This window comes from Vulpes vulpes, chromosome 4 (genome assembly GCF_048418805.1).
Source record: "Vulpes vulpes isolate BD-2025 chromosome 4, VulVul3, whole genome shotgun sequence".
In the NCBI taxonomy this organism is placed as follows: Eukaryota; Metazoa; Chordata; class Mammalia; order Carnivora; family Canidae; genus Vulpes; species Vulpes vulpes.
Window position 1 is genome coordinate 111,203,704 of NC_132783.1, and position 72,089 is coordinate 111,275,792.

Below are 72,089 nucleotides of genomic sequence, written 5' to 3' on the forward strand. Positions count from 1 at the left end.
GAAGATGCTTATTTTTATGCCAGGCCCATTCTGTTGGTGTACCCTGGACCTGCTTGTTTGAAAGTTAACTTGCTGAGCTATTGTTTTTGCAAGGTAGTTCTCTTCCTTATCTCCTCTGGCCACATTCCATCCTTTGAATCTCACTTGGGCTGGACAGTCCTTTCTACAGGAAACAAACTCCTCATTTGAAAGCCCCATTTCTCCACCTATCTCTGCTCATCTTTCCCTGCCTCTCCTCCCCCACCAATCCAATTCATTTTATGTCTGCCCAAGCACTCCTATCTTGACAAAGATTTGAGATAGATTTGTCCCAATTTCTGCTTTTGATACTTTTCTGTCTGGCAATTCTTTCAACTTGTCTCTCTTAGGCCTTAATCCTCTTTTTTTTTTTAAGGCCTTAATCCTAAAGCTGTATTGAAACCCTTTTCAAAGATGCTTCCAGTAACTAGTGGATGCAGTGTGAAGGGGTGACTTGACCTGAGGAACTAGGTGTCAGAAGTTCTGGGTTCTTGATTTAGGATCATTGTTAACATGCATCATAACTGGCAGCAATTAATCTCCCTTCTCCCTTGTGAATCAGAGTCTTCATCTGTTCCCTCCACCAGATATTCTTTTCTTGCAGATCTTTTTTTATGGCAAGCTCCTTTTCATCATTCAAGTTTTAGCTTAAATATAGTGTCCTCAAAGAGGCCCTAAATACTCCCTGTTATTTTCCTCTAACATCATTCCCTATAATATTATCTTCTGTTTTCTTCAACCACTATCTATCTGCAATTACCTTAAATGTTTCCTTGATTTTTATATTTGCTCCAAAGACCCTTAAGATCCTAGAGAGCTGAGGGCTTGTAGGTCTTGTTCCCAACTCCTAGCACACAGAAAATTCTCAATAAGTATTTGTAGAATGAAAAGCACTGTAAAATTCAGGCAGTTGGATCAAATGAATTTTAAGGTTTCTTGCAACTTTAACATGAACATTGTTAAAAAAAATGAATGAATGAGAAATGAAGTGACAGCAGCCATTACAATAAAACGCCCAATGCGGTATGTATGTGTATACTTAGGCTTAAGAATAAATGCTTGTCAAGTTGTTGGATGTGTCCTAATGTTGCCTTTCTAGTTCCAGGTAGAGTGTGAACTAAATTTCTGAGCTTTATGATAAAGTATCTAAAGAGGATATTAAGTAGCCTTCTAAATATAAAACCACTGCATCATAGTGGGATAGTAGCATGGAATAAGTTTTAGAATACAACCTCTTCAACTTACAGGTATGAAAATTCAGGCTCTAAGTAGAAAGTATATTTGGAGCCAAATACAGTGATGCTTCTGTCAATGAGGAAGGCATATATATAGCAATAGTGTTTCTGTATAGTCATTATTAATAACATTGCAATACTTTTATATTTCTCTCTTTTTTTTTTCTGGACTGTTTGCATATGATTTGTTCTGTATTTTCTCAGGTAATATTTTAAGAAGACTTGTTTTACACGGAAATCTCTTCAATTTGAAGGTACAAAATCATAGCACGCCGTGGACTGTTTCTGGGGAGAAGCAATGCTCTACATTTCAAAGTTTGGGTGCGGCTAGATCCTATACCAGTGCTGCTTCTGACACTTGAGGATCCGTTAAAGCATAGACTGCTGCTCCGTCTCCCCCTCCCCCTCCCCGAGCTTCTGGTTCCGAAGGTCAGAGGCACCGGGAAGGGTGCAAAGGACTGGGAAAGCCTGACGCAAATAGTACCAAACTTATCACACCAACCCTCTCTGCTTAAGCGGTCGGCTAGGCGCGCAGAGAACTACAAGTCCCGGCGTGCCCCGCGCGCAGCGGGCGGAAAGCCGGGCACTTCCGCTCCACGCAGCGCCTCTGCCCCCGCGTCTCGACGTGTCACCGGCGGCGCCGCGGCTGTGGCTAGAGGAGGACCCAACTGGGGGAGTTGGAGGCGGAGGGCGGCGGCGGCGACCCCGGCCTGGACCTGCCCCGGCGCGGAAGTGTCCCGGGGTCCGTGGGGATCAGGGGAGGGAGGCGGCGGCTCGGCCCGCGCGGGGCACGATGTTGAACATGTGGAAGGTGCGGGAGCTGGTGGACAAAGCGTGAGTACTGGGGGTCAGCTGCGGCCGGGGCCCACGCAGGGGAGGGGGAGGGGGGGAGGGGGACCTGGCCCGCCGCCCGGGGCCGCCCGGGGCCGCCCGCGTCACGCCCCCCGGCTCGGCCAGCCCCATCATGGCGGCGGCCGGCTCTGTCCCGGCCCGGGGCGCGTCCAGACCGGCGAGGCTGGGAAGGGACCCCCTTCCCCTGCGGTGCGGGCCTTCCTCGCCTTGCTCCTCCCGCCGTCCGTCTAGGCAGGGCGCCTGCGGCCCAGGGAGGGCGCGGGGTGGTGGAGAGCTGGGTCACTGCCCCGTCCGAGGACTGACTTGGCCCCAGGCTGTGCGGGCTTTGCCTTCGGGGCGGCAGCGGGGACTTGGGGACTTGGGGGTGAGGGGGTGAGGGACGCCGCGCGCTGACCCTGTGTGTGCCCCGGGGTGCGGCGCGGAGCCGCAGGCCGGGTCGGGTCGTGTGCTCGAGGTACTGGGTTTCTTCTGGTTCCTCCTGAACCCGAAGTGCTGGAGTGGGTGGTAGGTGTAACAAGTGGCCGTTGTGGTCAGGCTGAAGTTGCTCAAGAGGATCGGTTCATCCTTTCTTGGCTTTCCCAAGACGAGTGAAAGTAGATCACCGCCCGACTTGTGATTCTTCTTTCCCCCTGTTGTTTCCTTTTCCACTACACTTCGTTTTTGGAGGGCTGCTTGTTCCATTCGGTTTAATTAACAGGTCATTAAGAAATCTCCCCTAAAGAAGGCAACAACCCAGGTCTGTGTCCTGTTGATGTGCTTTGAACTGCTCTGACAGGTAAAATGACTAATAACATAGATGATTTCCATTAAGACTTAAGCGATGACTTTAATGCCTCACGTCACTACGCTGAAGAAACCCTTAACACCTAACGGACACAACAGTGGCTAAGTAAGTTCTTTTAGGCCGGCAGGAAATAAAGTTTAGGAATTTAACCAGCCCTCTTCGTTTTGGGTTCTAACCATTAGGCAACGTGTGGTGACCGAAACGTTTGTGACATTGACCCAGCCTAAAATCAGGAAGTGTAGATGGCAAACTCTTGAGTCTTTCTTGACACCAGAAAAATCCCTGAAACAAAACAAAACAAAACAAAACAAGTTTATAGTGGCTTGGATAATAATGCATCAGATAGAACTTGAAGAGTTTGACCGTATTTTCAAATTTGCTGTGCCCCCAGGGCAGTAGAGCGCCTGAAGAAACACAGGTTTCAGAACCTGCAGAGATGGGTTCGAGCTGTGTAACCTTGGCAAGTTACTCAATTATGTGCCCCAGTTCTCTCAGATGCAGTGTAAAAATGATAGATACCTCCCTTACAATGTTGTGAAGATTAAGGGCTAAAGGTTTCACATATCAAGCCCTTAACACGGTGTGTTTAGATCAGTTATACTTTTGATAACCGTAGCAGATGTCTGCATTGAGAGGGAGATAAACATTGGAAGAGAAGTCCACATTTGAAAATGGTCTGCTTTAATAGTTTTCCTTTATCCACTATTCAATTGACAGGTGGGGGGATGGGGTAGCTGGGTGACGGGCAGTGAGGAAGGCACTTGATGAGATGAGCACTGGGTGTTATATGTTGGCAAATTGAATTTAAATTTAAAAACTATTCATTTGACGACGGTTAAGCCTTCAGACATGTATTTTGGGCTTATTTTGCTATTTATATGCCTTCTGCTTTCTAAAGATAAAATCATGGTTCTTTTCCAGATCTAGTTTCATTAGTTCTTTATCTGTCAATTTTTTTTTTCTATGGGTGCTGTGCATGCCCTACTGGATCATTGGTTGTTTTTTAACATATGATACAAAGACTTAGATACTGGCTTAAATAGTTTTTAAAAGTTTAAAAGTCTCTACAAAGCTATTTCTAAGTCAGAGAACAGCAAAAGAAAACTGCTAAGAACACCTTGTTATCTTAGAGGACTAAATTTGTGGTACTCACAAATTGCAGAAACTATATATATTTTTCAAGAGACGGAAATCAAGACAATGTTCTTGCTGTTCTTGTACAGTTCATATTGTTTGTCTTTATCACCTATGCTATTAATCTTCAAGTGTTCAGGTTAAATTTGCCAGGAAAGTAGGTTATCAAGTCATTATGGGAGAACGGTTGTTGATAAAGAACATCTATCTTCCTTTTTACTACCCAATTGAAAATGGAGACTTGAACCAAGTTACTCAAGAACATGTAAGAATGTTGCCACCAAGTGCTTTTTAAAGCTTTTGTGAATGTCTGACACATATTAAGATATGAGGTTATTTTACTGATAAATATTCAGAATTTAATTTTCATCTTTCACTGGCAGGAGAGAAGTTCTTCCCTCAAAATATAAGCATCTTACAGAACCATTACCTGTGGCACTGTGTCCAGTTAGACTCTTCACCTTAAAATGCCATAATGGAGGAGGCACAGATCTATAGAATGGCCACTTTGATTATTAGAGGGATAATATACTGAGGGAACTTGAAGAAAGGACGAAGTGATTAAGGACTCCTCAGAAAAATTGGACTAAGGGCACTGGTTAGGGGTTTTGGAAACCTGGGTTCAGATTCTGATACTGCCTTTTAAGCTAGCCATAAGGGTAATTTTAGAGAGAATCACAATAAATCTCCAGATTATAGATTCCTTATCTGTAAAATGAAGGGACTGGCATAGAGAAAGTCTATTTCCAACCTCAGTGGCTGTTAGGACCCCTGAATTTCCATTGGGGGGAAAGAAATGGAACTAGTATTTCATAATAGCAGATAAATTTTGGAAAGTCATTATACTCCAAAGACAGTTTCAGCTGAAAAGGGAATTTTTTTAAGTGGTAATCAATAAATGTTATATTTAAATGCTTTATGCAGTAAATAAGTGCAACCCATGACTCAGGAAAACTAGGACTTTTGTTTAGCAGATATCCCTACCCAATAAGGTTTATTTCAGAAAGAAAAATACACTCTTTCAAAATGTGTTTCCTGGAGCTATAGTTAGATCAAGTATGGCGGCATTCTGAAGTGTAATGATGTATTTCAAATATTGGCTTTTGAGAGCTTGAGGACCTGGAGAGTGAAGAGGTATTTTCCACAATTGTTGCACCTCCTGGTAGTATTAAATGGCTTGTTTTGCAGAACACTGAGGAAAAGCAGATAAAGTCATCGGCCAGCCGGGGCTTAGAGGACCAGTTTCCTCCCGCTCGTTCTCAAGTTGCATAAAAGGCAGCTGTGGCAGGAAAGGATAAGTGGCACTACTCCCACCAACTAGGACTAGCTTGACCATTGTGTGACCTGCCTTCTTGTAATAAAATTGGGTACTTTTATATTTTGTCAGCCCATACATAGTATAAATTGAAAGTTGCTGCAGTTCTGATCTACTTTTTCTCCATATTTGGGAGATACAGTGAAAGTGACATGATAGTGGTGGATCACAACTCCTGGTTATTATTCAAGCCGCGCTAATCCTTTTCTTTCATCTCAGGAAGTAATATTAATGGTGACTCTGTTTTATCAGTGGCCCTTATTCTTTTTATGATAGTGATTCAAATAGTGCTGGCTAACTCCTATACATAGGCAGCTGCTATAGATAGTCCATTTTAAGTCCTTTTCTTAAGCATAGCTTGCATTTCCCCCCATAAGTTGATCTTAGTTGATGTTATGTGAATTTTTAGCTCCTACATGTTTAGCTTATGTAATAGACCTACAGAAATTACTATTCTAGTTTAGACCCCAGCAGGAGAACTTTCGGCTTTTATAGAAAATAGTTTATTCAGTTTTTTCAACAGATAATACATTAATTGTTTTTTGGAGTAGTACTGTATTTTCTGAACTTGCAAAAAGTACAATACCTACCTTCAAGGAACTTTCCATTACAAATATGCTACAATTTGAATTTACCAGCTTTGCCTTTTAGTCACAGATGGTTTCCCCCTTATTTTCCCTATCTTACCAGTAAATCTCTGTTCTGTGTGCTTCTTAGAATTTGAAAGCAAACATGATTGTCAGCTTTTCAGTCTTCCCGTATTAACTTTTTGGGAACCAGATACAGAGAATCGTTATTGCTGAATAATTAATTATCCTTCTCTTCTAGTAAGTAGTTATAAGAAGATATTAGAATTTAATTCAAAAGAAAGAAGAGTTTATCTTCTGCCAGCATTTCTGTAGTTTAAATTAGCCTATTTAGTACTATTGTCAGAATGCTTTTAAAAATTACTTAGTTGCCTCTTATGTTTTTCTGTGCCCTGTTGTGTTAGTTTACAAAATAGCTTTTCATCTATTTACTGATATATCCACTAAAAGTACTTGGCTTTTTTAAAATTTTGAGTACCACTTACTAGTACTCACAGTTCCTACAGTGTGGCTTCACAGTTGAACCTTTTTCTATGCTCTTGTATTATTTTCTTATTTCTAATGTTTATTTAACATTTCTTCCAGGAAAAAAAGAGTATAGGTTGCTTAAGTAACATTTTAATCTTGAAGAAAGTTTACTATTTTATCTTTCATATTAAGATATATCTAGCTGTTAAAAAGTACATTTTAGCCTCAGCTGACATTACTTAACATTCTGGGACAATATATTTAACTTTTTTTTTTTTAAGGCGTCACTTTGTAAGTTTTTCTTGTTTAGTCTACTTATGTGTGTTTGTCCATCCTTATGTTTTTATAGTAATTTGCTAGCAAAACACATTCTCCAACTGTATCTCCAGGTGATATTTGATGGATCTGTGAAGCAGTTTGGTTTAGAAATCAGAACTGGATTAAAATCCTAGGTCTGCTGCTAAGAAACAGTGGTCTTGGGCATTGGAACAACATCTCTACATTTTTCTACCTAGGAATTGGAGATGATATTTATTTTACAGGGTTCTTGTTAGGAGTAAATTCATGTGAAACAATTAGCATATTATTTGACATAAAATAAACTCTTGAAATGCCTGCTGTTATTATGTAATACAGAAAATTTATAACGAAAAAATTAAAAGGATATAGTATTTAAAAGAATGAAGATGTTGTCAGACCACATTATTTAGAAGTATGTAAAAACTGTGTCTTAATCCATGAATCATTATTTTCAGTGGGCACTCTTTCATAAAGTTCTTCATCTGAGTGGACATCTTGACCTACATATAGGAAAACTCATAAGTATTTCTAATACATATGCCATGTGTTGTTTTCACCAAGTTATAAATGCTTTTACTTTAATATTGTAAGGCATATTACAGAAATAACTCTTTAAAAAAAGATATTTTGGGAAGAGTCTTTGGGAAGACGTCCTGCAATTTCCATCTGCTGATTTTTGTTCAGTTTGTTTTGTATTTTTTTAAGATTTCAAAGATAGGGCTAATATAAACATTCCTTGTAAAAACGTAAAAAGATTTATTTTTTTGAAGGCAAATTGAAGTTGATGGTTTATTCTTAAACTGAATAGTATCAAGAAAAAGAAACCTTTACAATATATCAAATTTGTGATCTCTGACAGTAGATGAGCAATATATTACAAGGAAAGCACATTGCAGAAAGGCCTTTCCAATTCTTCAACCTATTCTCCCAAGTTGGCAAAACATTTTTTGGGTTACCGGAGCTCTTTAGCCTAAAAACAAAATACAGGTAAAAGAATGTACTGTATTCCCATGTTGGAACCAATTTATAGCTATTTATGACTTATGGATAGATTTAACTAATGAACTATTAGATATGAATAATTTTGTTAATGTGCAATAAATAGGCATGTTTTGTACTTAAGGGAAGTGTGCCAATTAGAATGTCTTTTGACATATGAATTTTGTTCAGTTGTTAAATTCTTAGTTGAGTATTTAGGTTCTACATAATTCAAATGTAAATAATTTTAACATCCACATAAATTCACCGCTATGTGGTAAGTGTGTATGCATACTTTTGAAACGTTTCACTCAAAAATTCTCATCTAAGGGAGCTTGGGTGGGTGGCTCAGTCGGGTATGCTCTGCCTTCAGTTCAGGTCATGATCCCAGATCTTGGGATTAAGCCCTGCATAGGCTTTCCTGCGTAGTGGGCAGTCTGCTGCTCAGTCTCCTACTGTACCTGCCCCCCGCCCCACACACGCACGCACGCGCGCTCTCTCTCTCTCTCTCTCAAATAAATAAAAACTTAAAATTTTTTTTCATCTAGATAGCCTTAAATTTTTTTTAAAAAAAGATTTCATTTATTCATGAGAGACAGAGAGAGAGAGAGAGAGAGAGAGAGAGGCAGAGAGAGAAGCAGGCTCCATGCAGGGAGCCCGACATGGGACTCCATCATGGGTCTCCAGGATTATGCCCTGGGCCGAAGGCAGGTGCTAACCGCTGAGCCACCCAGGCTGCCCGCCTTAAATTTCTTAAATAGAAAAAATGCATGCATTCAAAATCCAGTTTTTTGTTTCTCTCATGATTTGTTTTCATGTATTTTTAGCAAATCATTAAAGACCAATGTAATGTACTGAGGGTTTTTTTTTTCTCTTGATATTTCACATACTCATTCTTCCACTTATGGTTTTATGATTAAAATTATTTTTATTTACAATTAAACCACAGTGGTTAAATAATATCTTCCTTAGTTTAATGTTTTTGGCTTATATTTATAAGTTGGGTATTGAATGGGCTTTGAAGTGTGGCTTATTTTTCACGAAGCCAAATAAAAATTTTAACCCTATCATCTCTCCACATAGCACTGGTAATTCTTTAGAAATACTAAATCAGATCTGCCTCAGAGCTCTTCAGTCACTTACCATCTCACTGCCTCCTAGCCTGCATTTGTACTGCCTCTCTGCTGCCCCCTCTGACCTCATCTACCACCAACTGCCTGATCCTGTGTGTTCTCTATATAAAATAGCATACTTTGACCTACTTCACTATTTTCCCCTCTACTTGCTTAACTTATTTACGTGTATTCTTCTGCTACTTCTGGGATGTAAACTTCTTAAAGGGAGGGACTTTGTTTTGTTTATTACTATATTACTAGCTCTTAGAACAGTGTATGACATATAGTAGGTGCTCAATAAATTTTTTGACTATGTTAAATCTGATAAGCCAATTTATATTACCAAGTGAATCTTCTAAGTCACAATATTTTATTTAATTTTTTAATTAATTATTTATTTAGTCATTTATTTATTTATGATAGTCACACAGAGAGAGAGAGACAGACAGACAGACAGACAGAGACACAGGCAGAGGGAGAAGCAGGCTCCATGCACTGGGAGCCCAATGTGGGATTCGATCCCGGGTCTCCAGGATCGCACCCTGGGCCAAAGGCAGGTGCTAAACTGCTGCGCCACCCAGGGATCCCCTAAGTCACGATATTTTAAATTTTATTTTTAATAAAAGCTAATAGTTATTTAGCATTTGCCATGTGCCAAAAACAATTGTACATGTCATCTTCAGTTTATTGAGGAAATGGGCCACAGAGAAGTCCAGAAACTTGCCAAAGTACCACATCTAGAAAATAGAGTCTAGATTTAAATCTAGCTGTCTGTTTTCAGGACATATATTAAGCAGTATTTGCTAACTTTTGCAAGACATTATTTAAATAAAAAGATGCTTTATTATAATAAAAGGTGAGTAACTAGCACATACCTTATAAAATTAAAAATTACTTGGAAAGAAATTCATAATTCCTAAGTTTGTGAGCCAAATTCAGTGAGTGTTTTTTTTCCCCTGTATATACCGTCATAAAAGAAAAATTTTCTGAACTCTCGCAGTACTTTGAATAATGTCTGTCAATAATGTCTGTCAATTGTCAATAATGCCCCTCAAAGAAGGGAAGCAAACAGATGTCTGTGTAGTGCAAAAGACAATCTTAACTATCGTAGTGAAGGTGCTCACTACTTAATCCTAAAAATGTAACATTTATGAGCCATATTATGCACTTTAGAATTTGTAGTTCTCTAACCAGCTTCCACAACTTTAATAAATTCACATAATCCTTTGATCTTTAGGTTGTGGTCTTTGCTATTCCTTTAGTTGTATTAATCTGTAATTTATGTCCAACTTTTTCTTCAGATTGAGCATTTAGGAATATATTCCATAGTCTGTTGTATACTTATCCAAGTACAATGTTTTTGGCATAGGTTTTAAATATTTAAGTGTTATGTAGTAACTGAAAATACATTATTGGTAACCTTACTAATCTTGGCTTCATCGAGTGCTCATAAATATCTGCCATGCGCGCTGTGGAGTACTATAAGATGAGAGAGAAACCTTATGGTTCCAGTGATAGCATATGATTCTATCAAGCAGATATACATGAAAAGAACATAAAAAAGAAATAGGGAATAATACCAGATAATATGATATCTAAAATTCAGGTACAGGATGTAAATACTGTTGTAATTCAGAGAATAAAAAGAATAAGACAGCAAAATCTTCATGAAAGAGATACATCCTGCTGGGGCACCTGGGTAGCTCAGTGGTTAAGCGTCTGCCTTTGGCTCAGGTTGTGATCCCGAGTCCGGAATTGAGTCCCGCATCAGGCCTCTGCAAGGAGTCTGCTTCTCCCTCTGCCTTGGACTCCCCACACAGTGGGAGACGGGGTCTGCTTTGAGATTCTCTCCGTCTCTCAAAGAAAGAAATCTTTAAATGAAAGGTAGAAGGAGTAATTGGAAGGGAGGCGTGATAAGAGGTTTTGTCCACTTTTGCTATATAAAATGGGATAAGGTCTGCCTTCCAGGACTGTTAATAGAATTAAATGAATTAATATATTCTGGAAATATTATCACTGTGTTCTCAGTAAATTCTTCATTGCTTTTGTTTTATTTAGTTCTGTCATTGTGAGACAGCTTTGAAGAGTGATAACCCAAAATTAAAAGAGATGAACAAAGACTATTATCCCTTAGATTAGTTTAATTAATAGAGATTTAAAAGTTGGTAGAAATTTTTAAATAAACTTTTAAGCCCCATTAACAGTAAAACTTTTACTATTAAAATTATTTTAGTAGCTACTTTATCCATACCTGTAAAAACTAGAATTGGGATCTATAACACAAATAAAATTCTTAACACTATATTTATTTTTTTAATACCTTGGATATTTGATCTGTTTGTGAAACCAGTTTAATATATGATACCTACTGACAAGAAAAACATGACACTGACCTTTCTTTATAAAACAAAAATTTGATTTGCTAACTCACCTGTGCAAGAGGCCTTAAACAACTGCCATCAGTAGTGAAAACTTGTTTCACCATTAAACTTACATACAAAACAATGCAAGTCTAAAGTTGCTTTAAGTACAGAGTAGGAGTGGTTTTAGTTGTTGAATAGATAAAATATTCCATACTTAAAAAACAACAACAGAACTTTGAGAGCTTAGGCTTTTAAAATTTATTACCTTGGGAGGTTAGGCTTTTAAAATTTATTTGAAATTGCACTTGAGGAACTTGTACTTGAATTGATAATGTGTACCACAGGATATAGTTGAATTTGTAATGACTGGTATTTCCAAACAACTTTCAAATAAATATTTTATGCTAAATATTTTACTAAAAGTTTTTCTAGCAAGAGGGAATGGATGTCCTAGTTATTTAGAGTCATAAATTTTCTATCATGATTGTATCTAAATATAACATTTTGCTAGCTTTTATTAACTTGTCATTAAATATGGTAATAGGTTACTGTGTTACATGGAAACTTTGGAACTAGAACAGTTCTAAGAGCTTCATTGGGGGTGTTTTTGGCCTGTTTATTAGTTGAGCATACCATTAGGACTTTTTACTCATATAAGTACTTAAGGATTGCATGACATGCTAATAACATGGTTTGGAGGAGGAGATGTGGTGTTTGGTGTACCAGAAGGATAAAATAGGCATATGTTATATTACTAATTATTCCTTTTTCTATAAATTAAATATAAAATGACATTAATTATAAAAGTCAGATATGCATAAATCTCATCATGTGTTTTAACTCTGATAAACTTTAACATTTAAACTTCTGCATTCTGTATCTGAAAGCATAACATTCACTCTGCATCTAAACTCTTTGATGTTTTAATGGAAGAATGATTGCACTTGCAAAAGCTAGTCATTGCCTAGTTCAAGACTGAACTAAATGTTCTCCAAATTATAGATTCAAGAAAATGATATCTCAGAATGAAAAGGTCATAAACCCAACCATTTTCATGATGTTTGACTTCGTTCCAAGTTATGTATGTTACTTAGACAAGTGAAAAAAAATTTTTTGTGTGTGTTGAGAATCATATAAAATCAACCATTTTTAAAGTTCTGAATTCAGTGGCATTTAGTACATTTACTATATTGTGCAATTAGGCAAATTTCTAAATAACTTTTTATCCTGAAATTCTAAGAATTCTAGGGGAAACACCTGTATATCCTTTATCTTGGTTCACTAATTTTTAAGAATTTACCGTATTTGCTTGAAGTTCTCTCTTTTCTTCCTCTTCCACTTTGTCTACACACATACACACACACACATAAACTTTTCTGATACATTTAAAAGTACGTTACATTCCACCTTTGCCTCAAGACTTCAGTGTGCATTTCCTAAGAAGAGATTATTTTCCTATTAACCACAATATGGGTATCAGATTCAAGAAGTTTAACATTGAAACAATAATCTATCTCTCTCTAATCCATATTTCAGTTGTGTCAGTCATTTCATTCCAGTGTAGGCTTCTTTGCAGGATCATGTATTTATCATGACTCTTTAGTCTCCTTTAATGAAGAGTTCCTTAACCTTTCTTTGCCTTTCATAATGTTGGCACTTTTTAAGATTATAGGCCAGTTATTTTATTTCTATATTTAAGGTTGTTCCTCAATCTAAGGTTAGCTCATGTTTCCTCAGGTATGTATTCTGAGCTAGGATACTACATTAAGTAATAACTTGTCCTTTTCAGTAGGAACACAGGTCTGCATGCTCTGCTAATTTTGAGCACTAAGTCAAGGTGTTGTCTCATTGTGACTAATAAGCAGTCTGTGGGGAAGATATTCTAAAATTTCTCCTCATCAAACTCCCCCTTGGATTTAGCACTTATTGATGCTTCTTGCTTGAACTAGTCTTTAGTGTGATGGTTACAATTGGTGACTGTTCCCCCACATTCCATCTTTGTATGTATTTATCAGTTTACTGTAAGGAAGAGCTCTCATTATTTCCCCTCCTTCCATGTACCCCTCCCTTTTGGATTTGCATTTTATTCAGTAGATTGTAATCCATACTGTCCTTATTTATTTCAGTCTTCAAATTGTCACAGATTTGACCAATGGGAGCCTTGTAAAGCAGGCCTATATCCTTTTGATACGTGTTTTGTTTTGTTTTGGTTTGGTTTTTTTGAGCACTTTCTTTCTTTCTGGCATGAGGTGTTTCAGGCTTATTCTTCAGCCCTGGAGTCAGACATTTCTCTGAGGACCTCTGGTTTTGGTTACTTTTAGTGGTGAGGCAGATTTTTTAAATAAAGATTATAGGATAGATTATATATAGAGAGATTTTTATTATAATTAAAATGTTAGAATTCTTTATAGAAACACCTTCAGTAGAGTTGGCACATGGGACAAAGAGGTTTTTTGAAGTATAGTGGTGATTTTCTTTTAAATAATTGAGATTTTGCTTTCATATTATTAAACTTAAGCTATGTGAAGAATGCTACATTGCTGTTCTCCCCCTCCTCTTCCCACTTCTAGCAGTGTAATTTGCTTTCCACAAATCAATTTAGTATAAAAAAAAACAGAAATCAAAACATGCTTTATAAGTCTATATATTGTAGATAATCTGATTATGTCAATAAAATGCTTCCATAGAATGTATTTTTCCAGTGATGTTTTCTATTACATCATCTACCTGTAATTCATATGCTTCTGTCATAATATAATTCTTCTTTGGTTTTTGGATTGTTTATGCTAGCAACTGATTACTAAGTAATTTAAGTCTCAATTATGGCAACACTATTCTAATTAGAATGCTGGATGTTGGCACTTCATTTAGCAAACAAGTGTAAAATATGTATGAAACATTTGTGGAAATAAGTATTGAGAATTTTCTGTAGATAATCCTTGGATGTATATCTTAAGAGTAGACTTTACTTTTTAAAAAAAAAATATTTTATTTATTTATTGATGAGAGACACAGAGAGAGAGAGGCAGAGGGAGAAGCAGGCTCCATGTTTGGGACTCGATCCTGGTACTTCGGGATCATGCCCTGAGCCAAAGGCAGATGCTCAACTGCTGAGCCACCCAGGCATCTCAAGTATAGACTTTATCTGCAAACCAAATATGTAATTCATTTTGAGTATGAAATCCTTTTGACTTAAATTGGAAAAAAATTGGCTATTATGTTGAGAATTTTTCCAACAATTAAAAAACCAATTGTGTGTGTGTGTATTAAAAAGCAAAATTACACATTTTAAATAAAGCAAATAAAAGTAAGCTGCACATTAAGAGTAGAAGAGTTTGAGAAATTTGATGGAGATACAACACTGTGTTTGATTTTAACAGATTATATTAATGCTTATATAATTTCTGATAAGAAGGCTAAAATTGTAGGTATGCCTCTCATATCAGAGATCCATATGACAGAGAATGAAGTGTTGTAATAAGGATTGCAGGAAGCCACAGGATGACCTGGTTTATTCATTTCATTATATTTATTGATTGTTTGGAACTCTTTCAGGTATTTGAAGTGTAGCTATAAACAAGTTTTGGTGGAAAGAGATAAATAAAAAGAAGTAAATAAAAATATATTTTTTAAGTGTTGTGAAGAAAAGGAGCTGAAGGAGAGAATGATGAATGAAACCATTTTTTTTAAAGATTTATTTCTATTTATTTATGATAGACATAGAGAGAGGCAGAGACACAGGCAGAGGGAGAAGCAGGCTCCATGCCGGGAGCCCGACATGGGACTCTATCCCGGGACTCCAGGATCGCGCCCTGGGCCAAAGGCAGGTGCGAAACCGCTGAGCTACCCAGGGATCCCCAAATGCGACCATTTTAAATAGAATGGGAGAAGAAGGCCTTTCTGAAGACCTGGTGTTTATGTTAACACTTAAAAAAAATTTTTTTTAAAGATTTTATTTATTTATTCATGAGAGACACAGAGAGAGGTGGAGAGAGACACAGGCAGAGGGAGAAGCAGGCTCCCAGCAAGGAGCCGGATATGGGACTCGATCCCGGATCCCAGGATCACACCCTAAGCTGAAGGCAGACGCTCAACCGCTGAGCTACCCAGGCATCCCCACTTAAAAGATTTTTAAAGAGAGTAGAGGAAAGAGATTTCCAGAAAGAAGGGATTATGGAATAAACAAAGTGGAGAAAGAGCTGGTGAGAAAGTCAGGAAACAGTATGGAAAGAAATGGAAGAAGATAGTCTCAAGGAATGTTCAGCCATTGCATGGAGTTTGGATTTATTGTAAGTGTAATAAGAAGCTGGTGAAGAATTTCAATAAGTAATGGAGTGAAATGATTCCACTGATATAGCTACTTTTGGTGCACAGTTGGATAATGGATCAAGAGGGGACAAGTAGAAAAGGGCAATGGTTAAAATTGTGATTATAACATAAGTTGTTAGGAGCAAAAGCTCTGAACCTTTATCTGGATTCAGACTACCTAGGCTGAAATCCTAAGCATACCAGTTAATAGTTGTATGACCTTGAGAAAGATACTTAACCTCTTTGTGCCTCAATTTCCTCATCTATAAATTGGGAATAATAATAGTGATTGCCTCATAAAGTTGATAGATTAGATGAATATTTTTTAAAGGGTTTAGAACATTGCTTGGCCCGTGAATTAGGTAAATGTTTAAAAACCAATAAACAAATAAAGCCATCTTATGGAATAAAATGTGAAGTGGGCAATAAAATGTACTCAGTTGCTTGTGCTATTTGCCTTACTTCGGAAAAAATACACAAGAATTACTGCTGTGCAGTCTCCTTTGCACAGCTCTTCTGTGGTAACATATTGTGCAAAGCAAAGACACGGTTTCAGTGTATACAAGTTTCGATTAACAAGGTGCCATGCAAAGCAAGGGCTACTTGTATAAGAATTACAGCATCTGTAGAGGGGAAGCTCTTGATGGCTCACTAATCCATAGTTGACACTGAGCATGAGAAGGTTTAAAGTTTTTAAAGTTTTTTTTTTTTTAAAGACTTGCCTTATTTATGAGAGAGAATGATCCAGGTGGGGGTGGGTATGGGTAGAGAAGCCAACTCCTCCATGAGCAGGGAGCCCAACATGGGGCTCTATCCCAAGACTCCAGGCCAAAGGTAGTTGCCTAGCAGACTTCCACCCAGGTGCCCCTGAAGTATTTTTTAACTTAGATTTCAGTATTTAGCTCTTTACATGTTTCTGTAGACAGAGAATTCTTGTGCCAATGTGTCTTAACTTTATAAGTTTTTGTTAGGAGTCAGTAAGTTAATTTTAGGGGATATAGCAAATTAACAAGTCTTTCTGGCTATGCCTTCAAAAGACCTCATATTAAAGTAGGAGAGCCTTTTTTTTTTTCTTAAAGTAGGCTCCACGTGGACCCAATGTGGGGCTTGAACTCAAGACTCTGAGATCAAGAGTCACATGCTCTACTGACTGAGCCAACCAGGTGCCGAACCACCTCCAGCCCCCACCCCTGGTCCAGTCCCCTTTTAAAAAAAAAATTTTGTGACGATGATATTGCTCATGTCATTTTCTGTATATTTGTTGGTCAGAGGGTGTTTATTTTAGCCCCCTGTATTCATATCTTAATCTGGATTTGTCTTCCATCCCCCTCTCTGTTACTAAGAGACTACAGATTCCATTTATGTATTCACTGGTCAGTTATTAAATACACATTTTACATGAGGTATTCATGGTTAGGTACTGAGAGGGAAATAAAAATGCATAATATATGATACGGGCATTTATTTCTTGCATAGGTTTTACAAAGTCACCACAAACACTGAATTAGCAAATACTAAACCATTGTTCCCGAGTTTGGTTCCTGTGAGCCTCTATTCACATTTTCATCATGCAGTCAATGCATAACCATGTTTTGTGTCTATTTCTATATGAACACATCTCATTTAATACATATCTTGTTGATTCAGTGACAGTGAGCTCAGGGCCAACAACCTCATACCTGAACAAAGCTTATCTGACAAGGTATTTTTCTCTGCAAGGCACTTTACAGCCTTTTACACTTAGAAACTCCAGACAGAAAAAAAGAAAAAAAAAAAAAAGAAAGAAACTCCAGACAGCACCTCAGCACCAGGCTTGAGGGTCATTAAACAGCAAAATCACCAATAAAAAGCACAAAGATGTGAAAAATCATGTCATTGCATAGATGGGAGAAAGGATACTGGTTTACAGTATGAGAACTAAAACAAGGCAGAACTTCACCTTTTTGACCTCACCTGGGAATGTGCACACAGATGACTCAAATTTTTTATTTGAGTCACATATTCACAAGTGACCATGAAAGTGCTGTGAATATTGATTTTAGCATTATAAGAACATTTTAGTGAGCAGAATCACAAACACAGAATCCTCAAATAAGAGAATCAACTGTATACTTGTTTTTTAAAAATTTAATGTTTTAAGGGGAAATTAAGTTCATAGCTATTATACAGGGCACAATATAATTCAGAAGAATTATAAATGCAGTGTTTATTTCATCATAGGAAGGGGAGGTTCTAATCCATGGATTAGAAGGAATCAGGTAAGCTTCATTTTTGTATCTTTGTTAAAAACTGGGTTTGAATTTAACTGGAAGATGATTCCAGGAGTGAACAGTTACTGAGATAAGAAAGGGCATATTTAAATTTCAGTTAGTAACACAGTAATTATTACAATACAATACAATAATTTATCTCATAAAGGAAATGAAACAAGTAATGGGAGGAAAGGCTAGACAGGTAGATGGAGGCCAGATCAGGCATGTCCTGATCACCAGGACATGTGTAGTCAGGAAAGAAGTTATTTAAGCTATTTGTTTAATTACTCAATATATATTTATTGAGCATCGGCTATCACCAAGCCTGTTATAGGCACTGGGGATCTTTAAGTGAGAAAGATAGTTTGTGTCCTCTGAATGTTTTCAGTCTAGAGAGGGAGGGAGACAAAACAAACATGCCTGTTATAGTACACTAGTTTTAGTTTCCCGTCAAGATAAAGAACAGGGTGGTATGAAGGGCATATCAGCAGATCCCCAGAGTTAAAGGTTTCTTAGAGGAAGTGACATTTAAACCAAAACCTGATGGTAAAGTGAAGTGAGGCCAGGGCAGGAATTGGTAGGCAGAAGACTTTTCAGACAGGGAATGGTTTGTACAGAGGCCTAGAGGTGAGAATTGACAGTGATGGGACTGAAAAAGTAAGCTGATCCCTTGCATGAAGGACCTTTTTGTGTTGTGTTAAGGAATTTGGACTTCATCTTGAAGGTAAATAAGGAAGACTGTAGGATTTAAAATGAGAGCTTAGATAGGATTTGTATTTCAGCAAGAGCTGATCTGGCCCTAACCTGATGGGAGATAGAGGAGAAGCAGAGACATTAATTACAAGATTGTTGGCAATAATCTGAGTGAGAAATGGTCATGACCCTGGTCTAAGGTAGTGGTAGTGTGGGTAAGGAGAAGTAGATGGATATATTAGAGATACTTATGAACTAGAGGAGAAAAAGCCAGGGAATGGATTTGATACTGGATAAGAAGAAGGGAGGGAAGTAATCAATTACAATGTTGAAGCCGTAACTGTAGATGGTACTGTCCACTGATACATGAAGAGGAAAATGGGTAAAGTGTTGATGAATTTGTGGTAGACCAACATGACCAACACTAAATATTAGGAAACCGAATCTAGTCACTGTTTTAAGGATGAATAAAGAGAGAATACACACAGATGGAGAGATTGTTAAAAGGCTTTTATCAAAGTCTAGGCTAGAGATGAGTACCTGTATTTTTAATGCAGAACGAGCAGGTCTTGGAAATTAACAGGAAGTAGGCATTGTGGGAAAAGGCTTGCAAAGATAACTCCAAACATCCAACAACTGCATGCAGCCTACCCAGCTTTATGATGTGCCTTCAGATAATTTTTCAGGATGAGAAATTATGAAGCTGCCTTCATGTTTCTCCTTCACAAATACATGGAAACTAATATTTTATTGTTAAAAAGCAGCTCAAATTTGTAAGAAGAATTTTTTTTTCACCCTTGGGACTTGATGAAGCTAATTTCTTTTTGAGTATCTCATATACGTATTTTATCAATTCTTGTAAAAAATGTTACCCCCACATCAGGGGCCCCAGAAAAGCAGCAGTCAGTATGAGGATAAGGGACTATGAGAAGAAGCAATCCCTTTCTTTTCTTGAGCTCTTTGTTCTGTTTTGGTCATTCAGCAGTGCATTATAAATAAGACATACAGGAAAAAAGGAAAGATGTTTAATATAGGGTTATTAAAAGAGGTTTAAGAATTAACAACAGTTAAAGCTAAAAATAGGAACTTTGAAGAGATTGGAATAAAGTTTAAGAGTTTTTTTTAAAACCCAGTGGAAAAGGCACAAAAAGTAAAATTGATGAGACAAGATAGTAAGGATCAGTCAGGAGGTTTTTTTAATATAAAAATAAGTGATATGTAAACAAGATGAAAGGCTTGAAAGTTAGCCATCAGGTAAGAATTTAAAGACATAAAAATAAAAAAGGTTAAAGGAAAAGCTATCCATCAAGAAAAAATAAGTAACAGATACTAAAAACAAGAGTGGTGGGATGAAAGATGCAGATATAGTCCCCTCTTGGAGACTCTCAATGCATGTTAGAATATAGTCTCTGGGAAGCGCTATAGTAATAAAAATTGCCTTTGTTTTACATAACATCTCCCAAACCTTACCATGTTTCACAAGATAACTAAAGTACTGTTTTAGAAGAAAATAAAAATGGAAATCTTAAAAGTTATGGAGATAGACAATAAAAAAGAATCAGCAGGAAGTAGAAAATAGATTTGGTTTGGGGCTGGCATTCTTAGGGAATAGTCTCCAGCACTGTTCTGCAGCTAGCCAAAAGACAGCAACATGACACTCTTCCCTTCTGGTCCTCCATCCAAAGCGGTCTTGAGAAAGCTTTTATCTTTGCAGACAGGGCACTGATATAACATACAGGCTGCTGAGCCAGGGGAGCGGAAACTGATCCTCAGCAGAATTAAATCAGCTCAGCCATGGGACAAGAGAGGTTTTATATACAAATGCTGTTTTCCTTTTCTTTAAAAGAAGATCAATTTTTTCACTATATAAAATTTTAAACAAATGTATCTCCTCACACACTGTTTTTTGTGGGGTTTTTTTCCTTCTAGGTTTTGTCCACATGCACAATTGTTTTTATATAGTTGATAGTGGTTAGTGTTCATCAGTTTTGTGTTTTGAGAGCTCTTTTTCTATAGCAGTGAAAGGAAAGTATTTTCTACTATGGCAGCCTCTTCCTGTTCTCTTGCTATATTGTTCCAAGCACCATTAATACCAAATTTTGGAAACAGCTTTTTATCCTGCTTTCCTGAACCACCTAACAATCTCCTTTTCTTTTGCCAGCTATAGAACATTCCCTCCCCCATCTTATTCCCACCAGACTTCTTCTCTGGAAAATAACTCTTCAGCATCATGGATCTAGCCAGTGGTTGGGACAGCTTTTTTGTAAGCCTGTCATCTGCTTCCTAGCTCATAGTAGCAGCAGCACCTGTGATACAGGGAGAATAGAAGGACTTTTATATAAGGCATCAAGACGCATTAACAGGCAGATATTTCTTAGTTTAATGATTTGTGTTCTTGCAGAGGAAACAGGATATAGAAACCAGGTATCGTGGCCCTTCTAAAATGCTTTGTTCAGCCAGCCACCTCATAGAGTGAATTATATGACCTTTTTTTTGGCATTTTGAAAGCTCAGAATTCTGCAGCTTCTGATATTCCTGACTTGTTGACCTAAAACCTCATGCTAGATAATTTCCCTTCTTATTATAATAGCTTAGAAGTCTTTGTTTTTGGTATAATTTGCTTTGGGATGTGCAACTCCAGTAGTAGATATAAATGAGCTTAGTGAATCCCAAAGACACTTTTTATTTTATCAGCTGATGTTCAGATTACCGCTAAAGGGGAAATTGCTACTTTATGTAAATTAAAACTGTAGCTCACAGTAGATGGTATACTCCAAGGTTGTTTTTTTTTTTTAAGATTTTATTTATTTATTCATAAGAGACACAGAGGCAGAGACATAGGCAGAGGGATAAACAGCCTCTTTGTGGAGAACCTGGTACGGGACTCGATCCCAGGACCCTGGGATCATGCCCTCAGCCAAAGGCCGACACTCAACCACTGAGCCACCAGGTGTCCCCCAAGATTAATAAGGAGAATGAACTTCAAAGTACAAATTCTCTTAAGTGTAAAATAGCAGTTCTGTGCTGGGGCTTGTATTAATGAATACTTGTCCTATTTCTTAGTAATACTCATTTTCAGTTCTTTGGCTACCTTTTTTTTTTTTTCCTTTGGCTACTTCTTAATAATAAAGTTGTTTATGCCTTGCTATATACTTCTGTCCTTAAAATCTTCATTTCAGTGTCTATACTGTGGGTCAGATAGGCTGCTAGTTACAGTGGCTACAAAGTTCTGCAACAATGAATGAGATGTGAGTAATATACTTATGCTAGTTTACTGTAAGGGGCCATATAAAGAATATCTTCAAACTAAATACTGATAGAAAAATAACGATGTGTGCTAAATGGTAGGTACACTTTTCATTTCATTTCTTTTACACATAGGAACTATCTGAGATGAGGAGCCTTAAGACACAAAGTGGTTATTTGTCCAGGGATCTGAGAGCATTTGGGCCCTTTAATTAATTAATTAATTTAAGATTTTATTTATTTGAGAGAGAAAGAGAGCATGTGAGCATGAGCTGGGGGAGAGGGAGAAGCAGACTTCCTGCTGAGTAGGAAGCCCAATGTGGGGCTCAATCCTAGGACCCTGGGATCATGACCTAGCTGAAGGCAGACACTTAACCAACTGAGCCACCCAAGCACCTGGGCCCTATTAATTTCTAATAAATTATTGGTCAATTAATATACATATTACTTTGCTTTTCTACAAAATAGCCATAAAAGCTGAAGTAGATTATGAAAATACATAAATGTGTAGTATTTTCCAATAGGGTGGCTTTATGTTTTAGAACAGTTCCTGGAGCCAGGGCCTATTTCAATATTTGAAAATAGGTTGCTATCAAATGGATTATTTTATTTGGTATTGCTAACCACTGAAGTTGTAAGGAAAGGGAAATAATTTTATAGTTTCTTCCTCCCACAGGTCATAATTTAGTTGTGGACATCAGGATGTTTTTCTTGGCTTACTCTCATTCATGTAGTTTTTCTTGCACATCTGTTACATAAATTACTAAACTATTTCCTTGAAAAATGGCCAGTTTAAGTCACACTTAATAGTGATCAAGAGGTTCGTAACTGTTGGAAAAGAGAATTAAACGACAGACTTTGAGGGGCAGAAATCCAACTACCATCCTGGTTTTAAGTATTTTTTGTTTTGGATCAATTCCTAAATTTTTTGAAGCATTGGAATAATTATGTGCGGCTTCTAGTGTTTCCCTAAAGACTTTATGTTGGACTATAAATAATTAATGACTTTTTAATATGAAAAGGTATTTTAGTCACTGTTTCCATAAGTTTTTATCTTTGATCAATTTACATATACATTCTAATCTGGTACATAGTTTTCCATGGGAAACTAAATTTGCAGTGTTGACTCCTTTAAGACTTACTCATTTTGTGTAACCTTTCCTGACCTTGCATTCTATATAAACCATAAAATAATGATTTTCTGTGGTGTTTTTTGGGAAAAAGTTCATAAGGCATTAGTTCTGCTAGTTACGTCTTATGACAGCTTTACATTTAAGTGATGAATGTGTCAGTGGTTAGAAATCCCAGAAATTTTAGATGTAAGTGATTAGTTTTTACTTTTGTAAACTGATAACAGAATCAGTACTGGAAATTCTCCTGGAATATTAGGTAATCTTCCATAAGCAAGGGACCAAGTATTTATTTAATGTACAATTTGTATGGAGTGGGAATGCCACTTTTTAAGCTTGAAATCTTTATTTATTTATTTTTTAAAGATTTTATTTATTATTTATTTTATTTTATTATTTTTATTTATTTATGAGAGACATAGAGAGAGGTAGAGACAGACACAGGCAGAGGGAGAAGCAGGCTCCGTGCAGGGAGCCTGATATGGGACTTTATCCTGGTACTCCAGGATGGCGCCCTGAGCCCAAGGCAGACATGCTCAACCGCTGAACCACCCAGGCATCCCAAAGCTTGAAATCTTTAGATAAGGATCTCGTTTGGAGTAGTGATGATCTGTAATAGGCATATTTTCAGATTAGAAGAGAAAATATGTCATAAGTTGGCTAATGGCAGTTACTGATAAAAGTTCTTAAATACTTTTTGCATTACATTTCTTACGCTGTAACCATTCTCCTTTCTAAAATACAGTAGATTCTTCTTTTTTTTTTTTTTTTTTTAGAGATTTATTTTAGAAAGAGAGAGAGTGGGCCAGTGGGGGTTGGGGGGAGAAGAAAACAGAGATCATCTCCAGCACACTTGAGCTGAGCATGGAGCTGACAGGGAAATCGATCCCAGAACCCTGAGACTGTGACCTGAGCTGAAACTGAGAGTCGGATGCTGAGCCACTCAGGTGCCGAGGATTCTTGATTTCTCTGTTGAGTTTTGACTTTTTAAAACAGATTTAGACTTGTTAACAGAAAATAATGTATAATTTTGTTATGATCCAAATCTGATTTACATGTGTAGAAACGAGTCACTTAGCTAAACCAGGCACTGAAATCCACGGGGCAGCTCTGTGGCTGTCGTAACTTAATTTCTTTGAGAAAAACAACTCAAGAAAGTACTGGTAGTGAATGTGGCAGAGCCTAAGAAAATGATGATTAATAGATGAAAAATAGTAGCTTTATAAAGCGTGTTTAGAGAGGAACTCATTGGGTTTGGTAGTACCTTGGACTGATGACATGATCAAATCTATATGGAATCGGTAGAAAAAAAAATTATGAGTTTTCTGCCATGCATAAGTTTCATACCTAAGAAAGAAAACTTGATGAATTTAATTATTGGTTACCCTGTGTTGGGGAAGTGTAATATGTACAGAATACTTTAAAACTCTTGATCGAATCTGGAAGACTATCAGGAGTCTGTACAAACATTTGTGTTCATAATTTTGATAGTAAACAAAGGTTTTATTGTTAACAAATGTTAGGTTTGTTCTTAGTTTTTTCTACCAGCAGAGTATGTTTAGTGTTTAATTTTAATTTGCTCCTGTCCCCTGCAAAAAAATGAAAATATATTTTTATAAAATTTATCTTTCTACTTTATAAACAGTACAAATGCAGACTAAAAATTTGAGTTACGATTACAAGAATGTTGAGCCGTTACCAATTAAAAATGTTCAATAATAGGAAAACGTCAAGAGTGATTCAATTTTGTACTCTCAGTTTCCCAACCCCATGAAAGTACTGGATGGAACTATTACTGAAATTGAAGGCCAACATCAATCAGAATGGATCACAGAATTTGGTGGTAGAATGATGGAAGAATAGTTTTTGGCTTCGCAAAGAGTATGTTATAGCCCTTAATTTTCTTACAACTTTAAATAATTAGAATTTCAGTTAGAATTACATCAGCTAGAGGTACTTTTCTATTATATCATATGGGGAAGGAAAATTGAAAGGGTGTTTTTGAACATCAGTACATTTTCTGTGGTTTTCTCAGCAGAGGCAGGCAGTTTGTGTTTGGAATTAGGTAGCTTTTTTGTCTGTACTATGTTTTTAAAATGCTGTAGGTACCCAGTTACAGTATCTAACTTGATCTTTGAGTATCCAGAATTACCTTAAAAAGAACTTCAAAAAGTTGGAGCTTTAAAAAGTAAACTGTGGAACTCTTCTCCTTTCTCATAAAACCTGTCAGTAAACTGTTCTTTAATATTTATCTGGTGTTAATATTTTTTTCCTATGATGGCTAAAGGATGAGGTGTAGTATTTCAGTGTAGATTCTTGATGGCTCTTTTAAAAGCAGAGTTTCATGTTTCAGCATTTAGTCTTTTAGTGTTCCCTCTTGAAAAGTAAAGAGGAAAACAGAAGGTGCATAATCCAGCGTGGTCCTTTGTGTAAATAGGTGAAGTCATAAATAATATGCACATGAGCATCCCACATATTTATGATATAAGTGGATTGAAATAGGGCATGTTTTTTAAGTAACCAGGTTACTCTCCTGAAATCTTGTTACTTCAAAAGAATGGATAAGAGAGTCTCAGATTTTTGATGTCTTCAATTTCAGTTTTCAAACTATTTTTTTTACCTTGCTTTTAAGAGAATTTGTATTTGGGTAGGGCATGTTGGCTTCCTCTTTTGCAGTTGGGATACTTTGTATTTAAGATTTAGTAAAGCTGAAGAAAATGTAATTTCCATGATTGGTAATATATTTCTTTAGAGATTAAATCAACATTTAGTTCTTTTAGTAGCACAGTTTGTGATGTCATCTTTTTTTTTTTTTTAAGAAAGTGGGGGGTGGGAGGCAGAGGGAGAGGGAGAGAGAGAATCTTAAGCAGGCTCCACACTCAGCATGGAGCCTGATGGGGGTTCCATCTCACTTCCCTGAGATTGTAACCTGAACTGAAATCAAGAGTTGGACACTTATCGACTGAGTCACCCAGGTGCCCAGATGACATCTTAATGTATTAATTAGCAAGTTTTTCTTTTAGGTCATATGATTTTACCCAGTTCTCTAATTTTAGGGAATTGTGGCATAATAGAACATGGGCTTTGAAATTAGGAAACCTAGAAGAATTTAAACATCAGTTGTTTACTAATCATGTGCTACTGAGTGAGTTTATTTAACTTCTCTACCAATGAGTTGCTATAAAATATATTTTTCCTCTCTGCTCACTCATTTTTTCTATTTGGTAGAAGGGGCTGCTGCTGATAATGACAGCATGGCAGCACTGGAGAGAGTGGCCAGCATTAGGTTTGTTATAGTTTTTCTTCTCTACTTTCCAATATTTATTTTATTAGGTTTCTTCTTCTGGTGTGGAGGGAGCACTGTAGTTGATTCCTTATATTACTTTATTTTTTACCTAAGATATTATATAATCAAATATGATAATATTTGTTTTAGTGACATTAAATTAATTCTTCTACTGAACCATTTCTTGTGTTAAGATTTTTTATTGCTTTTTCAGATCAAGAAGGCTTTTTTTTTTTTTTATATGGGTAGCAAATATCCAGCCAAGCAAATGAATCAGTTTTCCCACCTCCTCACACTGTTCTATATAACCAATTTCAGATTTCTGATAACAATGAGAGTTACGGATTTGTTGGATTTAGGAGTCCTAGACTTTTTGGTTGTTGATCACAAATCTGATTCTGTTCACAGGACTGTAATACATGTTACTTGATTTTAAAATACGAGTATTGGGGACACCTGGGTGGCTCAGTCGCTTAAACATCAGCTCAGGTCATGATCCCAGGGTCCTGAGATGGAGCCCCACATTAGGCTTCCTGCTGGTCCCCCTGCTTGTGCTCTCTCTCTCTCTCTCCGTCAAATAAATAAAATCTTTAAAAAATAATAAGAGTATTATTATACTGAATAAAATATTCAGCTTGCACATAAGGGTAATATGGTAAAAGCCATCCCTTGATGAAAAATGAATATAACATGGTCTACAATCAAACTTTTAGAGCAAGTATTCTTAAAACTATTTTCCTAATGTCTTGGCAGGAAGCTTAAAAAAAAAAGGAACGAGCATAAAAAAAAATTTGTTACCTGAGGAAACTTTCTTTTTCAGTGTTTATTTTATGGGTGTGTTATTATTTTTAACTTATTGAAAGATTGATACTTTACAAGGAACATAATAGTTTTACCTGTATCATAAAAGTGTTTTCTGAAACCTTTGTGACTTTGAGATAAAGAGGTGGCTTTTAAATATAAGTTTTAATGTTCAGGAATCATTCTTTTCTAGAAGTGTTTCTTAAAAACATGTTAATTTTAATATTAGGCACTTAAATTGTTCCTGTAGTTTTACACATGCAGCACTTGGTATACATGTTATAGTGTGTATAAGTACATTTTAGTTACTAGTTTGCTGCCCTTATTAGCCTGATAAAAGGAAACTTTATAAGTATAAATTATACTTTCCATGGTCTACCATGATGCTTATTTGCCTATAAAGAGTTAAAAAGTTGCTAATGACAATACATGTACTGATGATACAGTACTTTTTATTTTTAGGAGCATTTAATACTTTTCACTTGATTATAGTATACTGTTCATGGGAGGAAATTCAGAAAATACAGGAAAGTATAAAGAAAAAAAATACCATTTAAAACCATTACTTTTAACACTGTGTCTCTGTCTCTTGCTGCCTGTTTTCCTGTTACATGGACTCTGTCTGCAAGTGTGGATGGATATACATATGCATGTATACAATTAAACTTAAAGATCTAAAAGAAAATAACTGCTAAATATTTTCCTGATCTCAGAATGAAGTCTTTATATAATATGTTTAAAACTAAAAGAAGAAAACATTAAAAATATGACTCTATTTTTTGAAAAGGAAGTAAAATTAAGACAACCTAGGGAAAATACTTAAATCAGTCTGTTTCAATTTCCTTATTCCTTTGTTGCAGGTAGAACTGAATGATACCTAAGCTTTACCTTTTCTCTTGGTGTATAGTTTTGTTTTAACAAAGCATATTGAACTTTTAACAAGAACAAATATCAATAAGGTCTGTTCAAATTTTTTCTTGTCATTCATTAATGCAGATTAGAAGAAGCATTGATCATCTATGAATAGAAGCCCCATTTTAGGGATCCCTGGGTGGCGCAGCGGTTTGGCACCTGCCTTTGGCCCAAGGCGCGATCCTGGAGACCCATGATCGAATCCCACGTCGGGCTCCCGGTGCATGGAGCCTGCTTCTCCCTCTGCCTGTGTCTCTGCCTCTCTCTCTCTCTCTCTCTCTCTCTCTATCATAAATAAATAAATAAAAATAGGGATCCCTGTGTGGCGCAGCGGTTTAGCGCCTGCCTTCAGCCCAGGGCGCCATCCTGGAGACCCGGGATCGAATCCCACGTCGAGTTCCCGGTGCATGGAGCCTGCTTCTCCATCTGCCTGTGTCTCTGCCTCTCTCTCTCTCTCTCTGTGACTATCATAAATAAATAAAAATTAAAAAAATAAATAAGTAAAAATTAAAAAAATAAATTAAAAAAAGAAAGAAAGAAAAGAAGCCCCATTTTAGCTTTTACTTTCAACCAGAGTCTTGCCTCTAAAATCTGGACCCAAACTTGTTAAATAAAATTTCTTGGTATTTTATCAGTAGAGACAGGTGAAATAAATAGAAAATGAGGAATAAAGAGGAGAGCCAAAATGAACACTAATAATTTACAAAGTGAATAATCAATCCTTGAATAATTGAACATTGGCTATGTGGACACAGCCATAGAAGCATATGTACAGAATTTGAAGGCAGTAACTTTCAGCATTTGGCATTAAAGATCTAGTGAGTGAGCGATGCTGAGTTGTCCAGGGTTAAGTACTCTCACTGGGGACTCCCTTAGTCCTGCCCTACCTGTTGGGGTGTTGTGAGGAGCAAATGTAAAAGCACTTATAGATGCAATAAAGAACCTTACTAATACAGACAATAACGATTTTAATTGTGGATTTTAACTTTGTAAAAAGCAGTGATTCAATATTGCTCTAAGGTAAAATCTTCAGAACACGAGCAGCTTCTGACATTCTTCACTCTTTGGTTATTTCCTGATAATTTCCTGTAATTTTGTTTGCAGAACACATCCTAGACCTTTGTCTGAGTTTTGTGTGTTAAAAAACTGTTGGAAGAGCCCCCTCTAGTGTCTGAAGTATTTTTAAAACTTTTTTTTTTTTTTTTTTTTTTTGTCAATCAGAAATTTTAGGAATTAAACTAGCTATTTTTCCTTTCACATCTGGAGATAATTTCTTTTTTACTTTTCTTTTTTTGGTGAAGGGAAGGGGTTATTCTCCTTTTTTGAAAAGGTCACTGGAATTATGGGTAGGGTGTGGATTGAGGGCAGCAGAAAACATGGGAAAGGAAGGATCAAAATGCCATTTCTACCTTTTTAGAAATAGTTATTTTTAAGTGAGCTGGAATAGGGCCAAACTATACAGTGTCATGTTTTGTTTGTTTTAGTTTACATTTGTTTCTGAATTAGGTACAGCTTAAAAATACTTTGTTTTGGAATTCTTTATGGCCATTGGATCTCATCTTAAGAGTTCTTTGCAGTTTCTGAAGCAGCAGTTTTCACTGGAAAATGTCTTTAAAATAGAGCCTGATTTTCTTTGTGGAAGTATTGTAACTTTGTTACTGTTTGTTTTTACTGCCATATCTTTTTGTGGATACACTTTGTAACTATATTGTAAGTGTTCTAATGCTAAGTTGTCATTTTACATAGTTCCCATTGTTTTTCAACCAAAGAAATAAGGAGATTCTTAAATTATTGGCTCTCTGCCACCTCTCCCTGTAAACACACAGCACTCAAACACACAGGCCTTCAGCTAAGAATCTTGTGAAGGGTTAGAGAAACAGGACCTTTCTCATTTGACCCATGGGCTTTTGTAGCTTGAACAAGGAAAGTAGTGTTCTGAAAGCTACAGCATTTATGAAGGCTCTAGTAAAAATATTTCATGTGCATGGACTAGAGATTAACTCCTTTCATCTTGTTCTCTAGCAAATTAAACAATGCAAACAGATTTTAAGTGCATTCTTGGTAATGAAATGCTTGGGTGAATTATAATCCTAATTGCTATTGTTCATTCCCACAGCTGCATGTTGACACTTATAACAGCCTAAACCACGCATTCTTCAGCCACTAGGATAAACAAAAGCATTTTGAAATCCATCATTTTGTGGCATCTTAAATTGCATATGTCATTGGCTGCCTTGATTTTATTTTGTTTCCGTTGTGGAAGAAATTAGGGAAAATGTTAGTCCTTTGTATTTATACATAAAATTATTGTCAATAGAATCATTACTGGGTTTTTATGAAAATTCATTCTTTAATAGTCTTAATTTTTAAAGGAGGCAGTAGAAGTTATGTCACAGGGAAACAATTTGTATTTGTTATCAAACTAGTTGATATTTTAGGAGGCAGCTTTCTCCAAAATTTGAAAGAAAGTAATAGGATTTCACTTTTCTTCTTAGTAGAATAGTATTCCAAATGTAAATCTAGAAGCTAGATTTATTCTGTGATTTGGCAAGTCATATTTATATGTGTAATGGTTCCTTTAAAATTTGACCCAAAACCATTTATTAGTCTCTTTCTTTAAGGGCAAAGAAAGGGAAATGTTTGCAATGAATTTAAAATTCGTATTTCTTTATATTTGAGAAACAGGTTTGAATACCAATTATAATCAAACCTTTCTTCCTTTGAAAAATATAAGTTTTTGATAGCTGAAAAAAATATAAGTTTTTGATAGCTGAAAAACCATACAGCAAGAGTAGGGTATATGGATGTAATAGTTAACAAATTCTGATTTTTCTCTATTTCTAAGGCTTAATTGAAGGCTTTAAAATTGAAGATTCGAATGACCATATTCATAAGCATCTATTATAAGTGCTCTCAGTAATAATAGGAGCTTTAGATGTCAAATGAATATTGCTACAGTTTGTCACATTTCCACAGCATTTCTTTATTCCTTAGAATGTCTTTCAATTCTTAAGTTCATAGGAGTATGGAAATTGTTTTAATAAGCAAACATTTTGCTGCCATCTTGTATCTTAATTTTAAGGTGCCCTTTTCAAAGTTAAATCATTCTTATAAAAATATTAATATTTTTAAATTCTTCTAATAGGTGATTGTTGTCTGTAAAAATAATAGTAATAGCAGCTAACCTGTATTGAGCAATTCCTGTGTGTCTCATGCTGTGCTAATAGAAACCATTTGAGATGCTACCCTTTGAGGTAGTATTCTTACTTACTCCCATTTTGCATTTGAGGAAACTGGAATATAGACAGAATAATTTTGCCAGGGGTGCCTGGGTTGTTCATTGAGCATCTATCTGCCTTTGGCTCAGGTCATGATCAAGGTCCTAGGATCGAGCCCAGCATGTTGCCTGCTTCTCCTTCTCCCTCTATTGCTCCCCCTGCTTGTGTTCCCTTTCTCTCTACTCTCCTGAATATATAAATAAAATCTTAAAAGAGAAAAAAAAGAATACTTTTGCCAAAAGTCACACAGTAATTGGAGTCTAATCTTTCTGACTCCTAGAACCTATGTTCTTGACTGACCACTACTGAAGTCTTAAGTGAAAGTTAAATGTTATCATACAATCTCTTGATTGAATATTATGTAGCCATCAAAAGTGAGGCTTATGGTAACTAGTGACATAGGAAATGTATGTGATGTAATAAGCGAAAAAAGGGATTCCTGGGAGGCTCAGTGGTTGAGCGTCTGCCTCCGGCTCAGGGTGTGATTCTGGGATCAAGTCCCATATTGGGCTCCTTGCAGGAAGCCTGCTTCTCCCTCTGCCTGTGTCTCTTCCTCTCTCTTTGTGTCTCTCATGAATGAATAAAATAAATAAATTAATTTTTAAAAAATAAGTGAAAAAAGACCAAGTGATTACAGTTAAATTTTAATAGCAATTTTAAATATTTTTAGAATTTCTAGAATTTTAGAAGTTTGTCATTGCTTTTTTTAATGAAATATAGATAATATTCTCTCTTTTTTTTTTAAGATTTTATTTATTTATGTATTCATGAGAGAGAGAGAGAGAGAGAGGCAGAGATATAGGCAGAGGGAGAAGCAGACTCCATGCAGGGAGCCCAACGTGGGACTCGATCCTGGGTCTCCAGGATCACAACCCGGGCTGCAGGCTGTGCTAAACCTCTGCACCACTGGGGCTGCCCATATTCTGCTCTTATATAATTTTTCTGATTAATTTATAGAAATTCTGTTAAAGCAAGAGTACATGTAAACCAGATCTGGTTGGAAAAGTGACAACTTAGTTTTATAATAGACTCTAGCATGTTCAGTTTCCTTTTTAATTTGACCCAAAGCCATTTTTTACTGGACTTATGCCAGCTCTAATGTAATCTCTCATCTGTATTCTGGGAGGCTAATGGAATAATAAAATTTTCTTAAATATAACTTAAATGTGTTTTATAGTATCCTCGAAATAGCTTATGCACAAAAGATGTTTTCTTTCCCACCCTGTAGAGGTATCTCATTAGGACACCCAGTAGTGTCATTATTAAGTTTTCATGTGTTTCTCAGTTTTGATGCTAATCTTTGTGTGTATGTGCGTGCATTTTTTTTTCTCTGCAGCACCAATGTGGTTATGAATTATTCAGAGATCGAGTCTAAGGTTCGAGAAGCAACGAATGATGATCCTTGGGGACCTTCTGGGCAACTCATGGGAGAGATTGCCAAGTAAGTGATAATTTGACTCAGCAGTGCAGAAAGAATCCAACTATCTTTACATAGAAATACAAAATTTGCTTTCAGTTTTAAACAGTTTAGCTGCCAGATACAAATTTTGCATAATTATTCAGATATTAATGGAGGAAGTTTTACGCAGAGTCCCATTTCCCCTTAAAAATTAGCTCGAAAAAGTATTACCAAATTTTTCAACGAAGTTTAGAGACTTACTGTAGCTTTTTATAAAATTTTGACAAATGTATAAAATAATTTGAAATAAAGTTAGGAAATTTTTTTTGATGAGCATCTAGACCACCATCCTGGTAAGTAAAGGACTTGTAAAGGATGAGATTAATTAGTGGGGTTTACATGTGTCCTAGACATTGTACAAACTATGAGAAAAATATTTTATGGAAACATATCTAAATTTTTTGTATTAAGCTTATTAAATTTTTTAAGCTCTTTGGGAAAACACAGTAACTTAGAACAAGTCTGCCATCTACTGTTAAAATTAATGTATTGCAAAGTCTTGAGGAAAATTATTCTTTTCCAGGGCTACATTTATGTATGAACAATTTCCAGAACTTATGAACATGCTTTGGTCACGAATGTTAAAAGACAACAAAAAAAATTGGAGAAGAGTTTACAAGGTATGGACATCATTTTGTTTTTATTACTTGACATGTTGAAAACAAATGCTTGAAATTTTGAGATATGCATACATAAGTGATTATGAAGGACATTAAATCTTAGGATATTCTTAAACAGGTAAAAGAAGATTTGCTAGTCACCATAAACAACTATTCTGAATGTAAAATGTTTAAAATTAATGTTAATAATACTTAAAAATATCTTCATTTAGTAGTTAAGATTTTTCCTACCAAAAATATATTTGCATATCAAAAGTAATGAATCCACAGTTGGATGCATATTTAGTGTATGAGCAATTAAAATGAAAACCACAGTGTAATATGGTTTCTCATCTCTACATAAAATTTGCCTAATTTATAATAATTTTAACACAATGTTCTGCACCAGAAATGTTAGTTTAAAATATAGAGATTCTAAAACATATTAAAATTCTAACATTGTAAATTTCCAAATATGTACTTTTTATCAGATACCTAATGTAGAATTCTAAAGATTGTCATGTTTCCCAAACCCGCCATATTTTCTTGCTACTCAGATTTCTGTGCTTTCAAAATGGCATATAATGTTTATATCTGAAACTTTGAAAGCAACATTTTGACTTCCAGGATTGAAGAGCAATGCTTTATTTAGTTCATGTTTTTGATGTTATTTGTTTCTGAAAACATTCACTGTCATTCTTTTAGCTTATATAATATTTGTGATAAAATAGTTGCTATTTCTTTATGTGAGGTTTGTTCCAAGCAAAGTTAAGTTCACAATGCATCATTCAGTGGTTTTTAGTGTATTTACAAAGTCGTGCAGCAGTCACCACTACCTAATACCAGGATTTTTTCATCACCCCAAAAAGAAATCCCATAAAACCTTTATTTTCTCGTATTTGTTGGCAGCTAGTTTCTGAAACAAAAGTCACATCATTAACTTCCAAATTTAATTTGATCTGGGGAAAATGCTATGGGATCATATAATTACTAAATAATTGTTCTCTTTAACTGATGTTTCTAACAATTCACCATTCTGTACTGCCTAGATGAAAAGTAAAAACTGAGCCACTTTCTAGAAGCTTAGTGTTTATTTGTATCATACATTCAGGTATTTCTTAACATCAGAGAGCTATTTTTTCTTAATCTTTTGACACATGGTAACAATGGACAGCTTATAATTATTTACCGTGGTTACAAGAGGAATTTCAAATTGACTATGTATTTAAAGTCCAGTATAAGGTAAAGACATTCCCCCTGCCCTCTCCCTTACCCCCACAAAGATTATTTGCTAATGTTGGAATTATTTTTTTTTAACCATTTACCAAGGCTCTACCAGAATTTATTTTGTTAAATCATTTTGTGCTTTGTATTTTTACAGTCATTGCTGCTTCTAGCTTACCTCATAAGGAATGGATCAGAGCGTGTTGTTACAAGTGCCAGAGAACACATTTATGATTTGCGATCCCTGGAAAATTACCACTTTGTAGGTGAGCAATAGAAAAACCTTATAAGCAAATTAAAACAGTAGTTGGAGTTGTCAGTCACCTGAACCAGCTTAGAAGCTTCTCTGCTCTAATTAGAATGTGACTATTGCTGGTTGTGTGACGAGTGCAGAATCCAAGACGTGGGGCCCTAGAGTATTAATTAGTGAAGACAAGAACTTGCAGAAAAGACTGGCTAATAACAACAGAACCAACACAACATGAGTGTTCGGGTTTATATTAAAATATGCACTGGAGACTGGTCCCCTGTGGTGTCCATAAAGGAATAGCTTTAATCATATGGGAAGAAAAGGTTAGAGCTCCAAAACACACACATCTGTTTGAAGCTGGGTTTTTTTTTTTTCCTCCCACCAAATAATATTTACTGTGCAAAGGCAGCAAGGCCAGAGTGTGTTTTGAATGTGAACGAGGATACAGAATAAACCACATTTCATTTTGTTGTGTACCCCAGTTGAAAGCACTTTAAAAATTCAGTTTTTCAGGTACACACTAAATTCTGGTAATTAGTGTTTCCAAACTTGTATTGGGGAAACCAAAGCATTTGGGTACATTTTAGTCATTAAAACGTTAAAGTGAATCTTTTGTTGTTAAACTACTGTAGGAAAAGAAAACATTTATGGATATAAGTCTTTTTCATATGGTCATCATTAGTAATGCTTTTTAGTAGCTCTTTAATTTATCTTACATAGCACCAGTATCTGTGGTTCTTGTTAATTCACTTTTACATGCTCTTACAAGCCAGAATTGAATCTCAAGACTTAGAATTTGCTGATGAGAAAATGACGAAATTCAGTAGCACTATTTGCCTCTTTTTGTTAATTTTAAATATTGAAGTTGGTTTTTTATGTTGAAATTTTCATGTCTGTTTTTTGTGTTAAAGGGTTTGATATTTATTAATTCTTAAGGTTTTGTTTCTCCCTTACCATCCTCACAGATGAGCATGGCAAAGATCAAGGTATAAATATTCGCCAGAAGGTGAAAGAATTGGTTGAATTTGCCCAGGATGACGACAGGCTTCGTGAAGAGCGAAAGAAGGCAAAGAAGAACAAAGACAAATATGTTGGGGTTTCCTCAGACAGTGTTGGAGGATTCAGATACAGTGAGTATCAAAGACAAACTGACACCTATGCATCCATTTAGCTTCCTGGATATATTTTAAGAATCATTAAAAATACAAAAGACCAAAATAACTTTCCTTTTTTTCCCCAAAAAAATAGGATATGAAAATATATGAAGTACTCTTTTTGGTTTCTATTATATGGATATTAGGGATCTTCTTTTCTATTTTTTACTTTTGTGGGTTCAAGAATATTATTTTAACCATTAGTCATTAATTAAATGATTATAAACTTTAAGTTGACACAATAAAACAGATATATACCCTTCCCTCTTGATTTAAAAAGAAAAAAGATTTCTGTCCTCACCGTTTAGAGCATAAAAATATGAAGTTTGATAAAGAGCTTCATCTTCCTTATTTGAAACATTAGCTCTGTTTTGGGCCAAAAATAGGTAAGCTTCCTATAAGTTAGTTCTGCCTCAGTCTCTTCCCTTAACTAAGCAATACTTTAATTCAACACAGAAAAAGGTGACAGTACTATCAGTTTTTCACCTAGGCCTATCACTTTATTTTTCCTCACACGTTTAAGAGCAGCTGTAACATTGACTCCTTATGTTTATTTTTAATATAATATAGTTTCCCTAAAAATAGATTACTAGGTACTTGAAACAGGCACAGAAAATAAGAAAACTCCGTTATATCATGTCCCTTTAGACTCATTCAGTCTTCTGTAAACTCTGACCATCTCCTGGTCATTTTGTATATATACAGACAGGCTAGTGCTCTGTATACTCAGCCACAGATTGGGACTTCCCAACTACCTCCCACTCATGTCAGAAGTTTTTTTGTATTTGGATTACATTGGGATCTTAACTCCTGCATTTAGAACCATGTAAAAATTTCTATTTCTTGTGATTATCTACAAAATAATATCTTCACTCCTTCGCTGCTTTGCTTCCTTGCTCTCAAAGAAAAAATACTATACTTAATTATTAAAGGACGTTTTTAACAGGAAAATTCCTTTCTTTTTATGACAAAACATCACAAAAAGTTCTTGAATTGAGGAAAAATATTTATTTCTCTTAAATCATATAAATAAGTTTTGGAATTTTTATTTTAGGAGAGTAACAAGTTTTTGGATTATTTGCCTAAGTAGTTATTTTATTCTTTAGCTTTTTCAAAGCAGCAGGAGCAATTTAACATGTTTTTTGAGGAGAAATTGCTATTTGCAACTCATCTTCATTCTACTTGCTTTTAACCCTTTTTTTACCAGCACAATTTATATAATTTATATAATTAGATTTAGAAAACTAAATAAAGTCTCAGTCTCTGTGAACTAATTACAGCATCTACATTAGAGACTTGAACATCTTACATATTTGCATCACATTCTTTTAAAATTATATTTGTGATGTTGTATATATTGTTCAAAGACTTAACTAATCAACTTCAACTGTTTTATGTCTTTTCATTCACCTTAGATGGTGTCTTACCAGTAATCTGATACCTTTGTAATATGTTCATCACACTAATCAGCTTTGTTTGCATCTGCTTTCATTTTTCCTATAAATTTGTCTTTTCAAAGTCTAGTTTATCACATTTTCATTGAAATGTACATTCATGTTATTGGAAAACCACTCATTTTTATAAAGCCATCTGGTTAAAATTTTGTCATATTCTTTTTAAGTTGATGGTCACTTTCAGATCTAGTGGACATATCTTAAAATCCTCCTACAGAAAATTTCGGCTTTGGCAGTTTTAGCAGGCAGTTTACAGAATGGTTTTGTTCAATCTCCAAAGGGTTTTTTTTTTGCCACCAGAACTAGTTCACCAAAGTTGAACACAAAGGCTCAGCTACCTTTTGATTATTTTGTTATTTGTCATTGAGCTTTTCCCTTTTCTTTTTAGCCTGCCTTAATTTTCATTGTTTTCTTCTTTTTAACCTCATGTGATTTCTCTGTACTGTCTACTCTTGGCTTTTTGGTTGAGTTTGGATAGGCCCCCAAGGTCAAGGTCTAAAACAAATTTTGACATTTTGGGGTTTTTGTTTACCATGATCTATTCTTTTCATTCTCAAATTTCACACAGAGTCACCCTAGGTTTCGCCATCCTGGCATATGTTTAGACTTGGTGTTTGAAAGATCATCACTGTTCTGAACTGCTTGAGCATATTTCATGATTCTAGTCTGTATAGTTTTGGGTGGTTAGAATATTCTTTTTATAATAATTAAAAGATGCTTTCCCATGCCATAAAATCCGTTATTTTTCTAGTTTGACACTTAAAGAATAATAGTTATTTTCAGCATATTGGGACATGTAGCACTCAGAGTGTTGTGTCCTATAGTTGGTGTTAAGAGACTGTTGCTGTCCAATACTTTTCTAATAATTGAAGAACCATTAAGAGACAAGAATGAAATATGTATTATACAACTTTTGTAAAAACAAAAAGATTTCCATTTCTCTTTGACTTATATAGCCTGTGTTGGTTTTTGTGTTTTCCTCTACTCTTTTAAGAACTTACAGATAATGCTGTGCTGTGCATTAAGGTTGTGTAAGTTTTCATAAACAAAACCTTTTGAATCTGCATTCCTGCCACTTAATGACTGGCACTACATGCTGTGCCTTGCTGTAATTGTGTTGATTCAGCACTGTGGGAGCTTTCTGTTTTCCTTTGAAAACTATTTTATTATGAGGAAAAGCTTCAGAAATAAGGACTGTAGACACCTTTTGAATTTAATGTCCTTAAAGTTGCTTTTCTTTTTAATGCTTTATATAGGTGAAAGATATGATCCTGAACCCAAATCAAAATGGGATGAAGAGTGGGATAAAAACAAGAGTGCTTTTCCATTCAGTGATAAATTAGGTGAACTGAGTGATAAAATTGGAAGCACAATTGATGACACCATCAGCAAGTTCCGGAGGAAAGATAGAGAAGACTCTCCAGAAAGATGCAGGTATTAACACTTTGTCTCCTGGGTCTTTTGAAAAGGGTGCTGAATTTATGCAGCTGGGTTTTTGTTTATCTAAAGTTCAACTTTTCTTTTTTCTTAATAGATTTTATTTTTTTGAGCAGTTTTAGGTTCACAGAAAAATTGTACATAAAGTAACAGAGTTGCCATGTTAACCCCCCACCTTGTGCATGCATGTGTGCTCACACGTGTGCGTGCACACACACACACACACACACACAATTTCTTCTGTTATTAACATCTTGCATCAATGTGGTACATTTATTAACAATTGAAAACCAATCTTTATATACTATTCTTAAATAAAATCTGTTATTTGCATTAGGGGTCATTGTGTTGTGCACAATTGAGAAATACATAATATCCAGCATTATAGAACCATACAAGATAGTCGTACTGCCCTTAAAAATGCTCTATATAAAAATATGGCATGATTCATGAATTTGCATGTCCTCCCTCAACAGGGGCCATGCTAATCTTCTCTGTGTTGTTCCAGTTTTAGTGTATTTGCTGCTGATGTGACACTCTGCAGCTGTTTTTAAGATGCTAGGTCAAACATTATTTGTAATTAGTATTGATATATTCCATGTTGTGTATGTACATTTATTTCTAAAGTTGATCACATTTTCTGTATGTTTTTATTCAGGCTATTTATTGAAAAGAATTTTCCCAGTAAGAACTTTCATAGCTCATTTGGCATTTGGGCATCGGATCACCCAGTCTCTAAGTTATTGCTGAGGGATAATGAAGTTTATTATTAATAAACTTCACTAAATAAGTTTAAACAAAAGTTAAAGGGTTTGAAATTTAACTCTGTGACATTTTATAATGATTCCATGCCAGTGTATACAAGGAAAAAAAATTCAAATGAATTTTTAAGCTAAAATGTTTTCAAGTGTAGATCTATATTTTCATAAACTATATTTTTTGATGTTAGAGCATTTGTATTTCATTTTATGTAGAACAATACTTTGAACTTTGCAGCATTCACTTTTTGTTCTTACCTACCCATATAGCTATAAACTATATAAAAGTTAAAAGGGTAATATATATAGCACTTTATTTGCAAGGCAGGTTTTACAAGTTCTTTGTCATTTTTGCCTCAGAGTATTTCTATTAGAAAGGCTAGATCAAGGATTTTAGTCTTATTTTTTAAAAGTAAAACCTGACGCCTAGTCAGGCTATGTGGAACTTTCCTAAAGTAACGGTTAGTGATGGAGCTGTTCCTTCAAGTGAGTTCTTATAACTAAGTACCATCTCTCTCCTTTATGTTTTTGCTAAAAAAAGAAAAAAATCTTAATGGTTCAGATTTAGGGGTCATTAAAAAGAAAATTTTGAAGCAATTTTAAAATACTTGTTTAGTGTTTAGTGTCTTCGATATGTTTCTGTATTTATTAAATTTCTCAAATGCCTGTCTTTTTTAAGACTGCTGCTGGAATATAATCTTTGAAGAGCCAGAATTTACTTTTAGTACCTTAAATATATCTATTTTACAACTACATTTCTAGCTCATTTATATTGAAGATTATATATATTTAAAATAACAAACACTAAACTTGGGAAACTGTGCCTACTCAAATATTCTGTGAATATTCAGTTTTTTCTCTCATGATTGTTCTCATGGCCTCTGTGTCTATGTTTTTAGTTTGGTTTAGAAAACATAGTGGCCATAGATTCTGTTGCTAATTCCTGAAGAGATGTGGAGATCAGGTGGGTTGGGGTAGGCTGGTTAGAGATCTAACTATGTACATTCTTGTGTGTTGCTTTACTCTGCCACCCTTAGTTTTTCTTTCTTTGCTTTGTCTTTTTTTTCTTCTGTCTCTCCCTTGATTTTTTTTTTCTTATTGCCTCTATGACAAGTTCTATAGTTTCTAAGTCTTTTACATAAAGTATCCAGGTTTAAGAGTAAAAATGTAGTGTGTATTATTTATCATAGTAACTGAAGAGCACACCAGGGACCTGAGTATTTGTGAAAGAAGAGTAGACTTTTAGACAGAGTTGCATGAGACCTCTGGGATGTTACCAGAATGACAGACTTATTTTTAGTTTGTTATTAGATTCAAGAATTTTTGAACATTGATCAGATATCAAGTTTCCATTTCATTGTGTGCTAGTCAGTTTTATATTCTCAACATATAAAGAAATTAACTTGCAGTGAAATCAAATTGGACCTCCGGAAGATAAGAAATTTAGCTTTACTTACAGGGCTGATGATGGGAACCTTTAAGTCATTTGTTGCTGAGAAATTGGTGAGAGACAAGGGCTTTTGAACACCTAATCAGAACTTGTAGATTCCCTAAAATGCTAATAGATAAAAATACATTTAGCCCTTTTTCTCTGTGTGGGAAGTATTCTTGATCCTTGATTTATAGAGGTTCCAAATTGATTTATATTTAAGTAGAAATTGCTTTAGATTTGTCTGGGATAAATTAGTAGAGTTTTAAGGAGAATTTTAAGCATTTTGTTTCAGAATATTTATAAATTAAATAATCTACTCTAAAATTAAGTAATGTAGGCAATGGAACATATTTCAGGTAATTTCTCTCTGCCTTACTTGTACCAGAAAAGAACCTCAGTCCTATATTACTGAAGAACAAATTAGTGCTGACGTTTTTAATTTGTGGCATGTGAAAAACTCAGTTTTTATTATGTATGTTTTTCTTTTGCATTATTAAAAAAGGGGGAAAATTGTTTTGAATATGCCTTAAAAAGGAATTATTTCAAAACATTTCAAGTATACTTGCTTCCTGTAAAACAATTTTCATAGTTAGGTAAAAGTTTCATCTCCCTACACTATAGTAAAATAGAGCACTAATGTTGTAAAGTGCAATACTTTATATTTTTTTGCATTTACAGGTGAGCATTTAATCATTTAAATTTAGTTAGGATAGTGTTGAAAATATGTCCACTGAAATTGTAATATTTTATGATGTATTTGTGTATAAGTCAGTGACAGAATTGTTATTTAAATGGGACTGTAGTTTGCACACCATCCATTTCAAGAAAATGGTCATCAAATGCAGATGTTTGAGCTCACAGGATCTCTTCAGTTGATTCTGACATGATAATTTCATTTTATTTTTTAATTAAACTTTAAATCTATAATACATAAACACTTGAATTACTTCAGACTTTTTTTATTTGTACACATTTATGTAAATCTGTTTTTGTAGCAGTGTTTTAGACTTACCTAGGGAATTGAACGGGTTCTCATTTCCTCTCCCCAACACATATCATTATTCAGATAACTTAGATAACATTCTGTTGATCCCTGTCAAATAGAGTATGGAATTTTGGAGTTACTGCATTTGAAATTCTTTAGCTCAAATCACTGAGGGCTCCATTTTAAAATAATCCCTAGTCTTATTATTTTGCTTCATTTTTAATATCTTTTAGCGACAGTGATGAGGAAAAGAAAGCAAGAAGAGGCAGATCTCCCAAAGGTGAATTCAAAGATGAAGAGGAAACTGTGACGACAAAGCATATCCATATCACACAGGCCACAGAGACCACCACAACCAGACACAAGCGCACAGCAAATCCTTCCAAAACCATTGATCTTGGAGCAGCGGCACATTACACAGGGGACAAAGCAAGTCCGGATCAGAATGCTTCAACTCATACCCCTCAGTCTTCACTGAAGGTGGGAATGGCACAAGTTTACACACTCTACACAGTTTTATTCTTACAGATTACTTCTAGAATTACTGCATTAATAGGGTTGGGCATTCCTAGGCAATCATATTAATTATAGATCATCTGGCCTGTATTACTGAGAGTCATTAATAATAAGAAATCTCTTTGGGGGAAGAAACCTGTCCAGTTGCTGCACGATTGTGTATGCACTTTCTATGAAAGTAGAAATGACATTTTCAGTTCATTTGGGAAAGGTGGCGAGTTGGAATATGGTGCATTTATTTCCTTAAAGACACTATTACTGGTTGCCAAACATGATGAGATTTACTAAGGAAAATAGAGGAGTATTTAGAAGATGTAAGAAATGACAAAAGAGGACCAAGTATTGATATATATAGGGGAAATGGTCTCATTTTTATATAGAGATGTTGCCTATGAAGGGAGGCTTATTTGCCTGATGGTCACTACTGATTAGTAGCAGCACTGCCTTCTACCTTCTTCATTTGTTTTTTATTCACCCACAGAAATGAAATCCACCTACTAGATACCTGGCCACAAGCTAGTGTTTTGTCAGTCTTCCCCACTAGTGTTTACCCAACTTGTGTCTTTGCGTCAGAAGTAGCAAAAAGCTAGGGAAAATGTTTTTCTAATGTATGTGTCCTACAAATTATAGTTAACTCTAAAAATAAAGCTAGTCATACTTAGTGGCAAGAACAATTCCTCTGTCAAGATTTGCCATATATCATCTGTGTATAATTGTACCCATCTTTTTAGTTTTGATGAAAACTTCAATTAAAACTCAACTTTAGGGATCCCTGGGTGGCGCAGCGGTTTGGCGCCTGCCTTTGGCCCAGGGCGCGATCCTGGAGACCCGGGATCGAATCCCACGTCGGGCTCCCGGTGCATGGAGCCTGCTTCTCCCTCTGCCTGTGTCTCTGCCTGTCTCTCTCTCTCTCTCTCTGTGTGACTATCATAAATTTAAAAAAAAAAAAAAAAAACAAAACTCAACTTTAGTCGTAGTTATTAAAGAGGGGAAATGACTCTGTCCTTTGTGGTCCTAGATTTCCCCTGCTGTAGATAGTTAGCTTACTGACGACTGTACAGGGTCTGGTAGATAGTCACAATTAAAGCCTCAGTACATATAACTGTTAAAGAGAGAACTCATATAAGGTTGCACAGGAAAATCAGCCACACTGTATAACTTTTTTTTTAATGATTAATTAATATTTTTGTATATTAAAAGATTTTAAATATCAATTTGTAGTATAGCCTAAATACATTTCACTCTGCCATAAACAGTTTATAGTGTAAGCTTTGCAATTTTTTTTTTCCTCCAAAAAGAAAAAAAAGGCCAGAGTTTTTGGAAAGTTTGTCAACTGCTTAATCTCTTTCAATCTCAACACCTTTTTGAACCAGCATATAGGTTTTCATCTTTAGGGCTCAAATTAACATGCGTAGGAGCAGGTGTTTCCCTATTGCCTAGCAATTCTGTTGTAATTTATTGTATATGTATTGAACATACAGGACATTTGCACCAAGGTGCTTAGGACTATGGGGAAGAGAAAAATCATTGTAAACTCCAGCCCCACATTTTAGTTTGGGGAATAAATGTGAAGCAATTAGATGTGAAGGTATATCAAACAACATAGAATGACTTGTGTGATGTACAAACAGTAATCAAAGAGTCATTAAATCATGGAATTTTAGAGCTGGATAGGATCTTGGTCTCATATGATTCTGATATATAACACTAAGATTTGAGTGGCATCTGGAAGGTATGCTTTCCAGAGTGAAATGCAGTAGGAAAAGAAATGGGGAAAACAGTGTAGATGTTAGCGATTTTAACAGTGCTAAGGATAGAATTACTTAAAAATGGTGCTCTTTCCATAAAACTTCAAGGTCATTTCTCTTTTTTCAGAAAACTAAATGTACTCTTATTATATTACAAGTATTTGGGTCTCAGCTGAGAATCAGAGATGACTAGAGCAGATTTAGGAAAAATAGTAGAATAAGCTTATTAATTTCTCTGTGTTTTCAGACTTCAGTGCCTAGCAGCAAGTCGTCTGGTGACCTTGTTGACCTGTTTGATGGCACCAGCCAATCAACAGGTAAGCTTCCACATTGGCTTTTTTCTTTTCAGTAACCTTGATTTCAGAGTAATTTTTCAAAATGCCAAATAAAGGATACAATGAAAAATAATTTTTTGCATTGGATTTATTTTTAATGTGAAATTAGTGAGCCTTGAGCATTATTTGGGAAAAATTGTTTAATTGCCTGAAATAAAGAAGAGTGCTTAAATATTTGACCAGTAATTTAGTAATAGCTCTCTGTCTCCTTAACTTCTTAGTACTGAGTATATGGAGTCCTTTGCTTTCTTAAAAGCAAAATGTACTGTGCTCTGCCCATTTTATTGTCTTTTCTTAAATCTTAATTTCTGGCTCTCAACATCAGCTATGGTAGAGTTTATATAAACTTTTCATTCAGTTATTCAGCAAGTATTTACTGAATCAGACACTGGTCTGGGTGGGTGCTCAAGGTATAATATTTAGTGAAACAAAGTTCTCGCCCTCATAGGAAGGTCAGGCGGAAGAAGTAATCATTAATCAGGAGTCACAAATAGTTACCTGGTTATAAACATGCTGAGAGCTTTGGAGGAAAGGGGCATTCTATGAAAGTATGTAACCATCTATCTGATATATTTTAAGGAGGCTATAGCAAAAGAATAGTCGCTTTACCAAGATTATTTTAGAGATAGGATTAATTATTTCTTCAGTTAGATTTTTAGTATATGCCGGATTTGATTTAAGTAATTCCCTATATATTGTTTTCAAGGTAATTGGTATTTGAGGTTGCATTTGATGATTATGGAGTTCTAATAAAGTCCTATGCTACAAGTCAAAACAGCTTAAGAAATATAATTTCTGTTTAAAGATGAACTTTCCCAACCTATTCAAAGTTTATTTCACATTAAAATGTAGATAACAAGATTGATACATAAGTAATATGCAAAGTAAATCTGTTGTTCCTAGATATGTGTAATGATTTTTCAAAACAATTGTTTTAAAATTTACATTAGTGATGGGACGCCTGAGTGGCTCAGTAGTTGAGCGTCTGCCTTTGGCTTGGGGTGTAATCCCGGAATCTGGGATCAAGTCCCACATCGGGCTCCTTGCAGGGATGCTGCTTCTCCCTCTGCCTGTCTCTGCCTCCCTCTCTCTCTCTGTCTCTCATGAATAAATAAATAAAATCTTGAAAAAAAATTACGTTAGTGCTTAAGTCTGTGATGGAAATTATTTCTCATTGATAGTACATGTAATTAAAGAAAGTCTTCTGTTTTCTCCTTCTTACCCACTATCATAAAATTCTTAGACTGGGATTGAATTTCATGGGGCATCTGGTTCAACAAAGTTTCTGAGCTTCTTCAGTTCCTATTTTCCCTTTTTTCTATAACTCGTACGGTTCCTAAAATTATTCTGTAAGCAGAATAATTGTTCATTAAACTGTCATGCCCACTGCCACAACTGCATCAGTTGTTTAACAATTGATTTGCCATCTTTGGCGTGCCTGGGTGGCTCAGTCAGTTAAGCATCTACCTTGAGTTCAGATCATGATCCTTGGGTCCTGGGATGAAGCCCCACATCTGGCTCCCAGCTCAGCGGAGAGCATGCTTCTCACTCTGCCTGCCCCTGCCCCTGCTTGTGCCCACTCTCTCTCTCTCCATCAAATAAATAAAACCTAAACAAAAACCAAAAACAATTTATGCACCATCCTTTTGTATGCTTAAAATCCTAACTGTAGTGTTAACTGTTAGTTAGCATGTAGTCATATAATACAGATATAGTGTCACAGAATATCAACTACTTTGGAATTCCTGACATGAAATATTAAGGAGCCCTTTCATGCATCTGTGGAAAGTTTTAATGGAGCAATCAGAGAAGAATTAACTAGGAAGGTCAGATGAGTGATGTAACTTTTTTCTTCAGTGATATCAAGATTACTTTGAACAGAGAGAATTATTAAATACCAGCATGCTTCCTTTGCTTGGCAAGAACCATTGAGTGCTTTTTCTTCTCCAGTGCAAACAGTAGATTGACTAATTAAATAGAAGTAGCAATTAATATTAATACAGTAATTGAGACAAAGTCTAACATGAAATCTGGGAGGTTTCTTGCCTTAATGTTTGTTTTATCATAATTTTCTGTAAAAACAAACGAGTCTACATCAGAATTATCTTTTAAAGTTATCTTCTATTTGAAACAGTATGTTTAACTAGTTTATGTAGAACCCCTCTATCAGTACATAAATTTTGTTATCCCAAATCTCTGTTTAAATACTTTAGTAATGTATTTTAAATTGACTTCAGCAGTGGAAAAATATTGGATATTAAATCTTTAGAACCTACACATGAAAAAGTCTGAGAATCTACCATATTAAGTGTTGCTATTTGGTATGCCATTTGGGTGTCATTTACCAGATGTGCCTATCCTTATAATATTACCATCATGCATGTAATATGGGCATGAACTGTAAACCTAAGGAGATATGACAGCATCTGTACTTCTCACCAGATAAATACTTCCTCTGAGGATATGCTCAGATTTTTTTGTGTGTGTATGTTACTACATCCTTTTTTGCTAACATCTTCAAAAGTATGTGTGGTAAAATCACTGTAGAGTCTTTTCCAACTTTTAAATATATGTGTGAAACCCATTCACCAAGAATTCATCACTACTATGGTGATGTTCTTTTAAGATCTGTACTCTAAAGATATTTTGGTGGCTTTTACACATAGTACATTTCTAAGTAAACATTCTAAAAATAAATTACAGCATTTAGAAAATAAGCCAGTTAAAACTAGAATGCCAAAAACATCCCATTTCATTTTTTTATTGTTTCTCACCTTTGTAAAAATCTACATTGTCTCCTTTGTCCCTTTCTCATTAAGGAATTTAGGTCTTGATTAACATACATTCTGTAAGTTCTCTCTAATAGCAATAAATGAGGTTGAAGAGAAAAATACACCATAAGTCAGTACAAACAGAGGGTATTACGTGTGACTTGCAATATGTTTTGAATTTCTTTTTTAGTTTAAAAATAGTTTTAAAGATTAAGGTATGTCAAATCCAAAATGTTGATTACATTTGTATTTGAACCTGTTACGTTGTACACAGTACTCACAAAAGTTTGTTGAGGATATTTATATGAGTATGAACCATGTTGTTACATATTCAGTACACTGATTTACAGATTAGAATTTCCATAAAGTTGTCTCAGTTTAGGCCAAGTTTACTAAAAATAAATATTTTTTAACATATTCTCTTCACTAATTAAAAGTCATGCATGCTCATTTTAGAAATTTGATGGAAAGCAAGTGATTCACCATTACTTGGATGAGTAATAATTTGGGTGAATATTCTTTTTTTTTAATTACTCTTTCTATATATTCAGTCAGTATATTAAGTATTTATTACATGGCAGATCTTTTTCAGGCTTTTGATAAGGCTTTTATTTTTCTGTGAATTACCTTTCATCCAAGTTCTCATGACCATTTTCCTATGATCACTGATATTTTTTTCACAGACTTGTAATTGCTTTATATCTTAACATTGTATAGATATACTATAATTTATTTAACCAGTTTCTTATTTGGGGGCGGGGTGGAGATTAGGTTTTGTTTTGTTTTCCAAATTTTTCTCTATTAGAGTACTGGAATAGCATCTTTGAAAACCATCCAGTTGGTAAGGAGAAAATAATATTTCATTTTATTTTGCATTCGTTTGATGCCTGAATTTGAATACTTTTCATGTTTTTATAGGCCAGTCGTAACTTGTCTATTCATGTTTTTTTGTCCATTTCTTTTAGTGGGGGTATTTATCCTTATTATTTTATATTTAAACTTCTTATATATATTAATCTTTATCATACATTATAATTTTTTTGCATTTTGTCATTTCTTTTATATTTACTAAAATTCTTGCAGCAGCTTTTTATAATGTAATCTAGATTAAATTCTTTGTTGAAGAAAATTTTCATTTGAAGTTCAGCTGTATTTTTCCTGTTTGCAGTATTGCTTTGGAAAATACATGTTCCCAGCTGGTGATTGTAAATAACCTCCTTGCTATTCCTGAAAAGGCAGATGGAAATGGTTCATTTATAATGACAGCTCTCATGTGGGAATCTTGAAGGATAGCTCTTGTGAAATTTAGCCGTCTTCCACATGCAGCAATTTTTGGTACACTCTTTTATTTAAATTCCATTAGATAGAGGTTATCTGGTAAAATGCTTCAGTATTGAAAATTTCTGTTGGACTTAAGGCATTGGTATGAATAACATCACACATACAGGTAATGATAGTCCCTCCTAGGAGAGAGCAACTTTTCCTAAAATAGAAAAATAGAAAGTTTAAATTGTTAAGATAGTTTTCAGAGTTAAAAACTCTGTGCAAAACCCAAGTAGAAGCATAATCTGTGGCACTTCAAAAGATGAGAGAAAACTTAAGTCCTTTTCAGAAAAGGTGGCTTCTATTGTAAAATACTTATGTGTGCTTTTATTCTTTACTTGCAGTATTCTTAAATTGGTTATGTTGAAATGAAACTCCCTACAGTGTGAATGGAGAGGTGTAATATTTGCTTGTTTAGCATAATAAATTGCATATTGATGTTTATTCACTGCTGGATGAAGCAAATTAAAATAATCCCCAATTTTCAAATCCCTTAATGTTTTAGTAAATGATTAACTGTCATTCTGTTACCTAGCAGTATACTTTGATCAATATTTTTAACATGAAGGAACAATACAGAAGACAAACATGAATATAAAGCACCGTTTGCAATGTTCATTTCCCTGCTAGTTTTTTATTAATATATGTGTTTGTTTATATAGTTTAAAAATATAGGTCATTGATCTTTTATGTCCCTCACCACATTTTATCAGGATTATGTATAAAGAGAAAAAGAGAAAAACAAATCACTGTGATATTATCCTTTGGATAAAGTGAAAGTAGTGAGATGAGCTCTAGTTTTGGTAGGAGTGTGGAGAACCTTGGCCTTGGTGGGAGATAGTGCATGGTGAGTAAGGACATATGTGAATATGTGCATCTGAAGTGAGGTAAAGAAATGAGAAATTTGTTATGCTTGCTGATAACAGTAGATGTGCATTAAATAGAAATACCAGGTATACATGTATCAGAAACTGATTTGTTCCTTTTATTACTGCTGGCCATTTATTAGGAGGGGAAGATGGTTCTAGTTTAATTAACCCAGTTGAGTGTAGCAGATGGGGCAGAGTGTCTTGCAGCGATAAGACAATTCAGAAATGGCACCAGATGTTGGAAGCCGTCCCTGGTGGTATTTGAGTGCAGCCCAGATGTTCCAGTCCCACCTGGCTAGTTTCTAAGCACTGCAGGCTAAGCAGCTGTGATGTAACCTATATAATGTTCGCATAACACTAAAAGCACCATAATTGAACTGCTGCTCTAAACTTCTAAGGTTGTGACTCTTACGAGGTGAAATCTTTAAGGACAAAGAAAAATAAGGATAGCTATTTAAAGTTTTATTAGATCCTTTGGCTATTGCTGTTTCATTGATAACCAAATTGGACAGAAATGGAATATTAATATTTAGTGTAATATTGTTCAAATTATAGGTAAGAGTAAATATTATTATCCACATAGTGTTTACAAATAAAAATTTGTAGGAGAATGTGCTGTTATGTGCACAGAAATTGATTTGCAGCCTTTGGATCTCACCTCTTTAAAAATGCCATTCTAGAAGTAGTAAAAAGCTGTTATTTTTTCATGTATTAAAAATGCAAGTATTTGCCTGTTCATGGAATAGACAATAGAAAACAAATAGTTCACCAAAATCATTACATTCATTTTTCTTCCTGTATAGCTATTAAAACCGATTTTTATGCAAATCAACCTCAAATATTTTTCCCTTTTTATTTAAAAAAATTTTAAACCTACAAAAAATTTGCCACATTTTCTTCATCTCTCTCTAGATCATTTTTGTTGTTTGTTTATTGTATACCATTTGAGAGAAAATTGGAAAAAACAGGACATTTTGCCCACCAAATACTTCAGTATATATCTTCTTAAAACAGGGACAATTCTCCTTTATAATCACAATATAATTGTCATACTTGGGAAATTTAAATTTTAAACAGTATTGTCAAATATACGGGCCATTTTCAGATTTCCCTGATGTCTCAATTATGTCATTTCAGGATAGCACTTTTTAAAAATCCGGAATCCAGTCAAGGATCATGTATTTCATTTACTTGTTATTTTTCTTTAGGCTCCTCTAATCTGTAGCAGTCCCAGTCTTCTTTGTCTTTTATGATGTTGACATCTTCTGAGGAGTCTTGAGAGTTGTTTTGCAAAATGTCCCTCAATTTGTAATTGTTCTGATTCATTCCTCATGATTACATTCAGGTTAAATATTTGGAATTCTTAACACAGTGATGACCTCCTTTTCAGTCCTTCAGCATAAAAAGGCCCATAAATGCTATTTTCTCTGATTATCAGTGTTATTAATTTTGATCAGTTGTTTAGGTTGATATCTATTCAGTTTCTCCATTGTAAAAGTAGCTTCATTTCTTCATATTTACTAAGTAATCTGTGGGGTGATGTTTAGCGATTATGTGAGTATCTTATTCCCTAGCAACATATTACCCAGGTTTTAGCATCCACCGAAGATTCTTATAAAGAACGTAATTGATAGATAAACCACAGGTCCACACTGTGTTTGGGCAATGTAAGTGAGGGATAACTTTAACCACAATGTAGTGTTAATTACTTAGAAGATAAAGAACTGAGGAATGTAAGAGGTGGTAGCTTAAAAGGAACATGGGGGCAGGAAAACTTAGATCAATAAACTAGCTTCTATGATGGGTCTGGAGCCTCTAATATTAGGTAGTTTTAAAGTGTGGTGCTAAACTGGCTTTCTGAAATTGCTACTGGTTATTCTATGGTTTTAACAGTTTAACTTTTCTTCATGCTAATTTCTAGGAGGATCAGCTGATTTATTTGGAGGATTTGCTGACTTTGGCTCAGCTGCTGCATCAGGCAATTTCCCTTCCCAAGGTATGATACAATTTGCCCAGAAGTCTAGGGACAATGAAAAGGTTATCAAGACCAAACAATTCCCTTCACCAAATCAGCTTCTTTTTGGTGTCTTACTCCTTCTAGTATTTATAATTCCTAAATCCTAAAGAATTTACTCACAAAGGTATTTTATTGGGTCATTGTCTTAAATGTGTCAAATGAATTAATTTAGTTGCAGACTACTCAAGCAGGCACACCTAAATAAAATTGGCCTTATTCATAAACAACTCTTGTTTAGCTTTTTTTTTGGGGGGGGGGCAGTGAGACAGCACTATGGAGAGTGTAATTAAGCATAAATAATCTCAGCTTAGCAAGAAGAATATTTCAGTCTATGTTTAGCTTATGTGATGCAATCCCAAGGATACAAGGATTAGGCAAGCTATCTTCATAAAACCATTCTTTGTAATTTAGATATATTACGAGCATTTCTGTAAAAACAACTTCATTTTGACACATCCTTAAAGAGTGAGCAACTGAACCTCAGGCAAAACTTTCCTCCATGTTAGATTAGAAATTTTAAATGCCCTTGATTTATTGTAGTGATCACTTTGCCGTATATACAGATACCAAGTTTTGATATTGGAGACTTGAAACATACATTTAAACATCAAGGATTGAGGTGAGGCTTTTGTCTTTTTTCCCCTTTCTTTATGAATATTTTTACCTTACTGCCTCTGCCATATAGTTTGGTAGCTGTTTAACTTTGGGAAGGCTGCTGGGCCTCCCACTTTGTAAAATCAGAAACACCATCTGACAATGTTCTTATAAGGATAGAAGCACTCATGTCTATAAAGGTGTGTAAAATAGAGACTAAGTTCATTATTAAGTGTTGTTAAGTTGTAAAGGTTGGCTGTAGTGGGTATTTTTGTATAAAGTCTTGTCACTCTGAAGTTTGAGAAACAACATGAAAATTTAGTTATAAATTTTAAACATGAGGGAAAAAAGTAATTTTGCTGAATTAGTCTTACTCATTTCAAGCAGAGTTACTGCCTATAGATTCATTGAATTAAAATTTCTATTTAGTAATGTCTGATTTAGTTTTGTGAGGATTTAGAAACAAAGATACGTAGGCTTTAATCATCTGGGGTTATTTTGATAGCCTACTTGTGTAAATTCCCAGAAACCAGAATTGTGGAGTAATGAACTTCATTTTAAAAGTGTAGTTATGTCTTCTCAGGGTTAATACCTTACTTTAGGCAAATCAAATGGAAGATAAACATTGCCCTAATTTTATAGACCGCCTGTGTGATTCTCAAAGTTTTATGTATATAAAGTTGCCTACTATGCAAATAATTTGAATATCATAATGTTGCTAAGTGATACATCTCTTCATCTGTATGCGTGTGATTAATATAACCTGATCACCATTACGCAAGGGGCTGAAACTGTTGCAACAATGATTAATCATTTCTGAACAATATATGCCCCACTAGAAATCTCTTCCTTCTATGATTAATCATCTCAGATAAAGTTTTCAGATGGGGCAACACATTTTGCCCCAGTTTCCATTCTTACTCTCTTTTATAGATCAAGGCATATAGGAGATCAGCATAAAGTTTATCTTTATCCAGCAAGTCTTTCTTAAATTAGTTTAAATTGTTTAATATATAGAACTAATACTGAAACTCTTAATTCAGTCTTTTTTGTAAAGATCAAAGACCTGTTTTAGTTAAACCCTGAGGTAATGAATATGAGCCCAGTTTTTGTATTAAATTGTTGGTAGAGCATAGGTTTTCTATGTTATTTCTAAATTATTTTCTTTTGAAGGGGCTCACATTTTAATATGGTAACAGAGAAATATAATTTTACAGATTTAATGTTACTGTTCTCTTTAGATATTTAGCATAATGAGACACAGTATTGGAGTGGTTGGTTTCTTTTTAGGCTAGACAAAATATATTTCCAAGTTGTAAGTGAACTTGGGAGTACAAAGAGATGGTGTTAATTAACTTCGAAATATATACTATTCTCTTTCAGATGGCACTTTATGTGTAGCTCCTTCTTCACCTTTGCTTTTTCAACTTCCATTAATTCCTATTTATCTGTTTGTCCCCTTCTTAAAGAAAGGTTTATTTACTTACAGTCATGCATAGCCTAGTTAAAAAATTTTTTCTTCGGTATCAATTGCCTTTATATTTATTATGTTCTAAATAGTATATGTGCAGAATTTTAGAAACTTAACACTTTTTTGTGGCATACCTAAAGAGATTTTGGCGCCATTGGTCCTCACAGGAGAGGAATTGTTTCCACAGTTAATCCATAGTAACAATAATAAACCCTAAATGGCACTTATTCTATATTAATCTTCACAACTTAGATTTTTTTTAAAAGTGAGACACGGAGAGAGGGCTATATATATAACTTTCCCAGGATCATTCAGCTAGTAAGGTACAAAATCCATGCTCTTAAACACTATATAGTCCATTAATTAACCTATAATCAATTTTTTAGTTTATTGAATGCATTAAATCTTAAACTTGTTATAATTATCTTTTAATGTAGTGATGAGTTCCTCCTCCCCCTTTTTTAATATTAGCATTGAATTAGTCTCTTAAAAATATACTCCACTTTTTTGTTTAAATAAATAAATTGAACAGTCCCATTTGAAGCAAGCACCGTACTAAGGTTATACCATGACTAGCTACAGCCCTTGTGCAGTCAATGAACGCATGGCCAAAAGGGTGAGAATGAACTTTTTACAGAAATTTACTAACCCTACTCTTAATTTTACAGAGTTTTTTCTCCATGCTTTTTTATTTCTTGATAAATTTAATCTCATGAATTTGGAATTTTATTTACATGAGACCATATAAATCGTAGTTTGAGTTCTCTTTGAGCCTTTCCAAATAATGAATGGGTGAAATGAGTTGTATTCTCTGATTTTATGGAGTGTCTCCTTGCGTGAGGATTCTCGATCTCCCAACAAAAAGGGTTTTTTTGTTGTTTTTTTTTTGTTGTTGTTGTTGTTGTTGTTGTTGTTGTTTTTTATTTATGATAGTCATAGAGAGAGAGAGAGAGGCAGAGACACAGGCGGAGGGAGAAGCAGGCTCCATGCACCGGGAGCCTGATGTGGGATTCGATCCCGGGTCTCCAGGATCGCGCCCTGGGCCAAAGGCAGGCGCCAAACCACTGCGCCACCCAGGGATCCCCTCCCAACAAAAAGTTTAACCTGTTAAGCTTTCTTGCTTTTCAGGGTCTTAGGCTAACTCATATTTGTTTAGCTGGCAGCATATTTGATGGATCCACAATCTTAGGTTGAAGGAAAGTTTTTTTTTTTAATAATAAATTTATTTTTTATTGGTGTTCAATTTGCCAACATACAGAATAACACCCAGTGCTCATCCCGTCAAGTGCCCCCCTCAGTGCCCGTCACCCATTCACCCCCACCCCCCGCCCTCCTCCCCTTCCACCACCCCTAGTTCGTTTCCCAGAGTTAGGGAGAAGAAATGTGAAGGAAAGTTTTGATTGTAGTTTCTGTATATCACTTCAGACTTGCTAAGAAGTGGATTTTACTTTACATGTAGATTTTTTTCCTTTGCCACTTTGTTAACATTTGTGGAATATTCATGAGAAAAAAATAATGTCCAGATGGAGATGGTACCTGCAGATGCTAATCTGGATGGACATAGATCAGCTCTAATTTGTTTCAGTTCGTAGATTGTTGGATTTGTTTTGCACATTTCAGAAAGTTTCTTAACCTTACTCGTCTTTCTTAGTTACAGCAACAAGTGGGAACGGAGATTTTGGTGACTGGAGTGCCTTCAACCAAGCCCCTTCAGGCCCTGTTGCCTCCAGTGGTGAGCTCTTTGGCAGTGCCTCACAGCCAGCTGTAGAACTTGTCAGTGGCTCACAACCAGCTTTAGGCCCAGCTCCAGCTGCCTCAAATTCTTCAGACCTATTTGATCTTATGGGTTCATCCCAAGCAACCATGACATCTTCCCAGAGCATGAATTTCTCTATGATGAGCACTAATGCTGTAGGCCTCGGATTGCCCATGTCAAGATCGCAGGTAAGTTGTCTGCCTCCCTTGGAAACTCCAATGCCAAATCTTTGAGATTGTGTAACTAACGTAATGGTAGATTAGCATGAGAAAGAAAAATAAGCCATACATAGTTTATTTTTGCACATTTCATTTACCTTACTTAAACTCTTTCCCATGGTGTAGTCATTTGGGTCTTGAGAGCAAAGACCTCTCACCCATCTTGTAGTCCATGCAAAGCCAAGCATGATGCTTTGGACAGAGGCGGCACTTGCTAAGAATTTATTGAATTCATAAACAATTTGGTACTTAGCAGTTTTTTTAAAACCTGTTTTTAAGAAGGAATAGAGATACTGCTTCCGTGGCCTATATTTATTTAGTAAAATCTCTGATCCTTAAAGAAGTGTCACTTACTGGTTGCAAGCAATCGGTAACAATATAGAAAATCATTCTCTAAAATGACAAATGCTTTTATTCCCAATTTGGGGCTGCTCTATGTTATGTAATTTTTATATAGGCTGTTCTTTCAACTCTCATTTTCATAAAGGAAAACAACTAAATGGGAATTTTTAAATTCACCTTTTTTACAGTGAAATCTAAATTACCTAATACTAATTTTGAATTCAGATAGCACAGGCTTAGAATATATGTGTCTGAGTTGTACCAGGGACTTGCTGTTTTTGATTCAAGCAATTTAGAATATTTTTATGATGCTAATTACTCATTTTAATGTGTAGATTCTCCTCTTTTGGGTGTTAGGATGGAGGAAGAGAAGAAAGAAGCAGAAAAGTGACTGTTCTGTATAATAGAAGTTGGACCTAACATTAAGAAAAAAGGGCATTGAAAGGCACACAAGTACCATTAAATGGAGCTGTGCCCCACCAAACAAGCCCAAGCCAATTTATTCTTTTGAGTTTCTTTCATATGGTCTAAACATAAAGTCAGTCTATGTATTTGCAGTCTTAATTGCAGCTATGTTGTAATTCTTTACAGTGGTACATTTTAAATTATTTTTCCGGGATCCCTGGGTGGCGCAGCGGTTTGGCGCCTGCCTTTGGCCCAGGGCGCGATCCTGGAGACCCAGGATCGAATCCCACATCGGGCTCCCGGTGCATGGAGCCTGCTTCTCCCTCTGCCTGTGTCTCTGCCTCTCTCTCTCTCTCTGTGACTATCATAAATAAATAAAGATTTAAAAAAAAATGTTTTAAAAAATAAATAAATAAAATAAATTATTTTTCCAATTTCTATTCCTTTCCCCTTTTCTGTCTTTTCATGGTTATCCTTAGTAACTATGAGGCATAAACTGCTTCTTTCTCCTGAATTTCTCCTTTCTCCTGAATTGCTCCACATATATCAAGTTCCACTAATATTTCTCATTTTAGGCAATAGAAGTCTACATGGAGCAGGAAATGTCAGGATTTTTGCAATATAATTTGTGGCTTTGATAGTTTTGCTTTTTATAACATGAGAAATCATACCTTGATTCCATTTTGTAATAAGTCCCACTTGTATATTTCCTTAAAGCTATACTAATCTGAAGTTGTTAGTTGCCCTGGGATGGTGGCTTCTAGGCTTTGGGTGATGGGAGGGTAATTGTTCGTGTAAATATATTGGTTTTTTAACCCCAAATATGATTTGGGATTCAGAGGAACCTTTCAGGGAAGGTAGTGATTCAGCTTCAGCTTAAATAACTTAGCCTAGAACATTTTTGGTTCTTTTTGATTTCAGGAGTTTGTTACTAAGTCTAGTGTATATCTGGAATTATTGTGGTTAAATTGCCATTTGATAACCTTTGTAGATCAAATGCTTAATTTTTAGAGCATTTTTCTATTTTCCAGCCTTTGCAAAATGTTAGCACAGTGCTGCAGAAGCCTAATCCTCTCTATAATCAGAATACAGATATGGTCCAGAAGCCAGTCAGCAAAACCCTGCCGTCTACTTGGTCTGACCCCAGTGTAAACATCAGCCTAGACAACTTATTACCTGGTATGCAGCCTTCCAAGCCCCAACAGCCATCGCTCAATACCATGATTCAACAGCAGAGTAAGTTACCCCAAGACATCCTGCTTCTTTGTATTTTTGTAATCTTTACCCTGATGCCAGGACTAGTTTAAGCCTTGAAATAAGAATACATGACAGACTGTACTAAAGAAGGCAACTATGTGATTGCTTATGATTTTTTTCCCATAATTAAAAATATTTGTTGTATGGGCAGCCCCCGTGGCACAGCGGTGTAGCGCCGCCTGCAGCCCAGGGCCTGATCCTGGAGACCTGGGATCGAGTCCCACATCGGGCTCCCTGCATGGAGCCTGCTTCTCCCTCTGCCTGTGTCTCTGCCTCTCTCATTCTGTGTCTCTCATGAATAAATAAAATAAAATCTTTAAAAATATATATATTTGTTGTAGAAAATGTTTATATATAGGTAAATATGACCAGGAAAGAAAGATCATCTTAACTCCATAATCCAAGGATAATCACCATTAATTCATATTTCTTTCTGTCTTTTCTAACCATATTTTTAATATTTGAAATCACTCTGTTTATATTGTTTTGTTTCTTGCAGTTGTCATTCTGCATTAAATTACCATATTTACTATATTTAATATTCTTAGGGAAAAATGATTTTTAGACATTTATAGTTATCCATTGTATCAGTGTACAACCTCTTTATTGTTGCTTATTTTTGTTGTTTCCAGGTTTTTGCTATTATAAATAACTCCGGGATTTTATATAAATCTTTGTTACTTATGATTTTTTCCTTAATGTAATGTTATAAAAATAGAGCGAGTCAAAGGGTATAAAGTTGTTCAAGGCTTTTGATACACAATAGTTCCTGACAACTTCTTAGGTTGGATTCAACAATAAATTTTGTTGGAATGATTTTAAAGTGCTCCGTGTTTTCCCTCAGCCCACTTTTAACTGTTTCTACATCTTTGGGAAACCAGAGTTAACAGCCCCAGAGTATTTTTCTAGAGCAAATAGTGCAAGTTAACTGACTTACCTTGTAAAATCACTATAAAGGAACTTTATTAGGGCTTGCAAGTGTTAATAGTCAGGAAGATTGTATTCTTCTGCTTGATGAATCTTACATGAAGTTCTTTTGTCTCTTTTCTTCTGGTAGATATGCAACAGCCTATGAATATGATGACCCAAAGTTTTGGAGCTGTGAACCTCAGTTCTCCATCAAACATAATTCCTGTCCGGCCCCAAACTAACCCTTTGATGGGGAGCCCCATGCCTATGAGCATGCCCAGTGTGATGACTGGCTCCATGGGAATGGCCCCTCTTGGAAATACTCCAATGATGAACCAGAGCATGATGGGCATGAACATGAACATAGGGATGTCAACTGCTGGGATGGGCCTCACAGGCACAATGGGAATGGGCATGCCCAACTTAGCCATGGCTTCTGGAACTGTACAACCCAAGCAAGATGCCTTTGCAAATTTCGCCAACTTTAGCAAATGAGAGATTGTAAAGGAGCAGATTGAATGAAGGATTTTTAGCGGTAAAGATAGGTGATGTTGGGATGGAAAATGCTAATGAACTCCCCTTTCTTTTATCAATTAATTAAAATAAACCTACATAAAGAACCAAAAAGGCCGTTTTATAAAAGTGAAATATCTAGTATTTCCGATGGCCAGGCAAGGGCACTTCAGATGAGGCAGTCAAAATCATTTTTCCCAGTGAGAATAGGCCACAAGTGGGGTAATGAGACCTTGAAAGCCTTTATAAATTGAAGAGCCCATTTAACATCATGATTTGTGGGAAGACTGAAATAGGGCTGAATAAATGTGTTTGAATCTCTAATTTTATACTTTTCTTTTCCTGAGGAACTTGATTTTTCTGTCCCTGAATCGCCTTGTCATAATTGGGTCTGTTCCTTTTACTACCACTCTCGAGTCCATAAATGAAATCATTAAAGTTGGATGATCAGTTTTTTATAAAAATATATATTTTTGTCCAAAAAAGGCATACATATGTGATTATGGCTAAATCAAAGGTAACTGGAATGTATATACTTTTGCTAATGTTCCAGCAACACTGCTATTACTATTATACTATCCAAATTTTTATTGTAATGGAACCTCTTCAAGCGATTGGTGATAGCTATGGGATTTTTCCCGTATCTTCTGCTATAATTATCCTTTGCAGAGCTAGGAAAAAAAATTTTTTTTTCAGGACTGCTCTATGGTTTCCTTTAAAAGAAAGAGAAGAAAAAAAAAAAAACCCTCCAGTATTTTTGTTTTTAGCAGTCATTATTTACAATTTGCAATGGTTAACTTGGCAAGGCTTCCTTCTGTGTTTATCCCTGTAGTCACCATTTATCAGTCAGGAACAGTTAAAAGAGGAAAATATTTATTTTTATTTTTTTGGTGTCTTTTCAAAAAATTGAAAAGTAAAAATTCATTAAAACCTTAAGTTAAATATAAATGTTAGAACTCAACAATGTTGGCTTTTAGATTTTATACAGTATTTGTTTTGTTTCGGTTTTGAGTGTATATAATATGGCGTTAGCAATATGGTTCCAATAGAGAGGAGTTAAATATATATTATTAAAGGAGACCTGTAGCAGTCAAAGATTTTATTGATTTAATGGCAAATAAAGGAAATTAATTAAAATGTTTTCATTTTTCCTGCTGTAATTCTGCATTAAGCTCACATGAAAATCATGATTCTAGAGTTTGGAATGCAAAATTAATTGTTTCACCCTCAAGCTGGGAATATTTTTAAAAATAAATACTATAATATAGGTATCAAATTATTACCTCCCCCCTTTGTGTTGAAATTTTTTTTATTAAATTGATAAAACTTTGTTTCCATTGTATTCATAATGTTCTGTTATACATAACATTAAAATGTTCATTAAAATCAATGTTGAACTGCTTTTTCTTTCATTTTGTTAGACATTTGAGACCATTTGGGGGAAAAATAATTATAATTTGGGCAAAGTAATTTTTATAAATAATTTAAAATTATTTAATGACTTCTCTATTCTTTCGTCTCAGACTCTACTGTTAGGAATTAAAAATGAAGCAGCAAAGATATCCTGACCTGCTCCATTCTTGCTAATGTTCCATCTACAACATTTCTAATTAGGCAGAAATTCATGTACTTCAGCTAAGTGGTAATGAAAAGTGATTCATTTGCTGAATAAGAGATGAGAGAGAGTGTAATTAGCTGACTGTGGTTTTTAATCTTTCAACAATTCAGTGTGTTTAAATTAGTTTCAAAGAATAGGAGCTTTCAAGTGTTGTTACTTCAGAGCAATCAAGCCAGGCTCTGGTGGCAGCATAGAGAATATCTTCACTAATACTTAAAACCCGTAATCTTAAGTGAATTTTTTCATTAAACTGAGAGGTATAGCATCACATTTTCAAATACATATGATTCTTGGAGGAAAAAATACTTTGTTTCTAAACTTTTATGATTAAAAATTCTTTTTTAATTCTTTTCTGATAAAATTAAGATTTATCTTAAAGCATTTTCTGTACTATGCCGCATCCTTCCCATCTCTGAAGACAGAAGGGAGCCAGCCCCATCTCCTGTATTATGGCACCTCAACATACAATTTGCTGTCTTACCAGGATTTTGTTTCAGAGCCCATGAAAGGAAAAAAATTGCCTCATTAAGGGATCCATACCATGTAATGATTTGTTTCTGAAAGGGTTATTACCAAGTGATACTTCAAAGAAAAGTCTGAATACCCAAATTGGAGTAGGCAGGAAAGTACTCTTTAAATAGTCATCTGGGCTCCCTTCTGCCCAACCCAAATCCCTTCACCTTTTCAAACGGCTTCTGCCTAATTTTTTTTTTTTTTCCCTGGGGGAGAGGCAAGTAGTTACTGTTCTCAAAATCTACAGGTGGGTCTCCACTCCAACTCCAGATTTCACTTTTTTCCCTTTTGCAAAAAAATTTTTTTAACCACTCTAATAAAATCTAAAGGAATCCTAAATGTTCTTGTATGCGACTTTGGGTCTTCTTTTTGTTTATAAGAAGTGGCCTGAATGATACCTATAATGCTTTGGGTTTGAGGTAGTAAGTTGTGACCTATAGTTATTTTGTTTGAAGGGGAGAAGTAATGTTTTTTTCTCATTTATGAAATACATTGGTAGAATAAAGCTAGCTGTCCTGAGCACAGAGCACACCCAGTAAATTTCTGAGATAAACTGGCTTTGTGTGTCAACTCTTGTGTTTAGACAGCATTGCACTGTGGAAAGAGCATGGACTTGGAAGCAGGTCTATGCCCGTTTCAAGCATGCATATCTGTGTGACACCTTGATCAGTTTACCTGATTTCTCTGAGCACTAATACATTTTTTCTAAAAGGAACTTAAAATCTGGAAGTTTTGGATAAGTAATGTGTCAGATCTGGCAGTGACATAAGCACACTATTTGTGCCTCCCTTTTTTATTTTATGTAAGTGTGCTTACACGTCAAGACTAGGTGCCAGTCACTTTTCAACACTTCGCGTGCATGCCATTTATACAACAAACCCAAAAGTTCATATTCCTACTGTGTTCCTAAGAGCAGTGTGAGTTAAGAAAGCCTTAGAGACTGATACTAAGTTGATTGCTAACTGAGGATTTTGCTCTCTGCCTAAGTTTAATTCCAATTACTTAAATCAGACAAGGAAATTGTAAACGAGCTATTTTGTGAATGTATTGACTCATTTCTACTTAACCACATTAGTGCAGATGTGAAGGAAAAAACTATGAAAGTGGTATGGGATTTGCCACACAACCCTAATTAGAATGTTCTCCGCTTTTAGAAGCAGTACAGATCTCAATTTCTCTATTGACTTCTTAGAGTTCTGTTGACTAAGATCTTGCTATTCTTATATCTAGATAAGCAATGAGATATAAAGACTAAAAAAAAAAATCTATCCATGAAGGAGTTTTTTTTTTTTACTTTTACTCATTCTGACCTTAATTCTTGTGTACCTTCTTTTGTGTGTGGGTGTGTGGGTGTGTGTGTGTATCTTAATAATGGCAGCCTTACTAATGCATTGTTCGTTGAAGACATAGTAAGTAGCTCCTGGCACCCCCGTCACTCTGCACCTGCTTATTGCAATGGGTGGGGGAATCAGCATCCAGCCAATTCAGATGCTTAGCTTCCCAGGGATTTTGGAGGGATTTGAAAGTCCTGATGGGCAAACATGGGTTCTATTTGTTACTCTTTAAAATAAATGTCATCACAATAACTGAGTCCTGGACTGGAAACCCTGCAATTTTTCCATTTGATTATTATTATTTTTTTTATTCATGAGAGACACAGAGAGAGGGAGGCAGAGACACAGGCAGAGGGAGAAGCAGGCTCCTTGCAGGGAGCCTGATGTGGGACTCGATCTGGGGGCTCCAGGATCATGCCCTGGGCCAAAGGCAAACACTCAACCGCTGAGCCACCCGGGCTGCCCATTTGATTATTCTTAAGCATACATCTTGCAGCTGTGTTCTTTAAGTGCTCCAAGTACACTCACTCTGCCATTTTATTATAAGAGTTGGCATATGTAGCAGTTTGGTTTCAGAACCTCCTTTATACCTTAAAATCTTATTACTGAGAACCCCAGAGAACTTTTGCTTATGTGGGTCATATCAATATTTACTGTATTTGAAATAAAAACTGAGCCACTTAAAAAATATTGATTTTAAAGTAACCCCATTACTTGTCAAATTATAATTTTTTTAAAGGATTTTATTATCCATGAGAGACACACAGAGACAGAGGTAGAGACATAGGCAGAGGGAGAAGCAGGCTCCCTGAGGGAAGCCAGATGCAGGACTTGATCCCAGGACCCTGGGATCACAACTTGAAGCAAAGGCTGACAACCGCTAGGTCACCCAGGTGCCCTCACCTTTTTTTTTGGAAAGACAGCAGCAGTGGGATGGACAGAGAGGGGGAGGGAGTGAGGGACTCTTGAACAGGCTCCCCACTGAGCTGGGAACCTGATGAGCTGGTACCCATGACCCTGAGATCATGACCTGAGCTGAAATCAAGAGTGGGATGCTTAACCAACTGAGCCACCCTTGTACCCATGTCAAATTTTAATTTTATTAAAAACTCATAATTTGTGAGAAGAGTGACTATTTTTTTTTTTTTTTTACATTTTTGAAAATCTCCTTATTACTTGGCTTAATAGAATACAGCTGGATTCTCTTCTCTGCTTCTCTCAGTCCACTGTGCTATTGTTTTGGGGGAAGTACATGAAAAAATCTGGCCTCAAGGATACGAGTTTGGAAAGGGTGGGAACTTGCTCAGGGCTCCTCAGTGGTCCTGAGACCACATTGTTATTTATTGAGAATTAACAGATAAGATTATTTCATAGTAACTACATATCCATTTACTTGATTTATTCTGTTTATAAGGTGATCTGCTTGAGGTACAAACAATTTAGTTTTGCTTTTCACTTCAGTCACAAGCAAAATGGCTGTCACATGAAATTGGTTTCTGGACACTGAATACTAGAACTTTGTGACACTCAGTTTTCAAGATTATTCCTTCTGACAGTGCATATTTCCTAGCTTTTATAATAGGAAGAAGTAAGTTTCTTACCCATTTTGGAATTTTTTAGAAAAGCTTAGACTGAGAGACGGAGTGTTGAGTGCTTGGTGAGTTGTAAACCTTTCAAACCTCCCTACCTATCCTTTGAGAAGAGAGAGTAAAATGGGTCAAACCAGAAGACCTCTGACTTGTTTGCAAGGTGCCTGGGCAAATTTGTATACTGTGTTCTCTGCTGCCAAGTATTTCACAGAAGCAACTGACTATAGAAATAAAGCATCCACAATGATAAAATTCCTTATGAACCTGGATAAATCTGATCCCCCAAATTGGAGGAATCCGGCAGAGTTTTCATCCATTCATGAAATGACAAGACCAAGCTCTTGGACTGGGCATCTTCGCCACATCAAATCCCTCCATTCTCATAACCTATAGAACAATGACCTCCCTCTAATAGATATGCAAACAGGTATGTCCAAAACTAGTCAAAAGTAGCTTTGAAAAGATTGTTATGCTCCGTCCCCCAAATGGAGACTGATCAATTTTCAGTAAGTGATCAGCAAAGTCAGCCTAAATTTAGTACATTTGGCAAAGTTTTTACCACAGAGAGCAGAAGGAAATCCTAAGCAGGACTCCCTCTCAGAAGAGCTTCGTTTTGGAAATTAGTATATAATGGGCACAGAATCAACTTCTGTTAATGAAGCGTTGAAGATGTCATCTTTTGCGTCTAGTGATTCATAAACCAGTTTTATTAAACTATTTTCTGAAATGCAGCTAAAATATTTGGTAGGAGACTAGGTCCCAAGACTCCTATTTTTCATGGTATTTTCACTTCTCAATTAATTAAAAATTAAGTCAAGATGAATAATACCAAAAGAGTCATGATAAAAGTGTAGAAAATCTAAATCCTCCTAGCTAGGAAATGAGACTGCAATACTTCAGTGGGCTACTACTTGAGTCTTATTCCATATGTTTATTCATATTCTTTTTCTAAAGGGTTTTTTGTTTGTTTGTTTTTGTTTTTTTGTGAGAGGGGTAAGGGGCAGAGGGAGAGATGAGAGATCCGAAGCAGACCCCCTGCGGAGCACAGACCCTGAGATCAGGACCTGAGCCACAACCAAGAGTTGGACATTTAACTGACTGAGCCACCCAGGGGACCCTGCTCATACTTGTCAGGTGCCTGCTGCCTGCACCACCTCAAGTTGAGCTATGGTAACTGGAACAGAAACTCACCCATCAGATCACCACGTGGATCTGGAATGTGTGTGCGTGCGCGGGTGTTCTGAAGGAGACAGTCAAGTGGCTTTTACACAGAAATAGAAGGAGAGGCCTAATTTAGGTAGGGTGACTCAGGAAGGCCTCTCCGAGAAGGGAGCTTCTACACAGAGATTGGTAAACCATGAACCACACATGTGAAGACTCCAAGTGGAAAAAGAACCATCAGAAGCTTAGTGGATGTGGCTGGAACTCAATGTAAAAGAACAATTGAAGAGCTAGGCAAGGACATGGTAATCACTGATGTTTAGGGTGCTGAGGTAAGTCATTACTTCACGCTCCTTGAAAGTTCCTTAGAGGGAATTATGACCATCAAAGATGGTATATTCTGAAGGGCCTATGTGCTTTCATCGCCATGGTTGTCACAGGGCTAACTTTGAAAAAACTTGAGTGGGAGACGCCTGGGTGGCTCAGCGGTTGGGCACCTGCCGTTAGCTCAGGGCATGATCCTGCAGTCCCAGGATTGAGTCCCACATAGGGCTTCCTGCATGCAGCCTGCTTCTCCCTCTGCCTGTGTCTCTGCCTCTCTCTCTGTGTCTCTCATGAATAAATAAATCTTAGAAAAAAAAAAAAACTTGAGTGAAAAGTTGTATGGCAATAATTTAATGTTTACTGTCCAACCTGAAATACATCTATAGTGGATATATACATGAAAGATTCAAAGGGGCCAATTATAAACACCAATTGACTATTTCATGGGTGTCTGGATGACTCAGTAGGTTGAACACCTGCCTTCAGCTCAAGTCATGATCACGGGTCCTGGGATCAAGCCCCACATCGGGCTCCTTGCTCAGTGGGGAGCCTCTGTCCCTCCCCTGGCTTGTGTTCTCTCTCTCTCTCTCTCAAATAAATAAATAAAATCTTTAAAAAATAGCAATCAAATTAACTATTTCAACTAGTACATATTATAGTTTACAGAGTGGCTTCACACTCATTTCCTCCCTGATTTTCACCATCACGCTAAGCTAAGAAGGTAAGACAGTCATTAGCCCATTGTTGTAGATGAGGGAACAGACTTCAAGAGAGCAAAGTAGGTAGTGAGGCCGGGTCTCCCGGGACAGGTCTTTGGAATCCAAATGCAGTTTCATTCCACAATCCCGTATTTCTCCTCTATTGATATATCACACCTCTTTGTTTAAACATCGTACCTGCCCTTCAGACACATTGTCAGGTTTTTCTTGCACATCCCTGATCTCTGACCATGTTGTCCCAGGTGCTGCATAAAGCTCCACAGTGGGTAGACAGCTAGGAAATAGTTGTTAAATAATACGTTTTTTAAGTAAGCACTGAATGTTTATGAAATCTATTTGCATTTTCTAAAGGTCACCAGCAGGAGATGAGCCACAGAGCAAATAAAAACTGATCTCCTCTGAAGAGTAAACCTTTTGTTTGTTTTGTAGAAATGGTGATTTAACTTAGCATAAGATATTAGCCAAATCAGAAGCAGAAAATTCCAGCAGTTTTAGAGTAGTAGAACACAAAGTCCCCTCAAGGGATCAGAAGATACATTAAGGAAAACCTGCAGGAAAGGCGGATGGCCTTGGATTGCTTGTTTTGGGAATCCATTTCAAAAAGTGCACAGCAATGTTTTTTTAAAGATTATGTGCTCTTGGCAATTTTTGCTCCTGTGATTCTTGCATTTGAGAAATAGAATTGAGATGCCCAGCTACCAAATAAAAGTAGAAATGGAATTTCTAGATTTAAAGTGTCCTGAAGGAAATATCTAAATTGACATCATTAGAATACGTTTTTAATTTATTTTTTAAAATACTTTTAAAAGAGCATTTAGAAACGTGGTGTTTTTAAAAAGGGCTTTAGAAATATGTGGCAATTTGAAAATGACTTTGATTGCCGATAGCTGAATTATTTTTGATATAGGAAAAATACGAACTTTATTTATTTATTTATTTTTAAATATGAACTTTTAATGGAAAATATCAAATGAAGTGTGAGACATAGGTATACAGAGTTGAGATGATTGAATGGTTGAAAAACCAGTTTTCAAGTCATCTTTTACAGGAACGTGATAAGGTTAAAGCAAAGAAATGGTAAAGTATCTTTAATTTAATTAAGATACTAGCTTTATCAGTGTTGCCTTTTGGACCTAATCCCTGTAATGAACCAAGAAAAAGATACTGTAGCTGAAAATTTTTCAGTCCTTAAGAACTTTTCACATACTTTTTAATCCCTCCAACACGGAAATGTGTGTATGTGTATGTCTCCACACATTCAGTATCTCTTTATATATATAAATATAAAATAAATGTTGGTTCTTAAATACTGTCTCTTCACCAAATTTTTTAGATGTCCCAAGAGTTCTCAGATTTGAATGATAAAAAGGGTGCCATAAGGTACCGCTTTAGTAATTAACTGGTTCTTTAATAAGGCCTCAATTACTTTGTTTCATGATAAGGAAAAAAAAAAATGTTCCAAGACAGAGTTACATTCGACATCTGGGAACCTCCTAACAGCTGGCTACCTAATGAATATGCATCTGCTTAAGAGGCTGTAGACCATTAATAAACCAATAGATGTAAAGCAGAAACAATCTTTGTCAGCTTCAAATGAGATTGGATGCAATGTGCTGTGAAGTGTCACTGTCACATTGAATCGAGTTTGGGAGGTTAACAATCAACTCTTAGCTACTCATGTCTTTGTAGCTCTACACTTGTGCTAACACTCTTCCCAAACTGGAGGCCACGTTTCTGATGTACAGCTTCTTGCTCCTGATTGCCTGATTTGAGGCTTACAACGTCTGTGTTTCAAAAATCCCTTCCATTTTGTTCCACTAAACCACACATTTGCCAAGATGCTTCAAAACAAAGGAGTCATCTCCAGAAAAAAAAAAAAAAAAGGCAGGAAATATCAGGACCAAACTGGCACAAAATGGGCTTCCAGTGAATTGGAAAATATTTAGAATGAAACTTTTATGTGTCTGCAGATAACTTGGGACCTGTTGGGTTGGGTCCCAACACTGGGTCCTCTTGAGGGAAGTCCTCACCCCCTGTACAGGCAGCAATTCAGACCTTGATAACTTGTCTCAGTGAGACCTTAAAGTAAGTGGTACACCCACCCACCTAACAGTTGTGTGATTAGGACCACACCTGCCCAGCTTCTTGGCTGAGATTTCTTGAGGGACATATTCACAGAAGCCTTGCTTGAGATTATTATCCTGGTTGAGTGGAGATGACACCTAGAAGAGCTTGCATTTTCTTAGCTAAGTGTGTACCCATCAATCTAGTCCCATCCAAGTGCTCACATACATGTTTTGGTGGAATATTAAAGGCAAGGAGGAAGGCTGGAAGTTTCTTGCAAATTCTACTACTTTTTCTATTTCATTTTTTTTTTAAGATTTTATTTATTTATTCATGAGAGACTCAGAGGCATAGTCATACTCAGTGGGAGAAGCAGGCTCCCTGTGGGGAGCCTGATGCAGGACTCAATCACAGGGCCCCAGGATCAGGCCCTGAGCTGAAGGCAGAAGCTCAACCACGGAGCCACCCAGGCGTTCCTCTATTTCATTCTGATCTCTTGAGGTTGCAGTAAAATATACATATTTTATTTTATGTGCATAATGTAAATTTATGTGTATAAGTGTGGTAAAATAACATAAAACTTACCATTTTAACCATGTTTAAGGGTATTGTTTAGTGGTATTAGGTACCTTCACATTTTTGTGCAACTGTCACCACCATCCTTTTGTAGAATTTTCCTCGTCCCCATCTGAACTCTATCCATTAAGCACTAACTTTCATTCCCCGCTCCCCTCGCCCCTGGCTGCAACGATTTTATCTTCTGTCTATGAGTTTGATTACTCTAGATACCTCATAAACTGCAATCACCAGTATTTGTCCTTTTGTGTCTGACTTACTCCGGTTAGTATGTTTCAAGGGTCATCCATGTCATAGAATATGTCAGAATGTCGTTCCTTTTAAGGCTGAAAAATACTCCATTGTATGTACATACCACATTGGGTTTATCATTCATCTGCTGGATGCTTGCATGGTTTCAACCTTTTGGTCATTATGAATAATGCTGTTATGAATTCAAATCCCTGCTTTCTTGGGGCATATATCTGGAAGTGAAATTGCTGGATCATGTGGTAGTTCTATGTTTAATTTTTGAGGAAGTGTCATTTGGCTCATTTTGGATTTTAGTTTTTTCCTTGACATAGGGCCTTTGATCAGATTCCATTTTCTCCTCCTTGGTCCTTTTGAGGAAAAAACCCAATACAATCTCAGAGTGTATGATTATTTTTTTTCTAATTTCATGCCTGGGAAATAAATGAAAATGCACACCATGGGAATAAGTTTGTTTAAAAAGGGCAGGGGGGATTAAGGGCCACTTACTCCCTACCGTACCACCGACTGATGTTCTATCAAAAGCTGAGAATTATGATTGTTTTTTGAAAACCCCCATAACATCAAATACATACGTAAAACCCTATAATCTCTCAGTTGTGGGAGTGGCTTCTTTATTAAATAAAGCATCACCCTGAATTCCTAAAATTATCATCTTACTCGTGGAGATGTAGGATCCATGTGCCTCAGAAACTATATAAAAATTACCAGCACAGCTACGACCCATCTAATATGCTCACATTACAAGTAGAAAGCCATACACACAAAACTTCAAATGATGGGTTGGCTCAGTGACAGAAAAGTGGTTTGGTAGGGAAGGACAGTTTGTGCTGTGCATGTAAATAGGATAATCTTCTGTACCGCAATCCAGTAGGAAGTCATATTCGGATATGCAATATCCAAACCCTGAGCAGGTGGGAAGACATTTAAAGGAATTCCAGAGCAACAGCAGGCAGACACTATCAGGCTGACATAATACTGTATCATTTCCAGTCCAAGTATGATGAAGAAATAAATTTTTCTTTTTTAAGAAAAAAAAAATCCTTTAAAAACTCACGATACATCCTGTATATACAAAGACACACATATCTTAGCAGGCAATAAGTGGCTTAAATTTAGGAGATAGGAGATGTAAATAATATTATTTATTCACCTCTCAGACTTATTTGCAAGACAAATTCCTTTTATTATTCAATTCTTCTTTCCCTTTACCTCACCACATTTCAGAGCTATTTGGGGCAAATGATAGGTTCAGTTTCTTTCAGTTGGGACTGAGGTGATGGTGTTTTTTTCTGTCATGTTTTTATTGTTATATTTTTATTGTTCCAGAACAAGTGTAGGTGGGTCCCAGACCCCATGTTGGGGATTTTTCCATAACAGTTGCCTTCTCAGGATTCAGCCATCAGCCTTGTGGTTCGTAAAATCCTTCAATGATGCTAAGTCATTATTCAAATTCCCATTTGTCGTAGCTTCAGAATTCCATGTTTTATACTAGAAAGGGATTTTTTAAAAACTCATTGTTGGATGGTTCAAACTTTGAAGAAAATGGAATACATAACTCTTTGTAGCAAAAAAGAACAATGAAATATCTGAGCTCTGCTCCAAAAATATACAGGATATTTGATATTTTGGTAGGATATTGCTCTAAATCAGCTAGTATCTTTTCCTTTTTTTTTAAAAAAAAGATTTTATTTATTTATTCATGAGAGACAGAGAGAGAGACACACAGAGAGAGGCAGAGACACAGATAGAGGGAGAAGCAGGCTCCATGCAGGGAGCCAGATGCGGGACTCAATCCTGGAACTTGATCCTGGGACTCGATCCCGGGACTCCAGGATCACGCCCTGGGCTGAAGGCAGGCACTAAGCCACTGAGCCACCCAGGGAACCCCCTCTAGTATCTTTTCCATTCCCTGGCCACCATTCTTGCAGAAGCTCCAATGTCTTATGAACAGCCTCCATGTTTCTAGCCTCTCCTTTGCTTCATAGGTCTTGTTCGTGTCTCCTCAGCTCATACGCCACCCATGGCTCCCCTTCCCCAGTTGAATCACGTCCAGGTATTCAGAGCCATCTAACCATGGGCCACTCTTTCAGACTTTCATGCCTGGCTCCTCTCCCATGCCCCCAGCAAAGGAAAGGGCTCCCCAGTGCTCCCTGTGTGCCTGTTTCTCCTCTCCCCACCCTGCTCCAGGCCTGTGGCCTTCACCTGGGCCCACGGTCTGGCAGCGGACATACCCATTCTTCTCTGTGAAGAGTGAGCAACACCAGGGGAAAGTGATCTCTCTCCATGTGTCTTTGCTTGGAAAATTATATTCATAATGACCAGGGAGTAGGTGCTTATAGCTGGTAGCTCCCTCCCTGGATGGAAAATGATAGTAACCTAATTATCACGGTTAACTTTCCTCCTCAGCCCTGGGCCAGGCACTATGCGAAGACGTTTCCATACGTTCTTCCATTGACTTCTCATGATGACCTGCGAGCTGGTATTACAGTGAGGTTACAGCTTCCCTGTGGGTTTGATTGTAGAAACAGGAATACAGCGGATAGTGGGGAAGGTCAGAATTGCTCTTAAGAATCGTTTCAAGTGCACATGGTGTTACGTACAGAAACCTACACAATACATGTGTATTAGCACACAGTTACGTACAACATCTAACAGAATCTATCCAAGCGCCGTGTGACTGCATGGCACTGCGTCCGTAACCCCAGGTTGCCCTAGAAGTTCACATCATGACCGGCAGGTGGAACGGAGCCCACTCAAGGAAACCAGAGACTTGGGTCCCCAGCATCTCCTCCGAGCCTGATGAAAATGAAGAAGGGGCCACAGAGGAGCCTACGGTATTTCAACCACTAGTGAAATGACACACTAATCCCCAGTGTAAGCTCCGTTTTACAGAATAGGGGCAAACTTGGGTTCGGCGGAGAGGTGGGGCGAGGAAATGGCTCACGGTCTTGGTACCACACACTGCCTGGAGTTGCGCTGGAAACCCCGCAGAAAACTCTGGGAGCTACAGGCCCTGTCGGCCTGGCCTGGCCTACCACAGTGCTTGGGGCACATCTGCTGAGCGCTCCTGAGGACTGGGCTGCAGGAA

The 72,089-nt window shown here is 36.1% G+C and overlaps 1 protein-coding gene and 1 non-coding gene across 4 annotated transcripts; one reads left to right on the forward strand and one right to left on the reverse strand.

Annotated features, from left to right (window-relative positions):
• The first annotated feature begins 1,872 nt into the window (after window positions 1-1,872).
• Window positions 1,873-60,241, forward strand: CLINT1 (clathrin interactor 1). 3 transcript variants are annotated; one of them, XM_072756740.1, is made up of 12 exons: window positions 1,873-2,087; window positions 32,392-32,496; window positions 33,038-33,134; window positions 34,495-34,603; window positions 35,553-35,717; window positions 38,452-38,629; window positions 42,041-42,287; window positions 44,319-44,388; window positions 51,291-51,365; window positions 55,103-55,395; window positions 57,204-57,408; window positions 58,487-60,241. In XM_072756740.1, exons 1-12 carry the CDS (start codon window positions 2,047-2,049, stop codon window positions 58,831-58,833), a joined length of 1,932 nt encoding a protein of 643 aa, XP_072612841.1. In that variant the 5' UTR covers window positions 1,873-2,046; the 3' UTR covers window positions 58,834-60,241. The 3 variants fall into 3 exon arrangements, with proteins under 3 accessions (XP_072612841.1, XP_072612839.1, XP_072612840.1); XM_072756738.1 differs by having other exon boundaries at window positions 1,874-2,087; window positions 57,258-57,408; XM_072756739.1 differs by lacking the exon at window positions 51,291-51,365 and having other exon boundaries at window positions 1,874-2,087.
• Window positions 39,064-39,166, reverse strand: LOC112929042 (U6 spliceosomal RNA). Its single transcript, XR_003236843.1, has one exon. It is a non-coding gene; the product is annotated as a U6 spliceosomal RNA (small nuclear RNA).
• Window positions 60,242-72,089: the final 11,848 nt, after the last annotated feature.

What these genes read in the sequence shown, in the direction of transcription:
- CLINT1 (XM_072756740.1), top strand. Translation starts at nt 2,047, where the DNA reads ATGTTGAACATGTGGAAGGTGCGGGAGCTGGTGGACAAAGC. An exon ending in CTCATGGGAGAGATTGCCAA is followed by an intron (nt 32,497 to 33,037) that starts GTAAGTGATAAT and finishes ATTCTTTTCCAG; the next exon opens with GGCTACATTTATGTATGAAC. An exon ending in GGAAAATTACCACTTTGTAG is followed by an intron (nt 34,604 to 35,552) that starts GTGAGCAATAGA and finishes CCATCCTCACAG; the next exon opens with ATGAGCATGGCAAAGATCAA.